At 33.4% G+C, this 54,841-nt stretch overlaps 4 protein-coding genes across 18 annotated transcripts; 1 reads left to right on the top strand and 3 right to left on the bottom strand.

Annotated features, from left to right (window-relative positions):
• Positions 1-13,237: 13,237 nt before the first annotated feature.
• On the bottom strand, positions 13,238-18,154 carry LOC105134678 (uncharacterized protein At5g41620-like). The gene is made up of 3 exons (XM_011039181.1): positions 17,217-18,154; positions 15,644-15,769; positions 13,238-14,898 (listed from the first exon to the last, which is right to left on the bottom strand). Exons 1-3 carry the CDS (start codon positions 17,613-17,615, stop codon positions 13,408-13,410), a joined length of 2,016 nt encoding a protein of 671 aa, XP_011037483.1. The 5' UTR covers positions 17,616-18,154; the 3' UTR covers positions 13,238-13,407.
• Positions 18,155-21,261: 3,107 nt separating this feature from the next.
• On the bottom strand, positions 21,262-27,268 carry PIPK10 (phosphatidylinositol phosphate kinase 10). The gene is made up of 9 exons (XM_011039168.1): positions 27,163-27,268; positions 26,511-26,678; positions 26,079-26,244; positions 25,735-25,845; positions 24,745-24,932; positions 24,368-24,459; positions 23,259-23,490; positions 22,278-22,586; positions 21,262-21,526 (listed from the first exon to the last, which is right to left on the bottom strand). The coding sequence occupies exons 2-8, from the start codon at positions 26,657-26,659 to the stop codon at positions 22,298-22,300; spliced, it is 1,227 nt and encodes a 408-aa protein (XP_011037470.1). The 5' UTR covers positions 26,660-26,678; positions 27,163-27,268; the 3' UTR covers positions 21,262-21,526; positions 22,278-22,297.
• A 2,805-nt stretch (positions 27,269-30,073) lies between these two features.
• On the bottom strand, positions 30,074-33,119 carry LOC105134622 (F-box/kelch-repeat protein At3g61590-like). 9 transcript variants are annotated; one of them, XM_011039109.1, is made up of 4 exons: positions 32,639-33,119; positions 32,211-32,456; positions 31,798-31,874; positions 30,074-31,374 (listed from the first exon to the last, which is right to left on the bottom strand). In XM_011039109.1, the coding sequence occupies exons 3-4, from the start codon at positions 31,811-31,813 to the stop codon at positions 30,128-30,130; spliced, it is 1,263 nt and encodes a 420-aa protein (XP_011037411.1). In that variant the 5' UTR covers positions 31,814-31,874; positions 32,211-32,456; positions 32,639-33,119; the 3' UTR covers positions 30,074-30,127. The 9 variants fall into 9 exon arrangements, with proteins under 9 accessions (XP_011037411.1, XP_011037438.1, XP_011037414.1 ...); XM_011039136.1 differs by having other exon boundaries at positions 31,780-31,874; positions 32,639-33,118; XM_011039112.1 differs by having other exon boundaries at positions 31,798-32,459.
• Positions 33,120-44,526: 11,407 nt separating this feature from the next.
• COQ3 (coenzyme Q 3) lies at positions 44,527-52,632 on the top strand. 7 transcript variants are annotated; one of them, XR_844026.1, is made up of 12 exons: positions 44,527-44,826; positions 44,913-45,002; positions 45,096-45,174; positions 45,951-46,028; positions 47,194-47,242; positions 47,760-47,809; positions 49,146-49,295; positions 50,061-50,141; positions 50,235-50,392; positions 51,896-51,988; positions 52,156-52,208; positions 52,297-52,632. XR_844026.1 is itself a non-coding variant. In XM_011039067.1 (9 exons), exons 1-9 carry the CDS (start codon positions 44,600-44,602, stop codon positions 50,340-50,342), a joined length of 912 nt encoding a protein of 303 aa, XP_011037369.1. In that variant the 5' UTR covers positions 44,528-44,599; the 3' UTR covers positions 50,343-50,579. The 7 variants fall into 7 exon arrangements, 1 of the variants encoding a protein (XP_011037369.1); XR_844027.1 differs by lacking the exon at positions 51,896-51,988 and having other exon boundaries at positions 52,438-52,632; XR_844022.1 differs by having other exon boundaries at positions 52,156-52,632.
• The last annotated feature ends 2,209 nt before the right edge of the window (positions 52,633-54,841 follow it).

Raw genomic sequence — 54,841 nt, 5'->3', positions numbered from 1 at the left:
AACTACATAGTCTTCGGGGATCACATATTAAGGTTTGAAAACTAGGAGGTTGTTAATTATTAGAAGGCGGGAGTGAAATCTGGGTGAATTTATAGAAGCAAAAATATTAATGGAAATATAGGTTGTTATTTTTTCATTTCAGTGAAGATAAATATTTAGGTGTTTACATCTGCCATTGATTTATAAACTACAATTGCCACGTCAGTTAAACAATTAGTACAATTTTTTGTTGAGGACAATGTTAGGATTTTTTCTTCTTATTTTAAGAGATATTTTTAGACTAGTTTAATATAACATATAAGGTATTATTTTTTTTTTAAAAAAAAACATAGACTATACGAGTTCAAAAATTCATATAAAAAAATTACTTGTTATAATATAACTTGAGTTTTAAATCCTGATAATTAATTAAGCAAGGAATATAACTTCGCATCATTAACGATGAATTAATATATCTTGATATGTTAACTTAAAAGTCTATAATTAAAAAGTAAAAAGTAAGATAATAACCTAATATATTTAAAATGAATAAAATGACAAACCTAAATATTATGGACCTAATTTATTTCTAAGTCCAACACCTTTATATTTAGTTGTGTGTCGAACCCAATTACATGTGAATCTAATAAAAAAAATCACACAAAATATTATTAGAATTCAGCTATATACTAGATCCAAATGCATATGAGTTTGCCTAAATGTTAAGCCAATTTCATTGAGTTTAACTATATATTGGGTTTAAGTACATATAGATTTAACAAAATGTTACACCTATGTGTATTAGACCCATCACCCTTAAACTTGGAATCATTTCAAACTAAATACTAGACACAATATTCTTGAGTTTAGCAATGTGTAAGATTTAAATACATGTAGATTTGACAAGATATCAAATCTACATGTACTAGATTCATCACCCTTGGATTTGGAATCATTCAAAATTAAATACATATAGAGTTAATAAATTTGTTAGGCCCTTTGTTGGATCACGTGAAATTAAATACATATAGAGTTAATAAATTTCTTAGGCCCTTTGTTGGATCACGTAGATTTATTTGTTTATTTTCATGTTTTTTACTATAAAATATTAAAAATAAAAAATGTTCATCTCCCTATATCTCTGGGTGCATGGAAGTCTCTAAAAAACCTACAATATTTTTATAAATATAAATTTTGTATAAGAGATATTTATCCCTTATTAATATTGTGTAAGAAATATTTGTTGATATTTATCTCTTATTAATATTGTGTAAGAAATATTTGTCCTTTATTAATTCTATCATGAAAAAAATGTTGTTTTAACCCTTTCTTTCTAGTAACAAAACAAAGTTTAGAGACTATGTTTTTATATCTGATGAACTATTTAGTAAAGGATTTATGCCCTTTTTATTTATTTTTTATCTATATTTTTAATTTACAGAGCATTTATTATACATAACTAAGAATAAACACTCTTATTCATAAAAATTTAAAACTTATTTTCTCATTTACTATAATTTTTTATTAAAAATTATTGACTATATTATAAGAGTTTCTCTAAATCCCATAAAAAAATTATTTTGTAGGTATTGAATTTTCTATCATCAATAATCAACTTTTTAAACTCTAAAAAATAAAATATTAACATGAACTCATAATTATTTTATGCCTAAACACTTAAAAAAACTCTCATTAATTTCTGATGAGTATATTGATTTTTATAACATCAGCTAATTAACTCCTCATCTTTCAAAAGTGTTGTAATCATCGAAGCCTTTTCCATTCAAGTAAAAGAGGTAAGGGTCCCAAGATATTGGAAGCAGGTTCCTTTTAAACGAGGTGCATGATCACATCATCAAAGCTTAAAGTGGGGGAATCACCTTAACAAGGCATAATAACCTTAGTTAAGATAATAATTTGACAGAAGTTAGAACTCGGCACGATATATATACTCGACTGCAATGGGAATCGAGTAACTCTTAATTTGAATCTTATACCAGTAGTAACACTGAAATAACTACCTGAGAAATTAGCACCTGGTAGGTAGATTATCTTCCCTAATAGAGGAGCATTGCCATTGAGAAATAGAAGTTTTAAATTTCATCTTCTGTGTAAAAAGTTCCATTTTTACGTATGGTATATATCCTGCATGGGTTCTACAAGTCAGAGTGGTTAAGAAACATATATCCCCGACGAACAACTCTGAGTTTAGAAAGGCAAGCGGTTTAGGAGCCTCCTTGGCCCCATCATGGTTATTTTGCATTGCATTGCCATGCTATGACAGCATTACTATGTAATGCTGTGGTGTGAAATTGTGTGTATTAAACAATATGGGAATAATTAAGCTGTTGTGTTGTGCTGGGACTGGAATCTTCTAATTGTTCGATAGTCTATTGTAATGGTGATTGAATTAAAACTACTCTTAAGGATGGAATTTAAACTTAATATTTTTTTAAAAAATTAACTTATTTGAAAATATATTTTTTTCACTGATAAAATGAATTTCTTAAAATAATATAACTAAAAAAGAAAATAAAATAAATGAGAATTAAAATATTATATATATTTTTTAAACATCCAGAATATTTTTGTTGTTAGAGATCTTCAAGGTCATTTTTGTCTTTTAAATGAAATAAATAGATTTATACTTTCAAAAAACATCACTCCTCGTGTTTTTTAAAGTAGAAGCTGGTATTTTTTTTAAAGTGAAATCATTTTCTACTTCTAAAAGTTAATCAATGAATTATTAATTTTTTTATTAAACACTTATTTAGTGATTCTAGTTGCTTTGCTCCAAAGCGAAGCATATAAAATTTTTAAGAATAATAAAATAAGGGGCAAACAGGTTAATTATATATAGGTGGGTGAAATTACAACCTTTTTAATTTATGTTCCTTACATATATTGATCTACCAGTTTTAGCCACCAACAAGACCTATGCCAGAAGGCACTAATTAATTAAGCAGTAACCAAAATTAATTTATTGAGAATAAAAAAAGGGACGGCCCCGACGGAGGAATAGTTACAATGTTCCCCGACGGAGGAATCGTTACAATGTTCTGGCGCAAGTAGAATTACTAATGAAGCTGATAAAACTTCGAAGAGGATATATATTCCATTATTCTTCCCTTGGCTAGCAGCGATGGCAGCCTCTCCGCTGGTTGCCTTGCGAGGCGCAATCAACCTGCGGATTCTTTAACATGGACACAACTTCTAAACTCCAATCAACCGCCGATCGATCCTTCACGTGCGTGGAGGCCCCAGGCTGTGACCATTGGTCGACCTATATCATGAAAACTGATGAAGTTAAAACATATAATGATAACTGATAAGAGGAATAGTTTTGAGGTTGAGAGAAGGCATCGCATATTCTTTTGCATGGTTTCCAGCTTTGTTCGTTGTGTGAAAAATGAACAAAAACACTTACCTTTTCTTTTCAAGAAGGGAAATTAAACAGTACTGACTGACAGCAATAAAATGAAAAGAAAGAAAGAAGGCAAGAAAGGGTGAAAGACCATCGAGCTCCCTTCACTCCAATACAAAAAGGGTCAGGGTAACCACGTCTCCTAGGTCATGCAGACCCTTAGCCTGCGTAACTTTGCCTGCACCGTTGCTAATTCTGCGCACCCAAGGGTATTCATGAACTAGCAGCCATGGTCTACCATCGAACTCCTTTCAGGCATGGAGTGGGGAGAGCTCCATTGGGCCTCACCAATATCCTAACCAATTTGCTACGTGATAATGCTTGACAATAAATACAAGTACAGCTATGTTGATGTAATAAAGCATAGTCTAGTATATTTCATATATATATATATATATATATGAAGTAATAAAATATCTATGGAATCATGCATGTTCTAGCACTTTTTCTTGGTGATGGTCATGTTTTGTACTTTGAGTCGGGGGGAGAGAAAGAGAGAGAAGGGGAGCAACAAAAGCAACATTGACTATTTAGCGAGTGAAAACCACATTGATGGAAGGAGAAGTCGATGCTTAAGATTAGTGAACAAGAGGGATCCTTTTATAGGGCAAAAACAGGGTCTCAAGATTTAATCTGAGCCGTTGTCGTTAAGAATCTGATAATGGGGTTTCTTTGCCTAATTTAATTTGAATGACTGCAAATCTGATTGGTATTTTTCTCATTGCGTAACATTAGTGTGTAATTATTGGCTGGACTAATATGTGAATTGTGAATAATACGCATTAATATTTAAGTTGGTTCTTGATCATGGAGCATGACCGTGAAGATCGAGGGTCCTACCTAGTCTTTGAGAGTATAAAACTAATTAAGTGGAACTGTTGTCGCTTAATCATTCCCTGCTTTTACCAGAAAATTGAAAAGATCGGTGTCCCACAACTGGGATGCGCATACTAAAATATGGATTGCAAACATCACCGTGGACCAAGGTTAATTAAGGGCATGTTTGGATGCTTCCTTCGTTCAAGAGGTGCCTTTGTGACTTTTCATTTCTCTCCATCAATGGAGATTTTTAACTCATAATTAATTTTGCTATAGTATCTTGATTCCTGCTAGAAAATCATTTCAATAACATAGTTTAAGATGCCCAGAGTGGGGTAATTCGACAGCTTAATTTTATCAAGATTCTGATTGTTTGATGAAGCGATTTTTGTTTGTTCTAATTGATCCCTAATAATGATTTAGAGGATGTATGAACCATCCGAGTAAACCATCCCAGTAAAGATTTGGATTTTTTTTTAGTAATTTATATATATATTAAAGCATTAAACATCTTAAAATATAAAAATAAATATATTTATTCATGAAATTTAAGTCTGTTTTAAGTCATATATTATATTTTTTATAAAATTACTAAATTTATCACTATAAAGTTTTTAAATTCTTCTAGTTGAGATTGTTTTTGTACATAATTAGGTTTTTACCATTAATTTGATATTTCTTGAACTAAGAAGAAAGAAGAAGAGAATTGCTTACTCAAATAACTTAATTAATCATAATCCATAAACTACATAACTTTTTTTACTTAAAATTTTTAGGTTTTAGAACATCATCACATATCAAAACATCAAATCTCTCCCACAATTTCTTTGAGGTTGATATTTATAAAAGAAAGAGGATGGCACTTGATTTCTAGGATAATATTACGAAGCCATTCATTCATGATTAGAAGGTTGAATTTTAACCAGAAAAAAAAAAACTAATTTTCTCTAGATTAAAGTGCTTAAACTTATTAACGAATGCTAAAAAAAATTCAGTATTTCTTTAGCATACTATACCCCAAGTCAGCTAGATCAATCTTTCTAGCATATCCTAGAAATAAAATATAAATATTGCTCCGCTACAATACCCCTGTCCATAATTATTTGGTCCAGGTCTCCAACTAGGGAAAAGTCATTGTTAATACATTTAATATGTACCTTGGAATGATGACAAATCAGGAAAAATAATATGGATTAATACATATTAATGAGTTTTTTAAATTGATTTAATTACAAATAAAGCTTATTCGATTCAAGTATCTCATTACAAGAAGTTAAATGGTATTGGAAAAACACTATAATTTTATACTCATTTTTATTTTATATTGAAATAATGTAATGATAATTTTGCCTCTTGGTCCAAAAAACTTAATGCCAGTTATCAAAGATATTAAAGTATTTTCACAAGGTATGTTAGTTATTATCTTTTTAATTACATATTAAAATGATAAAAATATCTTTAGAAATAAAAAAAATTAAAACTAACATCAAAGTGTAGCTTTTTAGTTATTATAACATGAACCAAGAAAAAATTTAATATTTGATTAAATATAAAAAATAACAAATAATTGAAAAGCACAATAAAAAAATACTTTAAAAGAAAAAAATAATTTAATATTTGGTTAAATTAAAAAAAAGACACATATGGAAGGTGCATGTGTATTTCAAATAGCATGTGTTATGTCTCCTAGCATCCAAATATATCATTTTCTCGTGTTATTGAAATTATCATTATGTCTTTTTTATAAAACAATGCATGTTGATATTAATGATTTAGTTTGTCATCAATAGATTTTTTTGTTCTCTCCTTATCTTCGTCCAAAGACCTATTTTTTAGATATCATTTTTTATTGTATTTCATTTTTTTGAGACCTATTTTTTAGATATCATTTTTTATTATATTTCATTTTTTTTATATTCAATGAACTCTACATTAAGATACATCATTTGGTTCCCTTTTAAAAATATTTATTTACTTAAATTTGTCTTAATCACTTTTATTTTTATATTTTATCTATTTGCTATTTTTTATCTAATTAAAATAAAATAGTTTATTTAATTTTTTTTATTTTTGTAAATATATTTGCATTACCTAAATGTAAACAAAATTAGTCAAGCGAGCACAAAGACTGGTTAAGAATCCAACACTTCACTCGAATCTAATTCTTCAAATTGAATAAATCTTTTCTTCACTGCGTGGACCACCCCTAGGTTCAACTCGTACCATGATTAACATCACCCGGTAAGAAAAGGAAAGGTGTTAACCATGGTACGAATATACTAGTTATTATACTTTTGCTTTTCTATAATGGTCCACTGCAAGCCTCAACATGAAGTCTTGAGCATCTTCTAATTATTTTATTTAGCAATTCCTCTCTTGCATTCTCATAAAATGGTCATAATGCTCGAGATTGAAGGTGAAGCTTCCATTATAATCAGCAATAACTAGTTTACATGTTAGTGTTACGTTTCCACTAAATAATAATAATAACAAAATGTTTAGGTGATATAAAAATACTTATATTATTATTAAACTTAGCTTTGAGATAAATTTTAAAAATTTATAACTTTATTTTTTATCTAGATTGAGTTTTTTTAGTACCAAAATAATTCATATAACGAGTAAAAAGCATAATTTAATTTAAAAAATAAATTTTTTTAATATTAAAAGAAAAACATATCTTTTTTTGGATTCAAAGAAACTTCATTCTCTGGAAAGCACACTTTGTGGGTTCAGGTAAGTGAGTAAAACCCCGGCTGTCCCAAACTTTTATAAAAACACACATCTTGACTCGAACTCGAGACTTGTTGTGCAAATCTCAAACTCTTTGTCATCACGCTACACCCTTTAAGGATAAAGAGAAAAACATACTGTATCAACTAAGATTATGAACTCTATTTAATTTAAGAACTTTATTTTTTAAAAAATTATTTTTTATTTAATTATACGATAACACAGATAAATACATGCAAAATTGAACATAAATCAAATATTAAGATATTTATTTGATATTGCGATAATCTCGTAAAAAAAATAATGAAAAATTCAAAATAAAAAAATATTAAATAAGAAAAATGAAGAAAAAACGATAAAAATAAAAAAAATAAAAAAATATAAAGAAATAAAAAAAATATCTCCTTTCATGTTTATATATAATCAATCATCAGACTGGTTTGTTATTGTGTTTTAAAATTGTTTTGGAAAAAAATTAATTTTATTTATTTGAAAATAATATTTCTTTTAATATTTTAAGATCACTGTTAACTGAGGTATTACACGAAGCAGATTAGCACTAGCCATTACATAAACAAAAACTTTGTTAGCTCATATGTAGATTGTGACCCATTGTAGGCGCTCGGCAAATTAATTTTTTAGTCTGTTCCATGTCAGAACTCTTAAAAGGGGAAATTATTAATCAAATAAGTCGAGAAATCTCAATCATGTACTTCCTCTACACCCCTCTCGTTTTCATAACGTCAGGGCGTGAGTCCCCGATCTTCACCCCTACTTTCTATCGATAATGATGCACACAGCAACCTAATTTATCATTTAATATATTATCTCATCGTCGATTATATCTCAAACTTTTTTATCTTATCAATTTTATTCCAGACATATGAGACTCGAGACAATCTCGTCTACAACTCTATTGTTAAAAGATCCAATCCAATTTACATTTAAATGCTTTCAAATAAGGTACAAAACAAGCTCCAATTTGCCAAAAAGGCAACTTTAGTACGAAAAATCATAGCAGATTTATCTCGAATCTTCCTTTATATAAACTAATATTCGAGAGGAATTTATTATGATTCAATGCAAAAGTTTTTGTTCGGTATAAATTGGAGCTTTTTTGACGTACTAGATGAAAGCACCTAATAATAAACACAAGCAATTATGTACAGATTCGATTTAAATCTCTTAAATACCGCTCATCTTTCTCGAAACCCAAGCCACTTCTGCGTCCACGGCCTCCGATGGCCTTGCGGTGGATACTTTCGTTCACCTACATTTATCTTCATTTGGATCTAAGTATTTGTCAAGTCTTTAGAACTCTTGCGGTGGTTTGGAGGTTTTTTCCTTTATTTAATGAAAGCTAGCAAGTTGTTAAAAAAAATTCAATTCTAACCAAAAAGAAAAAGGAACTTTGTATATGAAATATATAGAGCCCAGTCATGGTGATGCTATGAAAAAAACAGGTGGTCAGAAATGACCCATTTCCCACCAGAGGCAAATAAGTAAGGATTTGAGTGTCTAAAGGCAGAGAAAGATGCTTGTATTTGCTATCCTTGAGACACCACTATATTCTAGATGGCTTGTGCATCGGTAGTGAAAATGGAATCTATTAGGGCATCTCCATGGAGATGCTAAATTGAAAGTAAAAAATAAAAAAGTTGGCTTTGAATACTTTATAAAATACTATTTCCCTAAAAAAATATTATTTTTATTTATCTTTTAAAAATATCAAAACCTTATAAAATACTATTTATTATAATTGTTTTGTTTTCTTTGAGCTTTTTTAAATTCATGTTTTTTTCTGTTTGATTCGAGTTTTTTAATTATTTTTTAATTATTTTTTTATTTAATATTTAATTAATTGAAAATTATTTTATTTATTTTTAAACTTGTCAAATTAATTGAATTATATTAAATTATTAAAATAATTATATATCAAATCTATTAAAAAATAATTAACTTGGCTTTTTAGCATATTGAAAAGTAGCATTTATTAAAAAAATAATCATATTCACACCATTTAAAAAATTATATTACAACTTTTCTAAATAGTATTTTTTCATAGATAGATGCTTTTAAGGCATGGATCTGGTTGGATTGTTGGATGACATGAATGATTTTGTATGGCTAATTTATATGTTTGTTTTGATGAGAGTTTATTTAGAAGTGTGGTTGTGGTTGCTTTTCAAATAGTTTTTTATGTTAAAATATATATTAATAATTTTTTTATTTTTAAAAAATTATTTTTGATATCAGCACGTTAAAATGATTTTAAAACACTAAAAATATATTAATTTAAAGTTAATAAAAAAATAAAAAATTTTAAATTTTTTAAAATATAAAATAAACAGGCAAAGGAAACACATTTTTTTAATAAATAATAATAAGACAATAGAATTACTATATAAAATTTAATGCACCATGTCTGACAAAAACATATTGCGTGTATTAGGCTGTACTTGTTCGGTCTTTAAATCCTTTTTAAATTATCATTGTAAATTAATTTGCTTTATATATAATAATATCAGCGGTCACTTACGATGAAGATCACCTGATAACTGTGGCGTGTATTAGAGGATCAGTGCTAGGCGTCAGACGACCCATTCATTCGAAGGGGGATTTGAGTATAGAACAGAGGCATTCTGAGCCGACTACTATGACTACATGCGCATCTAGTGCAGTGGCTTGGAAGCAAGCTACCTTGACCATCTTCCGAAGTTCTAAAAAATATACTGATCAAACGCTTTAGGGGCGGACTGCTCTACATTCAGCCACGCCATAGTGACCCCCGAAGCGATCTTTTTCTAGTTTCGGGACGAAATCCAGCAGACGACATGCATCGACTTTACTTTTTTTTCTAATTAATATATATATTTATATCAGTTTATATATATTATGATTAATTTTATAAATTTTAAAATTAACAATAATGTAAGTCTTTGATCATCATCATATAAATAATCAAAAATTTAAACCTAAAACCAAAAAAACATAAATTTTTTAATCTCAAGTTTTTATTATTTGCGCATGATTATCGATTTTACTCTTAAAAAGACGAGACAAGGACACCGACTCTACGAATTCCATCGAGTGAAGCAAATATTGGATGGACCGTTTCTGCCCAAAGAAAAAGCAACGGAGTCGCAGATGAAAACATGTCTTTCGATTGCTGGGACCAAAGAGAAGGGTTTAGTTCCTTTGATCTCGTGTTAGAGTTATATGATTGCTAATATGGTAAGAGATTTATATAATAATTAATTATAAAATTTATAAAATTAGTTAAAATATACATAAATTAATTTAGATATTCATATTAATAAAAAAACATATCTTTTAATTTTTTAAATTATATTATTTTTTGCATTATAATATTTTATTAATTTTTCAGCATGCTAAAGTAAAAAGGAAATACTCAGAAATCTTCGGCAAAAATCAGGCAAGATTTTATTGGTTATCAAATGTGGGTGATGAAAGCCGTGATTGAGATTATAATAGTAGTTATCTATTAAAATATATTTTATTTGAAAATATATTAAAGCAATATTTTTTTAATATATGAATAAAAATAATATAAATGTTTTTAAAATAATTTTAAATAAAAACAAAATCTTAAATTCTTACCGTTGAGCACAAAACTGGGAAAGCTGGAGATGACAGTAGAAGTCTTGTAGTTTGTCTTAAATGTGAAACCTCCGAGTTTCCATGAAAATAAAGGGCCCGTGTCGGAGTGCTCTTGTTGTGGTCCCAATTAGTTAGCCTCCTCCCCCAGGACAGATCCGTTGTGTTGTTTTGGCTTATTATCTATCATTATCTGTTTAATTTTACATTTTAAAAGTATTTTTTTAAAAAAATTAAATTATATTTATTTTTTTCTTTACTTGAAATTAATATTATTTTACTAATTACCCATACTAAGATTACAAACCTTGGTTTTAAAGATCCCGAGAGTTTGATTCAATTTTTTTTTGTCAATTGTTCCTTTTCTTCTTTCAACCTTGGTATATAAAGGAAATAGCATGGATAATCGCCTGTAAACCATCCACCTTCTCCATCGCTCCTCACTTCGAAGTTGTATAATTCAAAGTGATCGATTTGTTTGAATTTACTTTTTATAAAATTATTTTAATTTTATAATTATATTATAAATTTAATAGATTAATTTATGTTAATTAAAGTTGTTTTTATATTTTTTTAATTGATTTTTTTTTAAATTTTATCACTTAATATTGAATTTATTATAAATTAAATTTAATAATTTATTATGATTTATTTTCTACAAGATTAATTCAGCCTTATTATTCAAATCATAAGTTTGTAGGTTAACTTAAGTTTATTCGGGTTTTTTTTTTATATTTTTCTTAATTATTTTTTTTATTTTAATATTTAACATTAGATTACTTGAGAATTAATATTAATAATTTATTTCAATTTATTTTTTGTAGTGTTATCATTGTCTTTTATACTTGAGAATTAATATTAATAATTTATTTTTTGTAGTGTTATTATTGTTTTATGAGCATGGTTGTGGATTTGATAGATTAAATATTAGTCAATGCAATATGTTGTTGTTTTAATATATTTTTTTAAGAAAATATCTTTTTAAAATTCTATTTTTTTCAAACAATATTTTAACTAATTATTATAGACATATCAATTAAACCGATCATACCAAATCAATCCCTACATATTTTAATTTTTTTATTAAAAAAAATATTAGCATCTCCCAAATATTTTTTCTTTACATTCAAAACATTTTGATTTGATCCGGAACTAACTGGTGACGATTATCTAATATTTACTGTACCATACAAGACTAATTACAGTCTCTTTAATTTTCCTTGTTCATACAAAATCAATAAAAACATGCCTTTTATTCTCGGAGAAACTCGAAAATTACTCGATACCAGTACCAGTGTGGAAATCAGTAAGAAATCCAAATCCAGTGGTAGCTACCTTCATCATTGATTCTAAATCCACCAATCGTATAATATGGATTGTGGAACCAGACATCGAAGTAGATAGATACAGCTAAATAGTACAATCATCATACCCAGGAAAAAAAAAATCGACGGGCAAGATTTAATGGCTTGTTCATATGAGGAGGATTTTTCAGAATTTTCTGACTGGGTGGCCTCATCTGAAGATAAATAACAAATCTGTAAATAAGTCAGGCTGAAGCGTGATGTTGTAAGAACAAAATTACAGTCCCAGCGACTCTTAAGTCGGTTGCGAATTTGGAGAAAGGAAAGACGATGGACTTCGATGTGGAGGATTTTCATAATGAGAAGAGTTGCCTTGCCTTGTCTGTTTGGTGGACTTTCAGGCGATGTGATTGGTCAAGCGCATGCCTTGTTGCCATATATTTCATGGGAACTGCATTGATAACTGGTTGCGTATGAGTCATTACTGCCATATATTTCATGGGAATTCCCCGTGGTTGGGATTTTGAGCCTTTTTGTTTGGTTTTCGTATAAGCTTTAGTTGAATGGTAAGTTGTAAAAAAAAGGTTAAGTCCATTAATGGAAGGATGGAGAATTCTGTAGTATTTTTCACATGGATGTTTGTTATGTTCTTGTGAAGCACTAATATAGATCTAAGATGGTGTATGAAGGCTAGCTGTTTTTTTTTTTTAATATAGATCTAAGATGGTGTATGAAGGCTCGCTGTTTTTTCACTAGATAAATCGGGGTATGAAGTTCGAAAATAACTGTGTAGTTTAATTGACGCATCAATGAAAAATCCATCATTCATACGCCATTGTCACCTTTATTCGAACCTCAACGTGTTTAGGAACAGTTTTCATATCCATCATGATGCTAAAATAGCAAAAGCCAACAGCAAACATTTGGCCAGGCTACCGATTATGAGGCCACGAAAAACTATTTTAATTCCAATAGAAACAAGGCAACTGGGTTTTTAAAGTTAAAATGAACAGCTGTTGGTGCAGGTATCGATGCCCAGATTCAGCTCAATATGTTAGGCATCAGGTAATGGATTTACCAACCATGTAGAATCAATATTTAAAAAGACGCTTCAGATTTCAATAAAGAACAAACGTTCTTTGTGCCTGTCTGTGAGTCCACGAACATGCGCTTGGGTGCATGTGTTCGCTCGAGTCCGAACCCCTACTTCGGATCAAATGCTGCAAATGCTCGTGACTTCTACTTCGAAAGTAAATTTGGCCACCATTTATCAGCTTGAGGGACACCTTTCGGGTTTAGGTGGGGATGAATTCACTCATTGGTGTTATCACCAGAGACACAGATACAATGCCCATCTACAAATATAATGCCAAAATTTACAAGTGAAAAAGAAATTTAATTGACCGACCTTTTATTCTGAAAGCTGTTGAACAAAATATGCGACATGGAAGATTCTAAATTTTATAAGGAGTTTCTTATAGAGAAGGTTCTAACTTGAGGCATAGCAACGGTCCGCCCCCCTCCATCAACTTAAAAGACAGCTTTAGAAGCCCTTATGCGAGATTTCTGGCCCTCCAATCTTGCTTCAAGCAGCTTTGCCTTCAGTGTATTTTCCTTCAAGTCCCTTGTTAGTTTTGAGGAACATTCAGACTTATCAAATTCTGGGGATGTTAACTTCGACATCCATTGTCGCACTGGACTAGCATGACCACCAAATACAGGTTGAGCACAAGCATCTTCCTTGAAATCACTGACAGGATGAATTTTATCACCCTCGGATGACAAGGAGTGATTTCTTGTTAGGGTATCAAGCACATAATTTGAATTCATTCCATGGATCACCTGTTTAGTTTTCCTTTTACGTTGACCATCTTGTTTGGCTTCATAGATATTGGATAGACCTTGGCTCTCTCCACTTAATTCACTCTGCCCTCTATCTGAAAATTGTGTTTTGTTTCCAGCCATGTAGTCTTCAAACTGCACCTGGAAATGGGCTGGGTTATGAAACTTAGTATTTTCCCTTGATCCAACCATTCTCTTCGTAGAATTTGATTTCACTGTTTTTTCAAGATGAATTTCTGAAGCATTATCTGCTTGTTGTTTAGAGTTGCCTACAGTTTGTCTTTTACTTGAACTGTTTAGCTCGAAACAATGTGAATCACTGTCAGTAGAATCTTCATCAGCTGCATCTTGAGGAGCACTTGCAGCCTCATTCAACGGATAGGATTCCCGTCTAGAGCAGTTTTTTATCCCCTCCTTTTCAAGGTTTCCATCCTTCTTCAATTCAATGGAGAGTCTAGCTTGGAGAAAGGTTTCAATATCGGGACCTAATTTGTCAACTGTATTCTTTTCAAGAGGATCGTTTTCAGCTTCTGCTAGTTCCATTTGCATCCGCTCATCAAGCCATGCTTCTGAAATATGGAGAACCAACCGGTCAGGTTTTTCCCTATCTACACTATCCATGTCAGATTTGTGCCTAAGGGACCGCACCTCTTGCTCATAATCTCTTATTCCCTGGGCAAACTCATCACACAAATTTTCCAACAAAAAACAGGCTTTCCTTTCTCTCTCGAGCTCTTTTAAAGCATTAGAGAAAGAGTATTTTACCTCAGAAAGCTCTCGGGCCAGCTTCCGGTGGAGGCTCTCTGAGTGCTTCCTTAACTTCCTCTCATCTTTCAGCTCTTCTTGCACTGACTGAACAGCAGATTTGATTCGATCTTGCTCCTTGTTTTTCCTGATAACTTTATCTTCTGCAAGTTGCTTCATTAAGTGGTCCATTTCTTGTCTATTTGCTTGCTTCTCTTTCAGCAACTCCTTTATTTGTGACTGAGAATGACCCAGTTCCATCTTTAAAGCTCTTAACAACGACATATTGGATGCTTGTTGTTCTTCAAGACTCCAGATCCGATTGAGTACCTTGAGCAACTCTGTTGATGTCTTAAGACTATAACTTGACTCTCTAATCCTGTCCCTAAAATCTGAAGAACTAGTAGGGGTAACTGCAGGTTTATAAAGTGCCACCTGTGGAAAAGAGCCACTTCAAAATTTGTTGCATAAATACAAACAGGGGAAAACAAAAAGGAGAAATAATTCAGGGAATCTAATGATAATGAAAGAAATAGTGACACTAAGCAATGGAACTTCTCATGGAGTTCAACTTAGAAACATAAACAGTGTCCTTCTCGGAAGCATGCTAGATTAAATGAGAACCATTAACAAGATAAAATGCCTGGTTCATCAATTTCCATTTCAGTATGACTACTATGATTTTGGGTCCTTGAATTTCTTCTGTTCATGAAAAGCAACAACAAAAACAGCACGTCAGTAGTCTCAAGTTTTATTTGAACATGACTGGTAATCAGATCCTTTTTATTGTACAGATAACTTTTCTCAGGAAAATTTCAAATTACAGGAATTACATAGTTGGATATGTTTTAAGTTTTAGTTAATAATGTGAGTTTTATGTAGCAATAGCATAGCTGTCTAACTGATGATTGCAAAGAGAGGATCAGTATAGGCATTCAAGTTGATTCCGTCAGTCTATAATATCTAACAGACAAGATAATTTCCTAATGAAGATTCCCACGGTTACTCCATGGTTCCTACATAGAGGGAAACCATGTCCTAGAAGTCACTTTTGAACTTCCGTGGATTGCTGAATTTACAAAAACTCAAGGGATACTTAATTCCAGCTTCTTTTTAATTTCTTATGCGCACAAAATCAATAGAAAAACTGCAGAGGGAAGGGAGGAGAACACATATATACCTCCATTGGGCCATCACAACTTGCAGGTGATAGAGGCCGTAGAGCATTACCATTTCTTCCATCTCGTCGATGGTGTTGTATCAATGACTTGGTAACATGTTTCCTCAAGGGACTAGCACTTGCTGGCTGGAAATATAAGCACCATGATTAGCTAATTTGTGAAAATTATAATACTCAAAGCTAATTTATCATTAAGTAAGGATCCATTGACAAAGTATGCTATAATACTCAAAGCTAATTTATCATTAAGGATCCATTGACAAAGTATGTGGAAGCCTTGTTTCCCGAAAGACAAAATGAAACCCCCCTCAATAATGACTGCAATTCCTATGTTAAACAGGAACTCCAATGCATTCTTGCTCATCCAGTGCATGAGGGAATTTCATCTCCAAGGAACCAAACTAAGAACATCAATGGCAAAGACATGTGTTCTACCAAAACATGAAAAAAACATCATTTATCACCTCAAAACATTTGATATATTACCAGAAGAAAGGTAGACACTTCATTTCTAGCCATGTAACAAAGAATCAGATTTGTACTTTTTGACGCCCTTATATTAAGACTATCACAGCAAGTAGCAAGCAATTTTACACTCAATGAAGATCCAAATCCGGTACTAGACAACAGCCAATCGCATAACCAAAGGAAAAAAATAAAATAAAATATGATATGATATAATAAAAATAAAAAGAGATCCACCAAGGCATCAACAAGCAGAAGCCTGATAAAATTGTCAGGAGAAGGCCCCGGTTAAATTAGGTGGCGGCATGTCTTATTGCAATTGTATTACCTAGAAGTAAAAGGCTGAAACTATGGAAGCCACTAACACATACAGAAACTCAATTTGGAGTCCAGAAGATGAATTTAGGAAAATGAAGTCACAAGACCCCAAAGAAGAAGCTTTTCAACCCCATCATAAACTACCAAATTCGAGTGTGAATACAACGAATTTGTCTATGGGCCATCAGCAAAAGAGTAGAAATCGTAAGATAAATCAATTTTAATATGTCTTTAGAAGAGGCAATCTGCGAGTAACAAAGCCAAAGGCAACAAGAAAATAGGAAAGGAAAAAAAAAAAAAACAGCCAAGCATCAGACTCGAATAATGCTATTTTCAGCATTAATTGACAGTTCCGGTTCCTCAACTAAAATGCCAGTAATATGCTACTAAAAGATGAAGAAAAAAGACCAACCAGAGCACAGGACAGACAAGCATGCAAGCAAAAACCCCCCCTACCAACTAACAAGTAGAGGCCTACAAAAATCAATCGAAGTTCGTAATGACAAAAAGAAAAACAACTAGATAAACCAGCCAATCACAAATCAAAATAAAATAAAAAACACAATTTCATTCATCTTTATAAAAAAATAAAAAAAAAAAAAACAACTAGATAAACCAGCCAATCACAAATCAAAATAATAATAAAAAAAAAACACAATTTCTTTCGAACTCAGTCATAAACCCCATCAAAATTTTTTTAAAGAAAAACGTTTCGAACTCAGTCATAAACCCCATCAAAAAATTTTTAAAGAAAAACGAAAAAAAAAAAAATGCTTGGAGATAGTCAAACCTGATCAGGGGGGCTATTAGGACGATCAACTAAATGAGTACGTGGCTCAAAGGCCTTCTTATCTTGGTGGTGGTGGCTAGGGTGAGCTCTTCTATGACCGAGATTCTTGTTCATTTGAGACACTGAAAGGTGAACTTGGGGTTGAATCTCCCAAAAATTGGCACAGAGCTTTCTAGCAGAGACAGTAGTGGTAGTAGTATTAAGGAATTCTTGAATGGGGTTGCCGTTGTTGTTGTCATTTGGAGAAGGAGAGAACTCAAGTCTCCAAGTGGGTGATGGGGTAGATGGGCCTCCTCTTTTCCCTACCTGCAGTACCATCCCTCCTTTCAACTTTTGTTTACTCTTCAATATCTCTACTTTCTTTCCTTCTCTCTCCACACCTTTTTCTTTTCTTTCCATTTCTCCCTTCAAGTTCCTAACTCTGGGTTCCTCTCTGTTTCACTCATCTAGCTTGGTCGGCAATTTCAGTCTGGGTGAAGTCTGGTCCTTGTGTTTGTGTGTTTCTATTACTGTGACTTGTGGCTACTAGCCAGAGCTTTTGCCTCTCCTTACTATGTTTCAAGTTCTGTGTCCAGTGTCTGACTGAAAGGTTTAACTTTACATGGGACCTTCTGCCTTTTCCGCTGTTTCAAGTTTGTTGTCCTTTGCCCCTAAACTCTAGCCACCTAAGCTCTCAGGCTGAGTTGGATTCCAACTCTTTCATTATAGAAATATGCAAGATCCAAATGGCATGCAATAGAATGAGATGCAAAAAAATAAAAACATTTGCAATTGCTTATCTGGTAATCTTTCCTAAGCTAAGGCATGAATTGCCTTATCTGTAGACAGCTATTTCGAAATGATTCGGAAGAATGAATAGTCCTGTGCCTCAATTCCGCATTGTACACAATTTATATGCTACCGATGCACATACTTTTAATTATGAAGGTGCCTCTAAGTCAAAAAAAAGGCAGCAGCATTTGTGTACAATCTGACCAACAAAGTAAAACTTCTCATGTTACATCACTGTTTATACAATCCAAATTGTCAAACCATTTGGAAACATTTCTCGCTTCTTGTTAACATTTTTGCTGGGTCCTCCATAGAATCCTAAAACCATAGGATGTGACTTTTTGATTTTGAATGTTGAGTCAATGTTTAATAATTAGTTTTTAATTACGTTTTCAAAATCATTCAAAAAAAATAATTTTGATTAATGTATAAATTTGTTAGTTTGAAGACAGTGGTTACCATTGTATTAATAAAAATATATTAGAGGATATTAATTCTACATCTATTTGCTTCCAGTCAACATTTCCTCGTCATTTTTTTATAGATTTGTTCTCCATGTTATAGACATGGCAGATCGATGTCATATGCTCGGCCAACTGGTTAAAAATTGCAGATGCTCTATGACCATGATTGATGGACACTGCTTTGTTTTCTCGAACTCCTTTGAGTCAATAAATTTAACGATTCTTTTTTAAATCAACGCAGTAAATTAAGAATTTTTTTAATAAAATAACACTATTTGAAAAGATTAGCTTCATTAAAGCACATGGAATTTACTAAATGTGGAAAAAATAAGTGCAAAGGAACTGAATCTTCTTCCATCTTATATACCAGATAAAAAAAAATAAAGAAAGCCCCGTCTTAGCGCCAATCATACTCTCTCGCTATTCTTTTCAAGACTTTCATAAATACAGTCGACCAACTTCGAGCCCTTAGAGCTAAGCAAAAGCTATATTGTCTTCCAAGTGAGATCTTCCTTGATGAGGATCTTACTTGATCACAGGTTGCAGAGCTTAAACGCTTCAGAGAGCTGGTTGCGGCAGCGTGTCTTTTAGTCTATTGAAAATTAACTTAGTCGTTCTCTTAAAATTTTCATGCAGATTGCCTAGTTTGCCCAAATTTAACTCATATGACATCTATGTGTCTCTTCTTGAAGAACTATCGAAATCTAACCTCATTTGTGATGCAATGACTGAAACATAGGAATAAAATCGCTGGGGGTGATGATGCCTAAATCCTTCTCTTGGAGCAGTAAGCTAGAACTTTTAACCATGCGGTTCATGGAATAGTGTGACACGCTTGACCACCTATGATGCCGAGCCTTGTTAGGATCCTAGGACGAGGGAGATCAACCTGGTTGGCTGCTTTTTAGTGCATCGGCATGTTACCCGTATAGACCGATGTAGGGCTGAGCCACAGGCCCGCAGGTGAAGAAATATCTGTCCGACAAAAAACCTGTCAGAGACCAAACCAGCTTGTGGTCCATAGCCCTCTCGTGCTGGCGTTACAAAGCTTTTGTTCGGTTGTTTATTTTAAGGATGTACTTTGCTTAATTATGCCGTTGAGTTGCCAAATTTTCAGATTTCAAGGGACAGTTGACAGTCAAATCTGAGATTCATGACATGCAGATTTTTATGTTTATTATAAAAATTAGAGAAGAGGAATTCACAGATTTCTAAACAACAGAGTGATTGTCATACAAATCTGATGATAGGAAATCGTGCCCTCCGTTTCGCCCAATCAACGGTGGAAATCATTATTGCTAGCACAATTTAAATTTGTGTTTTCTTACATGGAAAACTAAGAGTTTTTCTTTTTGTTCAAAAAGTATTTTATTTTTTAAAAATTAATTTTTTTATAATTTTAAATTGTTTGAATGTGCTGATATTAAAAATAAATTTTAAAAAATAAAAAAAATATTATTTTAATATATTTTTTAAAAAAAATATTTGGAATATAAAAGTAACATGATTATCATGTTTATATATGGATAAGCATTGGGTTATTCATACCCCCACGAGCAAGACTTGGAATTGGCTGGTAAAATCACATTTTCTACTATAGCCCAAGAAAAAGAAAACTCAATGTACAGTGATCCACAATGATCGTTTTATACAAGTTATTAGAGGGTAAGACTTGAATAAAAAGGCGTTTCATATTTTAAGCTAAGTTTTGGATTTAATATTTTATTATAGTAGGCTAGTGAATGACTATATTTTTTTAAAATGATAATTATTTCTGAATTGATCTGAGGTTAGTATGCATGGCATATCGCTCGAGGGAAACAACCGACTAGCCCGACTTGAAGGAACAGAAAGAGCCTGGATAAAGAAAATCTTATATATTTGACAAACAGTTAGGCTTTAATCATCTGCCCTACTAGTTTTTCTCTCTCAAATTAAGATTGGTCCGTGCTAGGCTTTAATCATAGATAATAAGTTATAATTCTATAGATATCTACCCAGCCCGACTTAATAAATAAATAATTTTTGAACTTGATAGATAATAAATAAGATATTTATATTATCAAACTTAACTTAAAATCTCTCTTGACTTAACTTGATATATAAATTTATATTATATAAATATATTTATAGAACATTTATATTCTTTAATATAACATTATATATATACACACACACACATATTAATTTACATTGTATTAATTAATAGATATATAATAGTAGGTAATAAATATTGATTAGATAATAATTTATAAATATTTAAATTTATTAATCAATAAACATGATATAGAAATAAAGAAATCCGACCGCAGGGAACGTTGTCATCCCGGGCCTCTGTATTTTTGCTGTCTATCCTTCCTGTCTTTCAGTGTCCCTGGCCCGGATCTGGCCTAGGCTTAATGTGCCCTTTAATTTCGGTCCCATCAGGGCAGTTGTGATTTGTTAGTTCTGATATTTTTTCTGTTTCCTTTAGAACTTTTTGGGTGCCGTGGAGGCTTACGAATTTATGGGTCTTAAAACTCGAACTACGATGCCATTGACTGTTTAATAGAGTAGGAGTGACTCTCCTCCCTTTTGCAATCAAAGCCATCTCCAACAGGAAAGCTATATGGAGAGGAAAAAACAACTAAAATGACTCAATATTTATTGGAGAAAATTATATGAAAAAATTTAACTATTTTTTATCTTTAAACTTCTCTTTTTCTTTCATCGTTTTATATAAAATACAAGATAATTTGATAAAATAGGTTTTTTCATTGGAGTACCACTTGAAAAAAAGAAAAAGCTAAATGACACTATTCAAACTGCTGTAATAATCATTTGACTCTTTTAAATGGTTTTTGCCATCATAGATAATCTGAACACTGTTTTAAATAAGAAAAAAAAGGAAATAAATCAATAATCATCCAGATATTGCTAATTGACAGAGCCATATTGCTTGGTAATGAGATCAGCTGTCCCTGTGTTTCCAAGTCATCATTTTGCATATCCCACTTCCATAATGAATAATAATTTGTCTATTATATGTCTATGCAAATGGTCAAAAACTTGCACGGCACAGAACTGTCCATAGCCCTGTCAAAAAGAGTGAAAAAATTAATAATTTCATGTCATAACTAGGAGAGGGAAATCATAAAAAGAAGAAGAAAAAGAAGCAGCAGCAGCAGCAAGGAGAGGCAAATATATTGTAAGTCTTGATTTCTATGGATCGCAATTTTTTACATTGTGGTGCATGATAGGAGTCGTCCTTGATCAAGCCTGTCCTGAGAGAAATGCAATGTGAATACAACAACTAAATAAAACAGTATTGGAATCTGGGTACTTAGGATTAAAATTTGAAAAATCCAAGCATGCATTGCTAAAAAAAAAGGAAGGAAAGAATGAGAATGTAAGCAAAAACCCTTCTCAAATTTGGTTGGTTGAGCTTGAGGCTGACTGGATTTGGATGACTGTTCGTCACCCAGGGCTGCTTTCTTTACCTTCTCATTCAATCACATGCAAGGGCAGAATGTCGAAAATTCGTGCGTTGCTAGGTGTTAACTTTCGTGTAATGAGATAAAATGCAAGAGAGCACTGCATAAGGATGTCTAATTCGGACATTTTGGTTGGAAGTTCGGTAAGTTCTTGACTTTGCTAGAATGCACTACATCTATATGCCCACGGAATCTCCAAGGAGTATGAAGAACACTGATAATAAGATATAAATCATCCTATAGACAGCACTTTGATAGTTATTCCACAAGCATGGATGTCGTACATGCCAAAGGTTGAGAATGTCCTCATGTAATAATTCATGTGGAGAGACGGTAAAATAAACAGAACTTACCAGTTGCAAGTCCACAAATATCAGGAGTCCACATGAAAAATGAGGCTCATAAAATCTTGGAAGCGAGAAGCATATGCCTTGGGATTCACTGTAACAATTGACTTGGAGTCGTACTTGATTGACTTGTAAGCATGTTCAAGGCGCTTAGCCAGATTGTAATTCTGAAATATATCAACAATTGAGAAATATAACACAACGTCGGCGCACTCCAATCCTCCAGCGCTTCGAGTGGATGGCACATGCCCTGCTTTAATCAGTTTTGATCGGATAGTACGTGCTGGCATTCCCACACCTAATCTAAATTTAGAACTGCAATGGAACCATGGCAGAAATTATTTCATCAATGAAGATACTATTTTATCCCTGATTATCAAGTTCATCTCCAGTAGACAAGTGGGGGGAAACAAAGAGAGGGCAAAACCACCCCTGGTTTCCTTCGGATAAATTATATGACATGAGGAAAGTGGGCTTTTTCATGGACAGGCTAGTGAACTTTCCATTCTACCTGCCCTACTCCATTTTAGTTTTTAAGCAGTGGATAGTCTTAGAATAAAGTGAAATCATAATGGCACACACATATATATATAAAGTATTACAATGAAGAAGAGTGTGTGTGTGTGGAGTTTTTGTTTGTTGTTTCCAGAAATCTCAATCGCTCAGATTCGAAGCAATTTACTGTCAAGTGTGTCCAAAAGAAACAGTTCAAATTCAGGTTTTGAGATGAAGAAAAATCTTGAATATGATCCCTGAGCTCAACTTTCATTATTTCAGTTATGCTCTTTGCCAGTTTAAATTTTGATCTTCTTCTTGGCAAGGATGTGATCCATGGTAAATTCAAGCTCATGTTCATCTAAATGGAACCACTCCCAATGAACCCAAACAATAGAAGAGACTTGCTAATGGTCAACTAAAGTAATGTGAGATAGCCTATCATTCATTCTGAGAACTGCGTAATTTTGTTGGGTGGAAGACGTTATTTACCTATCAGGCTCTTTGCTAATGTCAGAATAAATTGACTGTGTTCCCTCAACTTCTTCTGAAGAGCAACTTGAGATTCTCTCGCTATCAAAACTTCTGCTATCAACTGAATTTACAGGTGAAGAGTCGCCATAGCCAGCATTCTGCACATTGGAATTTCTGCTATCATTCGAATTCATAGGAGAGTGGCAGGAGGGTGTAACTTCGCTATAGGAACTTCTGCTATCAACCGAATCTGTAATATGGTCGCAATTGAATGCAGTGTGAAAGTGAAATCATTTTATTCTTCATTTTATTTCTAAACTCTAGGTACAAACATTTGAGGAAGGGAAACATACTCAGAAGTAAACATGTAAAATATTTTACCCCTGAAATATTTGGCTTGAAAAATATTTTCTAACGGTGATGGTGAAAGTTTTGGTGACATGCAGGTGATGGTAGAGAAGGTGGTGGTTAAAAAAGAGGTGATGGTCATGGTGATGATGGTGGAGGAGATGGTGATGGTGGCAATGGCACTAATAGTGAGGTTATCATGGTGGTGGTTGAAATAGTTAAAAGATATTGTTAGTGGATTATTATTTATAGAATATTTTACAAAACTTCATGGATTGAAAATATTTTAAGTTTGAAGATTGAGTATAAAATATTTTATATTAATCAGAAAACAAATACTAAAAAATATTTTTTAAAAACAAAAACAAGAAAATTTAGAAAATATTTTATAGTGAGATATTTTACGTGAAATATACCCACACTAGACTAAGTAATAACTTAAAATGAAACACCTTTTAGCATGGATTAAGGCTTGTTTAAAATGAATTGATCATCATTTCTCTATATTCTGAGAAATTATAAAGAGAGTATCAATTGAAATGCAAATTCTGCAAAGTGCACATTAGTATGAACCAAGAGTGCAAGAACTGAGATGCACATTCTACAAACTACACAGATATTTCTTTGTCAAATTCAGGGTGTGAAAGTGAATAACATCACAGACCACTGCTTCAGTCGAGTTTCATTAGATGGTCAATTTGTTTCTTTTTTCAATAAATTTCTTATTCTCTTCTTTATCAAGTACCAAAGCAATGTGGGAGATTAGGAGGGGAAATCACCTTTATCTTGAGGTGGCAAAGCTATACCAATCAAAAGACTGTAATCCATTATTCCCTGAGCTTCCAAAAACTCACAATCATGCTTGATTTGCCTGTAAAAGTAAAGGGATTAACACTTAAATTCATAGATAACAAAAGGGTAAACAATCAATGCCTAAAGGCTTGAAGGTTACGACAAATTCCCAAGGTTTTTTACATTTTTTAATTGCATTTAGTAAGTTTCCAGGTGGAACAACAATTAGCTGTGTCCGTAAAATTGATCTCCACAATCTGAAAGTCCAATTCCAGATCTAGTTCACCTCGCTTTGTTCTCTCTTCAAATATTTGTTTGTATTTCAAACTAACGTGTCTAGAAAGAACTAGAGTAATTGACATACCCTAAGAGTTTTTCTTGGATCAATGGATCTAGGGAAAAACGAAAACCGAAGTCCATATCCTTTAATATGATGTTCTCTTTGCCTCTTGGTTTGTTTATTTTTCGTCCTTTCCACGAGCCTTTCAGATCAAAAACCCTGAATATGTTAGCATCTGATGGAATCACTCTGGAATAGACAGAAAAGTAAACCTGCTCACAAAAAGCCATGATTAGTGCAATGTAGCAACTCAAAAATGTTAGTTCCAAAACAGAAGGGAAGATCTGTGGGAAATTTTTTTTTCAGGTTTTGGCTCATTCCACTAACTTTGTTTCTTCACCAAGGCAATAATCATGTGTAATAAAAGTGCAACCTATAGTGCCCATCATAACTTCAAGTGAAATCGGACGTCTTAGGCCACCTAGCAATAGCATTGTTTTCGCTTTAAGTAAAATCAATGGACAAGAAACTGCAAATGAAAACATAAGAAATTGTTTTGCAAACAGTGACATGTTTTGTGATTGTTACTGGAGAAAGGATTTTTTGTTTAGTCATGGCATGCCACACATAAAGAAAGAAAGAGAGCACATTTTCTAAATCCGCGGACATGAAAGCTGTGTTTTGCGTCTGTGGAGGAAACAACAAAATGAAATGCGATAGAAGAGTATATACATCACGCACGCAAATTAGAGGATGGTGCATGACCAATCAGACAATGCATGGACCATCCATTTTCTAACTGGATTTGTTGGATTTTTTACCAGGTTGAAGGGTGACAGGTTATTTTTTGCTTCAATGTTTTATGAGGTTTAACTAGCTTCTCAACCGAATATAGATTGAATTCAATTGATTTCCGGCCAGAATGACCAGGTTAAGAGTAGTCTAACAGCTATGATTTCAATATCTTTGAGTTGATGTTGTTTGTTCAGCTGTTTATATACCTCTTGTGTAACAAAACGCTGTGTAATATGCAAGTGATACTGTTTGATGTAAGAGAGTTGAAATGTTCTGTACCTTAGGACCACCAATTGGCTTCATATAGTGGATTCCATACAAGATGCTTAACAGTGAATCGCGGTTCATTTCAAGATGGAAACAATAGCTTGGAAGCACACGCAGCATTACCTACAAATACAAGTGTGGTGAACTATATGCTTCCGGTAAAATGGAAAAACAAAAAACTGAAGCCAGTGAATATTCAGCACCATAATCAACTTGATAACACAAATTTAAAAGCCATAACTTAATCTTCTGAAGCAAAAGATGAATTGGCCAAAAAGAAACAAGTTTCTGCCCTGCTAATAATATTTCATTTGTTACTACACTAGCAGGACAACTCTGAGGATTAATCTCTTTACCTTCTTTTCAGATTTTGGCACGATTCCTATAACAAGGCGGTCATCAGTGCTGACAGGGATCACACGAGTATCCTTTCCTGCTGACAATATCTCCCTTAGGGTCAAATCTGAACGTATCGACATCATGTAATCACAGCGATCAATATTTCTGAGCTCTTGTATGCGTCTGTGACAAATACAATAACAGTAGTGTCAGCTCTAGACCCGGAAAGCTATAATAAGTGTCTACATGCAGTTAGAGAGACCAGCAATTGAGTATGTGAGACAGTTGTAGGCCTAGATTGTTTGCATCGTATCAAAGGAGAACTGTGTTTCTTCACTAATAAATAGCTGAATTTAAGCATGGAGAAATATAAAAGAATGTATAAAAACAGACAGACAAGACAACGAATGAAAAGAAAAATCCGTAAAAGAAAAGGGACAAAAAATAACCTGAAAACATCGGGACAGTAATCCTTGCATTTATAATCACTATACACGCGATCATCAACGCGTCCGGAATCCTGTTTACAATATCGTATCGTGTTCCTTTGAGCATCCCTGAATGCCAGAGAAGGAAGGTCTTTGAAATGCATCGCCATTTGCTGCCCTTCAAAATGCCTGTTCCGTCAATCAGAATGAAATGATCCGTTTCGCTTATTGGAAAGGTGTCACAGGTCACAGCAAAAGTCCAGTGAATAGGAATGTCGGAGTTAGTCAACGTTCTTTATACTAGAATCAATCAGGACAACAGCACGACAAATTCTGTATTTACCATTTTTTACGACGATTCCCAATTTTCTGCAATAACTTAGATACACTACCGAATTACACAAGACAAGGGGAAAAACAAATCAAGATTCTGATTAAAAAAATGGGAATTCCATAAACTAGATTGAATATCAATACCAAAAGGTCAATCTTGAATTATGATCATAATGAACCCACCAGAATTGCAAAACCCTAAAATGAATTCACTGGATTTGTCTCGCCCAAATCAAAAAAAAAAAAAAAGCAAAAACCTATCGACAAAAGAATCACCAGAAAGAGAAAAATACAAATTAAAAATCTATCAGAATTAAGAAAATAAATTTGCAGAGATTACCTTTAAATATATATTGCTTTTGTTTCTGAATCTCATTTCCATATCCCTTTATATGCCCTTTTCATATGACCAGCTTACTTGACTTGTGGCCGTTTTGCCACTTCCGAAATCTTCGCTTTTTTATTTAAAAATATTGGTTTTGAGGTCCTTAATAATAAGACTCTAAAAACTCATCCTCTTTTGACGCCAGATTCTATTTTAACAAGATTTCAGCAATTCCTTTCTGTTACAAGTTACATTTGACCATGGGCGCGAACACAATCGTGCAGTCTGTTTTAACTTTTAAATGTTTGCCTGCCCTGCTAAATTTAACAAAATCAGATAGCTGAATCATGATAAGATGAGATAAATCCTACTCTTAAGATGGCTGGCTCTTATGGTTGTAAGTTGTAAATTTCCAAAGTTCTTGCAGCGAACTGCCTCGGACTATTTCCTGTCTTTGCCGGTGACAGAAGGTTAAGCAGTTATTTTATCATATGATTTTGTCGAATCATATGGATGGCGGTGTTAGTTGGGGCTGGGAAAATTAGCTCTAGCAAGTCCAAATCGTCCGATATTGTCAAATAATTTGAAATGCTGTGCCCTCTTTTTTTTCTAATGTCATTGTGGGAACCATGAAATCCACTCCTGTGGTTATTGAAGAAAACAAATAAATTGAGCTTATCAACAACAGTTTGGTATTTGGAACTGTATCGTGCTTTGCTGGATATTTGAACTGATCGTTACACGAGTGTTATTAATTAACTCAAATATTATAGGTTGGATCAATCTAAGTGCTCTCAAAACGTGAGACTCGGTTTGATTCTACCGGAGCTGACATCATATTTCCTTCGCATTATCTAGAATTAGTTGCAAATCCCAGTAAACATGTTAAGTGATTAATGTCTTCGATAAGAAAAATACAGTCTATCATGTAATGCGACTAAAATGTTGATACCAGTCAAACCATTGAATCTGATTTTACTTTAAAAAATTATAACCATTGAATCTGATTTTACTTTAAAAAAAAAAATTTTATTTTTTGATTGAGATTTAATAGTTGATTAACATTGGTAGTTATTTTATGGATCTCGGCATTCTGCGTTCTAAATTCACCCTCGAGTAATGTACCAAGGATTGTCAATCTTTAACCTCTAATGCCTCGTGAATGCAGCATATGCACAGTGCAGCAGCCGCCGCCTTGAAAGTGATTTGTTTGTCTCTCAGAGAGATTCAACAAAAACTGAAGCCATAGAGAAAAACATGTTGGCTTTGCTTGGCTGTTGCCAGTATATTATTATATGCTGATACGGGTCACTTTGCTTAGGCTGATTCAGCAAAGACTTCGTCGCGTAACCCGGGTACACGACTAGTTCAATGCTACAAGTCGAATTCACTAGTGTTCCACATTCTATGAAAAGAGGGCAGAGGGCATAACGTGCTCCAAAGACATCGAACAGGCAAAAAGCATCAACAGTTAGTGTTGCTGGAATAAAGAGGCAAGCTAACGTTAATTACACGGTGATCTTCAAACATTGCTCTCTCCTCTTTGTTGAACATGGTGACAGCATGCACAAACTTCGGAAACTTGGTAAACTTCATGCTGGCAAGCTATATATACTAGCTCGACAAGCGTGGTCCTAAAACAAAACCCAAGTTGCATTTTTCAACTCCTGCCATTTGCAGGAGAAATTGGTATAATCAACATCGAATTGTTGGGGGAAAAGAGAGCAACCATGAAGTCACTAGCATGGCAACCCATTATTTACATGTATGAAGCTAAAAGCGACCAATCCAGGTAGATGGATATGCATTCGATGCATAAACCGTGAAGAACCATCAGAGGACATTCTGTGATAAGGCCAGTGCCTGGACGAATCCATGGTTAATCATTGAAGTGTTTATACAAAATGTATTTGTAATTGCAGAGAATAATCCCATTTTCATGAATTAGCAGAATTAGTTTGCAGGTACACTTTGGGTGTGTTGGTTTTTAAAAAGTAATTTTTAAAAATTTATTTTTTAAATTTTATTGTATTTATTTATTATTAAAAAAAATTGATCACCAAAATACATTTTTGAATAAAAAAAATTATCTTTATCTTCATGAATATATTTCCTTTTTATTTTAAATAGAAAATACTTTATAAAAATTAAAAATATTAGATTATATTAAATTTGATATGAAATATTTAATTATTATATATATTTTATTTTAAATATTTATTTTTTTAATTTCAACTTCTTAAATTTAATTTTTATATTAACTTTCATTTTATATATTTTCTTTTTATTTTAAAATACTTTATAAAAATTAAAAATATTAAATTATATTAAATTTGATATGAAACATTTAATTTTTATATATATTTTATTTTAAATATTTATTTTTTTAATTTTAACTTTCAAATTTTAATTTTTATATTAATTTCCATTTTTTTTATAATTATTTTTATTTTTATATTAATTTCTATTTTTATTTTTATAATTATTTTTATTTTTATATTTATTGTTTTTAAATTCTAATTTTTTATTTATCCAACTTAATTTTTTTTAATTATTACTTATTTTATTTAAAATCATTTATATAATTATTTTTTCTTCAATTTTATTTTCATTAAACTTTTAATTTATAAAATTTATTTTTTAAAAAAATAAAATATTAATAAATAATTTTTTAGCTCAATTTTTATAATATAATTAAACACTTGTAAAATTTAAATTTTATTGCACTATTAAATATCAAAAAATGATTTATTTTTTTAGAATTCACTTAAAAAACTACTTTTCCACATATAAGCAGAGCTCATTACACTAATAATCATCCCAAGTCTTAAAATTCAGTTAAAAAAATAACTGTCGAGCTTTATGTAAATTTTTCTGAAAATTTCATAATGATTGAAAAGGAAGGCATAACAAACAAGAAGATAAATGGGGGGATATCAGACAAATTTTTCAACACCGCCACCTTAAATTCAATAACAAATTACGGTGCCACATCAAGCCTAGGTTCAAAGCAAAACCCAGTAAAAAGTTGAAGTGGGAACCTCTTTGACACTGGGCATTTCTGTGACCACTTCCATTGTTTCTGGTTAATGTCAAAAACAAGAAGCGCTGGAGCCCCGTAGCTTTGGATGTATATTTGATTATTTGTACCGCTGCTAGCAAAAACTTCATCAAACTCCCCAAATCCTTGGAAGAACTTGTGAGGCATACGGGCAATCTCTTGCCAGTCCTTGCCATCCAGAACCCAGATGCCAATCCCCTTTATTATGTCAGGCCGGTCTAGTTTACCAATTCCCCCCACCATTACAAGCTTCTCATTCAAATTCATCAGACGGCCACAAGTAAGAGGACAAGGTACTTTTATGAAACTTCTTATCAACAAGCCATGGGAAGATCTGTTGGATAGATTGTACCTGATTAGACCATGACGGGTTTCTGTGGCACCACCTCCTGCAGAATAAATCAAAAGGTATAAAACCCCACCACAGATCACACTCTCATCGCCACCTCTCCATCCAGTCATAACCTCTGTGCAAGAAGTTACCCACATCCTCGTTTCAGAATCATAAATATGGATAGAGAGATCAGATTGGAAAAAATTTCCAGGGCCTAACTTAGACTTTACAATTGATATAGTATAACCATGTGATATCCGGTTCACAGAAATTGCAAGTGCACTGTAATCATAAACTTTTAAGCCTGGGGGCTCCTGAAGCTTCCTGCAGCGTTTGGTGATCGGGTTGCAGACATACAACTCGCTTCTGCTGTCGTTATCCATGAAGGAAACCAAGCCGCATGATGAAGCAATGAACCAGTTGGACTTTTGGATGTAGGGAAGATCAATGCCAAACCATTTTCGAAGGATAGGATCAAAAGCATAGCCAACTGGTTCGTCAGAGCTTGTAAACATAAAATACCATGGTTTTTGTGGCAGGACATGTGAGAAGTTCCATAAAAACCTCCTTGAACTAACAATCTCATGCCATCTTTTACACACACAGCCAGCTCTGAAGATGCTAGCAACGGGAAGACAAGCTAGGATTCGTTCTAGCAGATCATCGGGCAAGATTAAATCAACTGAAATGGCATTAACTTTATTTCCTTCTTCGCTATGTTCAGAAAATGAATCGAACTCACCAATGTCCCTCGTCGGGTTCTCAAAACAATTATTTACCCAAGATGTTTCACCCTCCATGACGTAAAAAAAAGGGGCCTTGGGAACAAGATCTGGCGCAAGAAAGACAGCGCAGATCTAAAATAAGAAGGCCCAGATAATTTTGCAATGAAGATTTATGGCAATAAAAATAAACCCCTTGCTGTCAAATATACGAGTTAATATCGCTACTAAAACCAACACATAAGATAAAAATTAAAACTTAAAAAAATTGAAAGACGTGAAAATCAATCTGAAATTTATGAACCATGAACGATGCTAGAATTTACATGGAAAACAAACAAAAGAATAAGTATTGCATTGCAGAACAAATCTAATAGTATCTAAAACTAACACAATGTCCAGATTCAGAGATACAAAACCCCAATGCGTTTTCTCCAATTGTGGGAATAATAGTTCCAAAACTTGGGAAAAAATTATCAATGAACAGATATCAAAATATAATTTAACTGACTTACAGGCAAACAAGAATCAAACTTCAAGCTCAGTCATGCCACATCCAGATGCAAAACTGTGAAAAGCCACCACCCTATAGTGATGGTCTCAAGGGCACCTGCAAAGCAAGAACTATTTTATAGGTCCAGGATCATATTCTGTCATCCTTCCCACATATTTTGGATTATATATAAATTCGTCTTTAAAATGTCCGACTCGTAGTAAAAGTAAAAAACTCACTTTAAAAATGCAAGAATCCCAGCATAACCTACACATCAAACATGACTAAAAAACTAAAACTTTGTTGAACAAGAAACACGTTAACATGGAAGAAACAGTTTTTAACATGATCAGTATGGTTACTCGGCTTGAAGACAACCAAGCAACCACATATATATTACTTACTAATTTAAAAAAAAAACAATGAAATTAAAGGGGCTGACGGACAGGTTACCGAATCAAATGCAGAGCAAGATTTTAAGCCTCTGGATGTAAAATGATATCTGTGAAGTATGGATGGATGCATCCCGCATTAATCGCTAGATTGTTGCTTCGAAAAGACAACGGCGCTTAAAGAGAACATGTAAAAGGAACAATTTTGAAAACAGGAAATCTTCAGGGAATGAATCTGTTGATCACCAACTTGTGTTTCCTTCCACACTAAAGAACAGCCTTTTATGGTTATCAAACCGTTGCAAAACTGCTTTATAGAGAGCGCCAATAAAAATAAGAATAATTTTAGTTTAAGATCAAGCCATGCTTATCTATCAATTAAAATATCAAAACCCCACTTCCAAGCAAAAATTAAGACACATAAACAGATCACTATAAACCCATTTAAAAAATCTCAAGAAGAGACCAGAAAGCAATGAAGTCCCTTACCTTTTTAAGGCCACCAACACTCTCAACTCGGTCTTGCCAGATTTAACCAGAAAAAAATGGCATAAAATGAAAACTAAAATTTAAAGGGCAAAAAAAAAATAGGAACTCCTTATCTGAAGGGGCAATAAAAGAGCGTATCAAAAGCAGATGAGAAGAGAAAGCTGAAATGAGAGTAGATGAAGGTCTTTTCAAGTAATGGTAGAGGAACAATGAAATGGGTCACTTCAGATTTGGCAGGTGACTCATGCCCAAGAAACCCATTTGAGAGAGGAAAAAAGAGAGTTTTTTTTTCTATATGGTTTATGTTTTCTTTTCTTTTTTCGATGTGTGTGTGTGTGTGTGTGTGTGTGTGGGAGAGAGAGAGAGAGAACGACAGGCAGAGAATGAAGTGAGAAGCTGGTTTTTCTATACAGGGCTAAAAAGTAGGTGGTGAGTGTTGTTTCTTAGAGTGGGGAGGGGGCGGTGTGCGATAGAGGTGATATTCAAGCGAACGATCGATTTATAAGGGGAAGAGGAGAGAACATTTGGATTTTGATTAGCGATCAAAAAGAAAATAATGATGCTTTCTTACTCATCAACCCTCGTATTTTCTTTTTCTTTTTCTTTTCCTTTAATTCCTTTTCTTTTTGTACAGCCATTCATTTTAAAACTTTTGCTCGACTCCTTACTTAGTAACTCTATTCTTTTTTTTAATTTTTTAATCAAAATATTTGTTGGGCATAAATTATGTAGTGGCCGGTGATGCCAGCTTTTTTTGCGGTTATCCTGCGTGGCTGTCATTGATCTGCATGCATCGATGAAATTTATTAACTAGAAATGTGCGTGTAATTCCATTTTTTTTAATTACAGGGAAAAGATCTAAAGTCGAAATCTTTTTTTTTTAAATATTATTGCTAGTTCTAGATGCAGGGAAAAGATCTAAAGTCGAAATCTTTTTTAAAAAAAAAATATTATTGCTAGTTCTAGATGATCGTTAACGAGTGTAATCTCATTTGGTCGTTGGTGGAGGTGCGTTGGCAAGATTTAATAACGCGCATGGATTTTATATATATAGTTTTATCTAATCATGGGTGGATGGATACTTGTAAGATTCATCGAATACTAACAGTCTCGTCTGTCTGTACTTGGATACGTGGTAATAAATTAATGGACACGTAAATTATGTGTAGTTTGATCTGGCCATGGGTGAATGTGCGCTGACAAATTAAGCTCGCCGATTATTACAGTGTGGTTGCCTTAGCTTAGGATAAAGGCTGTCTTTCCTCCTTGATATCCATCTCGAGGACAAGGGAAATTCGACTTTAGGTTTTGACACAGCTTTGGCATTGTGACGAGAAATGTCCTGGTTCTTCCCCTCTCAGAACACACATAAAATGAGCTTAAAAACTTCTGAATTGATTCGAATAATTCCTTTCTTCGAACTGCAACTCTGTTCCTCGACCTCTCTCTGTGCACTTTGTTTTCTACTTCTAGAGTTTTAGCATATACTTTGCCGGGATGCCATGGTTGCTTGCCTTCGGGTAAATTCCATTTCTCATCAGTGACACTTCCTTTACCAAAATACTATGGATAAAAAACTGTTTGTTTTTATATTTTAAAATCACAGCGATCATTTTAAAGTTAGGTCGCATTATGTTCGATCAAATCCTGGTCAGGAGTATCTAATGTTGTTAGTAAGATACTGTTTGTTTTTATATTTTAAAATCACAGTAATGACCCAATAGAAACATGAAAAAAATAACTTGTCAACCCCGGGATTTGAACCTAGACTCAGGTCGCATTATGTTCGATCAAATCCTGGTCAGGAGTATCTAATGTTGTTAGTAAGATTCTTTGACATGCTTAATCAAGGTAGTGAACTGTTAAGATCGCCTGACCAAGTTTTGAATTTAATTGGCTGTGAAACCAACATGTTGAGTCGCACAGTGATAATTTATGGGGGCACCAGCATCTCATGCACGAGAGTGCCCATCCAGCAAAGGTTACCTGACTTGATGATGTAACAAGATTATTTTATAAGATAGTGCATTCCAATGGGGGCAGCGCTGGTTGTGTAAGCATTGCAAATTTCGCCTTTTCTTCTCTTTCATATTTTCCGAGCAATCTTTTTTTATTCCTTTTCCCTGTCAAGGTGTGGCCATGAGAAGACTCCGAGAGATAAAACAAAGTGAGGGAATAGAACATGTCCAATAAGGACATTCGCTTCCGTGACTACTTTCTAGAAGTCCAAGCAGAACAATTAACGTTGCCAACTTAAATAAATACTAATACTATATTGTTCTTAATTAAACACTAAACGACGGGGCTAAATCAGCCGCACCTACGAAGTGTGTTTTATTGTTATTATTTTTAATTAATCCTTCGAAACTCAATCCTTATTTTTTTTAGTTTTCTTAATTTTTTTAATATTATTATTTTTAAAATTATTCTTTGTATTTTATTTTTTATTTTGATTTCATATTTTTTTTCAACTTAATATCAACTTTTAATATTAAATTCATTAAAAGTAAACTAGATGGTTGATTTAATAGATTAACTTAGATTAATTATATTTTTTTTAATTGAACTTTGTAATATTTTTAATTTGATTTGTATAAATTATCTTAATCTCGTAATAAAAATATTTTTAAAAATTTAAAAATTGCGTATTAAAATATTTAAAAATAAATTAATTTAATATTTTTTTGAATAAAAAATACTTTAAGAAGGTAAGTTAAAAAGGAAGAACACTGCCTAAATTTTGTTGAGTAAAACGCACCGAATGTTTTAAAAAGTCGTGGAAGGACATGATTGTGGTGGAAACACAACATTGAAAAGGATGTTTATCTCCCTACTCACCCGAGTGGGATTTAATGGTCCATGCTGTGAGTGGCTTTATCCAGGACATTTTACTAGGCTAGAGCTTCTTTTTTTTCTTTTTCTTTTTCTTTTTTTTCTTTTCTGGGTCTGTGGCTGCCTTCGATGCCGCCCCTTGATTGTGGTTGTAATGCAGTATTTGAACCTGGATTGCTAAAAAATAGACCCCCAGCCTCCATATATATTAACCTACCGACACTCAACCTTTAAAATCTTTTTAATTTCTTTACCGATTTTCTCTATCCAAGCCCATCCCCCGAGTTTCCATGCCACAAGATCAAATCACCAAACATTGATAAGTTCTTGAAGTTCTGGGACTGATTTGGAGGCTTCCATTTGAATTTATTTTTTGTCCCGACAATCTTGTGGAGTCACGGATTTCAGCTATCTATCGAATGATGGATACCGCAAACCAGGCATGTGCATTTCGCATGCATGGCTAGATCCCTCCACTGCATCTAAAAAAAAACACTAACCTAAAAAGAAAAGGATTAAAAAAAGCAAAGGTCTTTGAATTAAAGCACAGTGCCAGTGATTTTTTAAAGAAGTGTCAGGCGATAGTTAAACTTGAATATCCTCCGAAAAAAAACAAACTCGATTACTGTAGAGTTAATAAGAGGACTCTGGCTGGCAGGGTTTGATCGGTACTTGAGTCTGAGATTTCAAGAGCGTGTAGAGTGTTTTGTTTGATTTTTAAAATGTTTTTATTTAAAAATAAAACACAAAATACCTCAAACCAGACAAGGAAGAGGTGAAATGAAAGGTATGAAATGCAGGCCGACCGTAATCAGAAAAAAGAGACAAGACGTGGTTGAGTATCTAAAAAAGAACAGTCACCATAACTCATTGGCTAAGTGGTCACAATGAGTGGGATTTGTATTTTTGTGGAGACATGTCAACCTAAGTTACCCTGGAGTGCTCGTAGCAGTCTTGTGCACAATCGTGGACCGCTCGGACTGGTGGAAATAGGTCCGCGATTGTATTCCCATTAATCACAGGACTGCTACTGAGAAATGTGGAAAAATGTGCTGCTGCTGGGGGGCTGCGATTTCCATCAATTGTATGCAGGCCAAGCGATCGGTGGTGATATTTTGTAGAGTCTGTCAATCAAATCATCGGATATTTCCTAGATTAGTTTGCAAGCGAGATAACTATGAATTTTATTAGAATCTGCTGATACCTTCATTCAATGCATGTAGACATCTTAGTAAAATATTATAAATGAGATATTTAAAAAATATTTTTTTATTATTTGTTTATGCTTGCCTAGCGAGTAGAGCCTTGAGAAATCTTTATATAATTGGTAAATATATATTATATATTATTGAATGAAAATTTTAAACCTTTACTGAAATTGCCAATATATTCTCACCGGCTATAATTCAACAATAACTTGCACACTATAGCTTTGTAAAATATCAAAACGACATCATCCATGATATACCATGTCAATGGTTAAGGCGGGAAACACAACACATGTTTTCAATCCGGATATCATAATTGTAGCATGTTCTAGAAGAAAATACTTTTTAAATCCAGTGAAACATTGCTCATTTTTGAAACTCACTTACTTCGTGGCCATTTTTATTGTAATACACGTGTCCATGTCGTCGTTCAAAGAACACATCTCACGAGTTTTTATTGAGTATTTACCAGAGCACCTGCTTATGTTGCTATTAATAGATAAACAACTTAATTGATAAAAAATAAAGTTGAGAGGCATAATTGTGAAAGTTAAAAGTGTCCGGGCACCTGATATATCCAAATCCTATCGGCAGCCTTTCCCGATTCTCATCTGGATCCTAATCTAATTTTTATCAATTGCGTCCCCGTTGTTTCATGAATCTTCTACCGAGTCTTTCCATCTAACATCAAAGTAGATTTTTGAACATTCATCTTTAAAAAACACATCTTACTGTTGCGAGATAGGCAATTCAATTAAAAAAAAACATTAACAAGAATTGGATGGAGGGACCTAGTTAATAACTTTATATTATAATAGGGATCTTATCAATAAAAATAATAGGCTGGGGGTTTGATTGAAAATTGATTATAGGATGGGGACTGGTATGAGGTTTCTTTATCACGGCGTCAAGCCCCGCATCAGTTTGTAGTTTATAGCAACCAGTCAGCATGACCGGAGGCTTATTCTATTTTCACAGCAAAAAAAAAAGAAAAAAAGGAGAGATTCATTATAGAAATAATTAGCTATTTGATCTGTGATTCATCCCAAATAGAATAATTTTTTTCAACTAAAAGAAATTATATAGGCATTGTGGCGGGTCAAATCATACAAGAGATTGAACATGTAGACGTAGTTAATATTTTTTTTAACATTTTTTAATATCAAACTCGAAAAACAATTCTCACATGCAATAAAATAAAACAAATATAAAAATAATTTTTTAAAATATAAAAAAATTTAATTTTTATAAGCTTATTAAAAATTGTTCGTGATCAGAAAATAATGTTATAAAAATAATTTTTTAAAATATAAAAAAGTTTAATTTTTATGAGCTTATTAAACATTGTTCGTGATCAGGAAATAATGCTGCATAAGTTGAATCTTAACTAGTTATATTTTAAATTTATTTTTTAAAAAATATTAATTTGAGTCTTCGTGAATTTTAAAATCACTATTTTTTAAAAATTATTAATTTGAGTCTCGTGAAATCGTGAAATTTTAAAATCGTTAAAAAATTTATATAATTATTAATTTTAAAATATATAAAATTAATTAAAATATACATAAATTAACCCAAACATTCATATTAATAAAAAATAAATAACCCTGCTATACAAGAATGCACGCACCCAAAACCTCATCCAATCTTCACTTTCACCTAAAACCTCCCCCGTATAATTTATTACTCGCAGGCATTCATTGTATATCTCCGGTCAACCATTGATCATTACGATATCAATTAACTAAAACCTTCCCCGTATAATTTATTACTCGTCGGCATTCATTATATATCTCCGATCACCTATTAATCACCACGGTATCAGTTAATTAACCAGATCGACGGTTTTTCTCCCTCGAGCTTCAAAATTTAAATGCAACGAGAAGAGGAATCCATTTAATGTGATCTTGAAGCAGATGGCTTTAAATCCATATAGGCAGCTTGTTGAAATCATGTATAACTGAAGCCAAGTGGCAAGACACGAGACCTGCTGGAATCAATGATTTTCAAATTTTGATTTTTGATCCTTTTTTTCCTCGAAAAATTCAGCGTTTGTGTTTATCAGTGATTTTGATCTTGAACTTTCCGCAGAAGTTTTTTTTGCGCATGGAATGTCATTCCGTGTGCTGTATCAAGCTTGTCTCTCTTTTCATATTCATGGAATAATTTATATTTAGCCAATATATAAATAAATATTTATTCATACTCCTTCAAGAGATCAATTTCTTCTTTCTACAGAGTAAATTTAATCTGTACCTTTGATATTATCTGTTCTTGTTGTAATTTGGTAAATCTTTTTATTGGCATATTTTTACATTTCTTGATAATTGCAGAGTAGATGCATTTTTTTACTTTACAAATAGAGGGAATCCCATATATACGTCGCCTTAAATTAGCTTCAATCAATCAATAACTATTTTATCACTGAACTAACTAATCATCAGTATTAATCAATAAATAATAATAAAACACGTACCATTCCAAGTGTGTTATGTGGTTAGGATTCGTGAATATCTTATATGTCAATATATTAAAATATTTCCAATAATAATTTGTCATTTATTAAGAAATCAACACATAGAGTAGGTCCCTCTTGTCACCCACACATAAGAAAATATAAAATAAAATACTGATACCAAGCTGAAAAAATAGAAATCAGTGCTAGGCTAGACCCCATAGTTGTAGAAGTCAAAACAGTGGATGAAAAGATTGCATCTAAGAACTTTAGATCCTAGTTTCTTAACGTAAATTTATTGTAATTTAATTTTACTTTAACCAATTGAAATCTCGCTTCAATTTAAGATGCTTATTGATGTTTTCGGGTAATATATTAAAATAAAAAAAAATAAAATCAAGAAAACTATCCCTTAAACCAGATCAATACACTCACCAAGTTCCTTCACGTTATTTAAAAATTTACGATGGCGTAGGAATTGAATTACGTGCTGTTTTGAACCCTTGTCACTTTTCAATTATTAGCAGAATCATTTTGGATCCCTTAGATAGGATATGTTTGGTAGGGGGGGAAGAAATAATTTTTGGGTTCTGTATCGTCCTCTCACTCTCTCTCTAACTTAATATTATTTTATTTTATTTTCGTCTACTTTCGTTTTGGACCATAAATATAGATTATTTTTTATTATATTTAATTTAGATTTTTTCAATAAAAAATAGAGCAAAACAATTACAAGGTGCCAGAGAGAAAAGTCATAGCTGTCTTACCTTATAAACATTTTTTTTACTAAGCAATATTGTTCATCAAGCAACTCTTATCACAGTAAAAAAAAAAACATGTTCTAATTCTCTTTTCACCGTCTCAATAAAAAGCTAAGCTAAAAACCATTTTTTTTACATTTTCATATCTAATAAAAGATATAAATTTAAATTTATTATATATCTAATATAATTTTTTTAGTTAACAATATAACTTTCTTATGATGATTTTTAACTTAAATGAAATAAAATTAATAATTAGATTATTATTAATATAAAATATTAAGACAATTATCGTAAATTATAGTTATGATTTTTCACGAAAATAGTTACAATATTGATGCACTTTTTACTTTTTTAGGGAAAAAAAATCGTGTTTTTAACCAGTGAATATGTTTTCCAACTAATTTTTCATTAAGAAACTGCAAAAGAAAAGAAAACAAAGAGTTTTGAAGACGTGATAACACTCCAAAATACAGGCGTAGAGGGCTGCAAAGTTCGGAGACAAAGCCAGAGCAGAGAGGTCACAAAAGAGACAGGGAGCGGCAGAGCCGTTGCGTCAGGCATCATATCTACCCATCCTATGAAAATGAAATCTACCTCCTACTTCCTAGTTCCTACCGCTGTAAAATCTTTCTTTGCTCAACACCGATTTACCATTACCTCCAAAAATTTACTTTTCCATGTTATCTCTGGCTGGGCAACAGCTAACCCTATATGCACCGGCAGGCTTTGGTAGGTGTATTAAATAGTAATAATAAATATTTATTTATTTATTTATTCATCAAATCAATCACGTCATTCACTGTGTTATCCACCTGCTACTTGGGCTACAGCTAACCCTATATGCAAACAGCATGCTGCATTCTCTGCTCCCTCATTACATCTGATTTTGCTCTGCTTTGTCAACTGTGCAGTTTCCTTCCTCCTCTTTTTTTCCCCCGTAATGGCCCACGTGTTTTTTTGGTTTAATAACTCTTTTACCGAAACCAGCCAAAAACCAAGTTAGGAAAGGAAGCGGGGTGAGGTGAACTCCACAATGTCGAGTTGAAATAATAATAATAATAATAATAATAAAGTAGCTAATTTGCAGTATTGAAAATTCAATTAAAAAAATGCATTTTCCAAAAAACTTGTCAGCCCAACCCAAGTTGGTAACGGGCTATCATGCTAAAAAAACTTGTCAGCCCAACCCAAGTTGGTGGGCATTGGCTATCATGCTGTGGTTTTGTCATTTATTAGAGGTGGGCATTGGCATTAAGAGATATTGGCCCATGCCATGGAACTCTGTCTTCCTCCTCGGTCCTCTTCTTTTCAACTGGCATGCTCTAAGGATGATATTTCTCTTCACGAGGAACTAAGGTACAGAATTAGCACCTTAAATATACATTAGCATAAGGTAAGTTCGATCAATTTTATTTAAATATAAAAAACATTTTTGACCTTCATAATAAGTAGCTCGAAGATTACGGAGCAGCGGACGCACGTGGCGATTCTTTTAATTTTCAAAAATGTTATGCTATCCCTAGAGCCTAAAATTATTACAAAAAAAATCACTTTGAAGTGACAAATTATTATCCATCAAGTTTTTGAAAAATTGAATATAAAGGTAGTTAAGTGATTATACTACATACTTATTGATGAATGATAATTCATGTTATGCCACCATTCTATTTGAGAAAGCCTTCTGAACTATTGGTTAGGAGAGTTTTCACTTATATATCTCAAGTAATTCTCTAGGTATTTGTTAACAGTTGTGGTCTGCCTATCTGTTTATAGATGCATGTAGAATATTCTAAAATGGATCCACTCCATGATAAACAAATAAATTCTTTCATAATTGACCCAGAAATGTTATGCCCTGCCATTAAGTATGTTTGTAGGCATCCTATATAACTTTTATATATTACAGAACCTTTTCCTGCGAAATGAACGGCTAGTATATATCTGATCAAGAAAGTAATAAAAGGGTCCAAGTAACCGTGGATGTTACTGTTAGTAAAAATCGGACACCCATGTTAATCTAAAAAAAAAGAAAAAGAAAGTAATAAAAGGGTCCAAGTAACCATGGATGTTACTGTTAGTAAAAACGAAAGAGAATATACGTGTGTCACTAAGTAAAAGATACAAAATATGTGTGATGATATCATTAATAGATATCTATATGGACTCCCATGCATTTTTACGACCGTTTTGATGATGTAACTTTTTTATGCTTCTAAATCCCAGAGACAACCTTGCTTATTTTGTTTGTGCTAAATCTCTCTCGACTCTACTTCTTCTGACAATCATATATGACTAGAATTGGGCATGGGTAATTTTTCACCTGAAATGGAACTGAAGAGTCGCCTTCTGTTGGGTATGCGACCAAAGTCCCACATTGGTTAGAAATGGGGAGGATCAAGGGTATATAAGGATGGACAAATATCTCCATTGGTATGAGGCCTTTTGGGTATAACCCAAGAGCAAATCCATGAGGGCTTAGGCCTAAAGTGGACAATATCATACCAATGTGGAGATAAGTGGTGTCCGTAATCCTTACAAGTCCTTACAATATCATATCAGTGGGAAGTTTAATGTTTGAATAATAATAATAATAATAATAATAAAGTAGCTAATTTGCAGTATTGAAAATTCAATTAAAAAAATGCATTTTCCAAAAAACTTGTCAGCCCAACCCAAGTTGGTGGGCATTGGCTATCATGCTGTGGTTTTGTCATTTATTAGAGGTGGGCATTGGCATTAAGAGATATTGGCCCATGCCATGGAACTCTGTCTTCCTCCTCGGTCCTCTTCTTTTCAACTGGCATGCTCTAAGGATGATATTTCTCTTCACGAGGAACTAAGGTACAGAATTAGCACCTTAAATATACATTAGCATAAGGTAAGTTCGATCAATTTTATTTAAATATAAAAAACATTTTTGACCTTCATAATAAGTAGCTCGAAGATTACGGAGCAGCGGACGCACGTGGCGATTCTTTTAATTTTCAAAAATGTTATGCTATCCCTAGAGCCTAAAATTATTACAAAAAAAATCACTTTGAAGTGACAAATTATTATCCATCAAGTTTTTGAAAAATTGAATATAAAGGTAGTTAAGTGATTATACTACATACTTATTGATGAATGATAATTCATGTTATGCCACCATTCTATTTGAGAAAGCCTTCTGAACTATTGGTTAGGAGAGTTTTCACTTATATATCTCAAGTAATTCTCTAGGTATTTGTTAACAGTTGTGGTCTGCCTATCTGTTTATAGATGCATGTAGAATATTCTAAAATGGATCCACTCCATGATAAACAAATAAATTCTTTCATAATTGACCCAGAAATGTTATGCCCTGCCATTAAGTATGTTTGTAGGCATCCTATATAACTTTTATATATTACAGAAACTTTTCCTGCGAAATGAACGGCTAGTATATATCTGATCAAGAAAGTAATAAAAGGGTCCAAGTAACCGTGGATGTTACTGTTAGTAAAAATGAAAGAGAATATACGTGTGTCACTAAGTAAAAGATACAAAATATGTGTGATGATATCATTAATAGATATCTATACGGACTCCCATGCATTTTTGCGACCGTTTTGATGATGTAACTTTTTTATGCTTCTAAATCCCAGAGACAACCTTGCTTATTTTGTTTGTGCTAAATCTCTCTCGACTCTACTTCTACTGACAATCATATATGACTACAATTGGGCATGGGTAATTTTTCACCTGAAATGGAACCGAAGAGTCGCCTTCTTCCCTCTGAACGTCAGGATCCAGCTCCTTCGCCTTCACTCCTTCATCATTTTTCTGGCTATGGGTGTGTGTGACTTGGGCACCCACAGCAATGTTTGTTAATTTCTAGAGACGACCTTGTCATAACCAAAACCTGGCTGGTCCATCGAATAATGTGGACGAGGAACAAATTGTACAGGGACAGCTTCATGATATGGAGGGTATATATACCCAGAGAGCACTGATATTGAGGTGGTGGAAAATGAGAACAAGGAGGCGTAGGACTACAGTAACCAGTGAAGTTACCATGGCCGCAACAGGCATGGCATGGGATCGAGTACCCAGAGTCGTTCACGTGAGCCCAAAATCCATAGAAAGCAGCAGATTTGGATGGATCAACGTGCATACGAGGTGGAATAGCTAGCCCCAGAGGTTGGAAGATGATGCTACATGGAGGGCACATGGTCTCCATTCATGGCGTGTAAGTCCATGTATATCTATGCACAGACATCATTTCCGATAAAGCTTATTCATACCAAGAAGCTTGGTAGATCTTTACCTACCGGGCTGAAATTCCTGACTCAGACTACTAGTAGTCGATGTGTGATGCCACTGAAAAGGAAAAACATTATAGTCAAGCTGACGGTGAACTCTCTGGAATTTTATTGCCACGTATGACCATTTCTTATCGTCCACGTTTCGTGATTTCAAGTTCGATAGTCTAGAATTCTGGGTGGGCCCTTACTTAGTTTATAAGATTTTGAGTAGGCCCATCTAATAAGATCCTATCCTTTGTTTTATTGGACACAATAGCCTAAAAGTTCCCAGCCCATTGGACTTGGATTCAGTTAACAACAGGTACTGTGCAAGTACAACTTCGAAATTTTTACTGACATGTCGTTTTCCTCTTCTTCCCCTACAAACAAAACAGTAACACACCTTCCCCTACTAAGTCATTCTTCAATTATAAAACACCATGGCTTTGAAGCTGCTAAGCAAACTCCGAAATCAGAATCTTCAAATCACTCGAAACCGAAACCACCACCGGCTCCTCGATGCCGCCAGATTCTTCTCTGAAAAGCCAGTTTCGAATCTTTGGACACCAGATGATAGCAAATTTATTATTAAGAGCAAACAGCAAACCACCACATCATCTTTGAAACAGCACGAGCTTGCTAAATTCGCAGCCATTTCTGATACCTGGTTAGCCACAGCTTCTTTTAAAGCTTTCCGTGATTCGATCAATATCAAGATGTTGAGTTCATCTTGTTCTATAATTTATTGAGCAGGTGGGATTCAGAAGGTCCATTTAAACCATTGCATAACATGAACCCTACAAGACTCGCTTTTATTCGCTCCACACTTTGTAGACATTTCAGGTAGATTTACTGCAACTGAGTGAATTATTATTATTTCTTGGATTTTTTTAACCTGTTTTGTTTCTTAATTTTTTGTTTGTTTACTTGCTTCAGTAAGGATCCGAACTGCGCTAGGCCTTTTGAAGGACTTAAAATTGTTGATGTTGGTTGTGGTGGTGGAATTCTTTCGGAGGTAAAGTTATTTTTCTAGAGTATTTCTTAGTGTTCTTGCTAAATTTGTACAGTTCCGACCAGTGGAGGTAAAGTTATTTTTCTAGAGTATTTCGTAGTGTTCTTGCTAAATTTGTACTAGCCAGTTCCGACCAGGTGCTTTCACAAAATGTGAAGCTTCATTTAAGCGATAAAATTTAAAGCTTCATTTATCAGGGTTCTTTCAAATTCAAGTCTAGGATTTAAGCGATAAAATTTGAAGCAAAATTTTGAAAATTTCAAGGCTAGGCGATAGAACTCAAGTGTCTGTCTGTTGTTATCAAGGACGACTGAGTTTTCTGTTGCAACTGAAGCGATAGAATAAAATGTCTTAACAGAAGAAGAATTTTATGGCTTCAACCTTATTCATATAAATCTGTTGCAACTAATGCTAGATATGCTAAGTTTTGATTAATTGAGAAATGAAAAGATTTAGAGGGAATAATGCTATATGTTAGTTTTTGTTTCTCATGCTCCGTAGCTTAGTAAAGAATCCTGAAAAAAAAAAAAAGAGTTGCAAATGCCTGTAAAATATTTCAAGTTCTTATGAACACATCAAATCATTCAATATTTTACTTAGGATTACACACTCACACTAGAACAGAACTGCTGTGGTATTATTGTGATTTCCAATGACTGAATTCGGTACAGTCATCAGTGTGTATACTATGTTTTCTGTTTTTATGCTGGGAAATGATTATATTTATTATTTCCAATCAAAAGCCGTGATAATACTCACCCTTTCCTTTTCTTCTTCAGCCTTTAGCTAGGATGGGAGCAACTGTAACAGGAGTTGATGCGGTGGAGAAAAATATCAATGTTGCACGCCTTCATGCTGTATGATTATTTTATATTTTGAATCACTGAGATCATATTTTATTTAAGATGATTTTCTGGATTATTTATTTTTTGTTGTGGTGATTGCTGCTAACATAGGAAGGTCTTGGCTAATTGGTGTGGAAATAAGGGGCATGGAGCTTAATAGTTACTGGTTCAAAAACGTTCTGTTTTCATTTTTTTTTTTGTAAGGGGCATGGAGCTTAATAGTTACTGGTTGAAAAACGTTCTGTTTTCATTTTATTTTTTTTGTGAAGAAGGTAAATGTCAAAGCTGACAAAAAGACACTATTGCATGCAAGGTGCAATTGCCGAACCCACTCCAGCTGTATGAATTTTATAGGATATTATTAGTATTTGTATGTTTGAGAATATAAACATGTGTCATGTTGTAATATATAAGAAAATATGTTGAAGTGGGGTGTGCTTCTGCCACCTGGCCCTGTAATCAGTGCTAACTCTCTCTCCACCCCTGAAATTGACTTAAACCTATACCTTCTGGGAGGGGGATGGGAGACTGGTGAGGGGTTTGAGTATTTTGGGGCAGAACTGTCAGCCCCAATGCTAGCATATCTAATGCATGCCATATTTAGATAGTATTGGAGTGGCTAACATCGAATTATAAGTTAATTGGTTTTCATAATCATGAGTCTTTTTCTTTCTGATATTTGATAAATCAGTACTCAACTACATTTTTACGTACATTACACCACCTTGATACCCAGCTAAATACCTGAAATGCCAAAATTCAATATCCTCAAGGCTGTTCTAAATCAGGTGGAGCACATATTGCATAATAATATTTATTGTTGAAGAGGGTATTAACTCCAGTTAAACACTTCTTGGTGGCAGATCCTGTTAGCAAATCCTACGAAGTTCAAAACTTTGTTAAGTTTGTGTCATCTCTCACCATGTGAGATGCATCCAGAGTTACCAACGAGCAATGTCCTAAGAAATGGAGTCTGAGGTTTTCTTGTCATATAAAAAGAAATGATAATAACAAAAAAAAAAAAAAAAACCAACCCAAAAAGATCACGGCTTTATTAGTTATGTGGTGTTCAACACCCCCCCCCATCTTAAAATCCACCCAAAGTGTTTAAATAGTGATTTATTTATTCTTTTAGTTTAGATTTCAAAACTAATATTTGCTTTATCTATCCTCACAGGATTTGGATCCAGAGACTTCAACCATTGAATACAGTTGCACAACAGCTGGTATGCTGAATTGCTTTTTCAAATTGATGATGGTGATTTTTTTTTTTTTTTCTGAATGGGAGTTGATGGTACATATGTGAGAATATATTCAATATTCTAGCACTGTTCTTTTGCTCCTCATAATGCTGTTTGGTGGAGAAAAACTAAATGGATCGCACTAATTAGTCCAGATACATTTCATAGACAGCATGGTTTTCTTGGAAAATCTCTAGTAGTCATCTCAGATACAAAGATTTCACATGTATTTTGCATTTAATGTTTATGATTGATTGAAAATACAAGTTCACGTTTGAAATTATTGATCAAACATTCCCAAAGTATTAGAATAAAGGTAATAGTCTGTGAAATTTCTCATCTTTTGTTTCCCATTTCTAATGCTGCTCCATCTGTAATCTTTAGAGTAATTTTTTATGAGTAAATTTTCCTTTCTACAGTATTATCATTAAATTTTTTAGAAACAGGAGTCAATTCATCAACAGAGAAGGAAGCTTATATATACATACAATTTCATGTACAGAAAAACTAGTCGAGGAGCAGAGGAAGTTTGATGCTGTGATTGCACTGGAGGTGCTCTCTCTCTCTCTCTCTCTCTCTCTCACACACACACACACACACACACGCACACACAGAGAACACTCAGCATGCCATGTACATGGATCCCATCTGGTAGTTCCTTGTGTAGGTTTGCAATCTCCCTATATTTTTTTTTTTAAATCTCTAATTTCTATCCAAATAATCAGGCTTTCTGATTTTCACTGCAGGCAATAGAAGCTGACTCTTTATTGCAATCATACATTTTGTTATCCCTGTTTTTCTTTCTCCTGTCCTATATGCCCAAGTATTGATTCTGAATCTGGGGGTGGAAAATGCAGAATTTTGGTGAAATCTAGAGTTGATTATTAACTGTGGCATTATTGTGAAAAATAATGGTAGGTTGGATGGAATACTACTGTCCATTCCATAATCTGGTTCAAGAAGATTATTCTCTCAGATAGCTAAGATCCCAAAGAATATTCTGCATCTAGCATAGATGTTTGCAGTTGCCTATTTTAAAAATTCTATCTATACAAATCTAGTTTGCTTAGCTGCGTGCTCAAGGATTCTCTCTTTCTGACCTTTTCAGTTTAGTTATTACCTCAGTCTGTAATTTTACTACCCTGCATGTTTCCAGACTTGCAGCCATAAGGGCAGATTACTAAATTCACTATATATTAACCATGTAGAGAACTGTCTCTTAACTTAGAACTACTTCCTGAATGCCAAATGCTTCATCATGAAGCAAGCTATCTTGCAGAGGTGGCAGGTATCATAGAGAGGTTATATTCTGCTTCAATGAAAAAGGAGAGGTTGAGTTGCTTGTGCAGCACAAGACACTCTGGATAAATTGGTTGAAGGAAATGATGCTATTATCATAGATTGGGATAAAACAACTACAGTTCAGTAGAATTATTGTCTGCAAGGAAGTAGAGAGTGTATAACATGCTCTCCTTTCTTGCAAGCAAAAGTAAAGAGTTAACAATGACAACAGTACGATAGTGTATCACAGCTTTTGAATCATAACCATACATTAGAATCCAATTGCTGACGTGTAGAAGAAACATATTTAGCCATGGCATAAATAACATGCCCGTTTTATTAATCTATGCTGCATGAACATGTGGAATATCATATACCACTCATATAGGCATGGATCATTTTGCTGCAAATTCAATCTTGAAATGACTTAAGAATCCTCCTGCAATTTTAGTGCATATGAATGGATTTTGATAATGTGATGAAAACCTTCCCAAGGGATACTATATGACAAAACTCAGATATTAATGTCAGACAATTTCATCATACTCTTCTAATCATTTCAGCATTGGCAGCCAATTTGTTTGTAAGATAATTTTTTTATCTGAAGGTAATTGAGCATGTGGCAGCTCCTGCTGAATTCTGCAAGTCGCTGGCAGCACTGGCTTATCCTGGTGGAGCCACTGTAATATCAACAATTAATCGTTCTATGAGAGCGTATGCGACTGCCATTGTTGCAGCAGAGTACCTTCTCAATTGGGTATGGTTCTTGCTCATTCTGGTATCTTTGTGCATGTTGTTGATTTCCATGTGGAGATCTTTGCTTGCTTGCAAATCATTTACTTTATTTGTTGTACCTGGTCATGCTTCAGAATGTATTATATTTTTAACTTGCATCTGTTAAATATGTCAATACTCGTGTATTTTCACCTACTTTTTGCTTGGGAATTCATCTCTAAAATGACAGGCACATAGCAGTATGTAAATTTTCAACATTCCTGGCTCTCAGTATAGTGGAGACCACTATTTTCAATGTGTTTCAAACTTTTTCATGCTTCACATCAGCTTGTCATAAATTTTCTCCAACATAAGTTGCAGTTATAGTTTTAGGTTGTGGACATTCCAACTTTACTATTTTGTTTTAGTTAACATGACCATGATCCATCCTTTACGTGGTATTGAAGTGTTGTGGGGTTTAAATGTTCACAACAGTCGAATCATGCCATAAAAATTTGTTTCGGAATAAGAGGTGTGATATAAACAGATGAGAAACCTAATCTAAAATCCCACAGTTTTCACTGGTAATGGAACTGTTCTAGCATTTTATGACTTATTTTTCCTATAGCAAAGGACTTTGTGTCTAGGAATATCCAGTGCATGCAACTTCTTATCGCTGTAGTTGGTGGTGGAGGTGGTGTGAAGGTTTTAGTCTTCCCAAAATTTCTGGAAGTAATTTGTCGATGTATTATAGTTTGATTCTATCCTTCTGTTTGCTTTGTGTTGTTACTGAACCAATGCTGCACAGCTTCCTAAAGGCACGCATCAGTGGTCAAGCTTTCTTACTCCTGAAGAACTGGTGCTTATCCTACAGCGTGCTTCTATCAATGTAAGATGGATGCTTTCCCTTCTGACATTTTGACATGTCTACTAGTGTTACTTCTTAGCAAAAACTTATTGCTTTGGGTTTGGTGCTTGCCAGGTTAAAGAAATGGCTGGATTCGCTTACAGCCCCTTGACTGGGCGATGGTCTCTATCTGATGATATTTCTGTGAACTTCATAGCCTATGGTACCAAAGATGGTCAATGATGAGAACTGCATACAAAGACAGGCATGCTGATTAAAAGTTTTGCTCTTAGGTATTTTATTTACTCATTCGTTGCTTCTGTCTAGTCGCAAATAATTTTCATCTTGCTCTCTTCGTTACTAGTACTGAATGTGAGCATAAAAAAACAAAATGCTTTGGAAACTGTCCTCAAACCCAAAATTTTAAGCCACAACAAGGAGCTCTAGCCTCGAGCTTTATGACTTGCTCCAAGACATCAATCAGCACTTACGACCTGGTTAAGTAGACAACAATGAAGTAGCTTTTAAGTCCTTTTTACCGGACCACTTTTGGTCCATGGGTTATCTAGAGGAGCAGGACCTAGATAGAAAAATTTAAGTGAATAGACGATAATGAAATGGGAATCACTAGGTCACTGAGAGAAATGGAAAAGGAGGTCTTACATTTTGCAGAGAGAATACTTAGGCAATACCCTCTCAAGGTTTCACAATTGTCAGTGTTGCTATACCTAAAGCAACCTTGTCATCTTAAGGTGAGTAAAATTTACTTTCTGGTCCTCAAAAAATGATCCTGGCCCAAATATACGAAGCATATAGCTGAATAACATATATTTTGTTCTAAGTAGCCTCAAACAATTTGTATTTTGGAGCTACCCTTCAGTTCGCCGTATGTTTCTTATTCCTCAAACTCATTGGCACACCTAAACTCAAGGATTGGGAAATCAATTTAGCTGGTCACCGTGATCAAGTTGCCAAAAATTCTCCAAGGAGTAAAAAATTGCCAAAATCAAGCCGTTAAAATCGTGCCTTCTATTGGAGGTCGTTTCATTATCGGCTGATGATGCTAGGAGTGTTGCAGACTATGGGACAACCTCCTAGGAGGAGGACAGTGGAATTCGCGACCGCAAGGTGGAACTACCTATGCTGCACTTGCTAGAAGATTGTCCGAGCGAAGCCGAGGCGGCAAATAAGTTAACAGCTTCACCACGATGGCCGTTCCCCGATCACTGGCTCAATGGCTTACTTTCAACAGGGCTATTTGACCATGTTTGGATTCAATGGCTTGCCACTGGTTTGAGCCATGGAATATTAGGCTTGCCACCAAGGTTCTGTCTCTATTGGAAGTGGCTGGAAACCACTTCCTCACCGCAGCCTATAATGTGCAAGGTTGACTGAGACAGGCACCGGAATTCCCCATCCCTTCGGGTGCAAATTTTTTGAGATGGTTCGGAATCAACATCAAACATTAGTTTTCTTTGATATAATAAAGAACAGTAAAAACTTTTCGTGAATGTTGCCCAGCCTTTTTCATGGAAAATTATGTAACAGCTTGCAAGGTTGGGTAACTTTCGAACTACAAGTGGTTCCCGCATTAAAGCCAGTCATGTCAATCCGCTCCATATTAACTATCAGATTTTTTTCCTATTAAGTGATCACGGCCAACTTTTAATTGTTTTGAGAATTCGTAGTTCTCATCAAATGTTTCGTGCCTGGATTAAAAAAAAAAAAAACAAAGGGAAGACGACTTTGTTTAAAATGGTTACGGTTAATTTAACCATTATTCTTTCTTCACCCTGACCACGGTCGCGTGATAAGAGTGTGTGAACAGGGCCTCAGCCAAACCAAGAGTCAACATGGGTGAAATAAATTACAACCAAACATATTCAAAGGTATGGCATCCAACACGCGTGATTCCGTCGAGGGCTGCTTTCACACAGGCATCATTGGTTCACAGCCTAGGCATACCCTCTTGTTCTTTTCTCTTGGGTTACAACAATGGTCACTAAACTCTAATCACGGACCGAAGCCCTCTCACCTTTTGGGCTGCTTGCTTCAGTTGTCAAATCACATGCTGGAGACATAGCGGCCTATTGAGCACAAGACGAGAAGGTAACTTTCCTTTAACTTTCGGCAATGACCAAACACCTCAAATCAATTTAGCTGGTCACCGTGATCAAGTTGCCAAAAATTCTCCAAGGAGTAAAAAATTGCCAAAATCAAGCCGTTAAAATCGTGCCTTCTATTGGAGGTCGTTTCATTATCGGCTGATGATGCTAGGAGTGTTGCAGACTATGGGACAACCTCCTAGGAGGAGGACAGTGGAATTCGCGACCGCAAGGTGGAACTACCTATGCTGCACTTGCTAGAAGATTGTCCGAGCGAAGCCGAGGCGGCAAATAAGTTAACAGCTTCACCACGATGGCCGTTCCCCGATCACTGGCTCAATGGCTTACTTTCAACAGGGCTATTTGACCATGTTTGGATTCAATTTTATATGCGAGTATATTCAAGCAATCCTCACAATTTTTAGAAATCTTGGAACCTATGGACACCATCTATTACTGCTGCTGGTAAGTTTTTAGTTGGGCTGCCAGCTTCCCATGCGGCTGCTGGCAGTGTTTACGTGCCAACAAATCCGCTCATATTACAAGTGCTACCTTTTGCGAAGGCTGCTTCAACATATGGGTGTCATGCTTCGAGACAAGTACAACGATGATCACTGATTCACTACAAAAATGCTTGGATAATGCAAGCCTTTTGTTTTTACCAAAAAAACTTAGATTATTGATTTAAATGTGTTTAATAAGCTTGATTAATTTAAATACCAAATGTTTCGTGCCTGGATTAAAAAAAAAAAAAACAAAGGGAAGACGACTTTGTTTAAAATGGTTACGGTTAATTTAACCATTATTCTTTCTTCACCCTGACCACGGTCGCGTGATAAGAGTGTGTGAACAGGGCCTCAGCCAAACCAAGAGTCAACATGGGTGAAATAAATTACAACCAAGCATATTCATGGGTATGACATCCAACACGCGTAATTCTGTCCAGTCCTGCTTTCACACACAGGCATCATTGGTTCACAGCCAAGACATACCCTCGTGTTCTTTATAAATAAAAATTGATAATGTAAAAAAAATTATGAATAGTAAATTAAATAAAATTATGAAACCTAATTATCAAATAACCTAATATTAAAGAGTAAAATTAATAAATAAATAAAGCAATAAAAAAATCTGAGTCAATATAGGTTAATTCGCTAACCTTGTGATCCTAAACACATGATTGAGATAACTTTATAGAAAGGAAAGCAAACTAAAAAAGCATGAAAATTAATTTTTAATAAATTAAATATTAAAGTAAGAAATTTAAAAAAATTAATTTTAAAAAAAATCTAAAAGGTATCAAAATCAACTCATGTTAACTTTTAAAATTTGTGACCTTGGTCATAAGTTTGAAATTAACCCCTTGGAAGGAAAACTTATAAAAATAACACAATAAAATTTTAAATCAATAAAATATTGAAGGATAAAATTAAAAAAATATATAATAAAAAATAATCTAAAACAAAAGACATAGCAATAAAAGTAAAAAGGATTAAATTTGATATAAAAATAATTTGAAATCAAATATTAAGGAATAAAATTAAAACAAAATTGAATTAGAAAAAAATAAACAAACAATAATAAAAAAAAATAAGGAATCAAATTTGATATAAAATTTAAATAAAACTAAATAATGATGGACAAAATTGAAGAAAAAATAAATAAATAAAATAAGAAAACAAAATAAATAAAAAATAATAATGATAAGATTAAATAAAAAAGAAATAAAATGACATGTTTATATGTCCATTAAAGCTTAATTACTACTATATTATGTACATACATAAATTATGATGAAATGTTTTTATTATTATCCTAAAAAATGGTGTTTAGATATAAAATAATATTGCATGTGTTATCTTTTTATTGATGCGTGTATAGCATATACTATCAAATTTATTTAAAAATAATATTTAGATTTGTTGAAAAATCAAATCGTTATTTATTAGCCTTTTAACAAATTTTGCATATAAAAGATTAAAAAATAAAAACACCAAATTGCTCGTAATCTACCTTTTAAAAACTTTCGTGTCGGCTTAGTTATCCATTCACACTGAATTCCAATTATTCATAAAGAATGCGGCGTTACACTTTCAAAGTTTCAAAGCTTCGGTATTTGTTGGAGCCCATGCTGCTTAGAACAGAAAGAGTAGTACATCTTAAGTGGGAGTTGATCGGACCACCTTGGAAGATGAGTTGAGAAATTGGTGTGAAAACTACGAGTGGATTTCTTGCTCGTGAGCTCCTTTTCCACAAATGTGCTGACTTTTTTTAAAAAAAATTATTGGGAATATTCGGATTAGTTTATATAATTAATTTTATAAATTTTAAAATTAATAATTATATAAATTTTTAATAATTATCATATAAACAATTAAAAACTCGAATTTAAACCACAGATATATTACCTTGCAAGCATGGATCATGCTAAGAAATCATTCTTACAGGTTTTCGATTACTATAGGAGCTTCCCCTTCTTTCACTTGTTCTCTCCAATATTTTCCAATTTCAGTGTGAAATTGGAATTTGGAATTAATTACTTAATGCTCTTTAGTGCTTGACCTTCATCCACCTTACATGGGATAAGTCATCCACCATCCCTCAAGCTCAAGCTCCCTGTGGATTTTTTTTTTTCCC

The sequence above is a fragment of the Populus euphratica genome, unplaced genomic scaffold (assembly GCF_000495115.2).
Source record: "Populus euphratica unplaced genomic scaffold, PopEup_1.0 scaffold2.1, whole genome shotgun sequence".
Taxonomy (NCBI): Eukaryota; Viridiplantae; Streptophyta; class Magnoliopsida; order Malpighiales; family Salicaceae; genus Populus; species Populus euphratica.
This window is presented reverse-complemented; position numbering and strand designations above follow the sequence as displayed.

Coding starts and splice junctions, on each gene's coding strand:
- LOC105134678 (XM_011039181.1), bottom strand. CDS start 17,615: ATGGAAAGAAAAGAAAAAGGTGTGGAGAGAGAAGGAAAGAAAGTAGAG. Junction 15,770..17,216: donor CTAATAGCCCCCCTGATCAG/GTTTGACTATCT, acceptor TTATATTTCCAG/CCAGCAAGTGCTAGTCCCTT. Junction 14,899..15,643: donor GTTGTGATGGCCCAATGGAG/GTATATATGTGT, acceptor TCTTTTCCACAG/GTGGCACTTTATAAACCTGC.
- COQ3 (XM_011039067.1), top strand. CDS start 44,600: ATGGCTTTGAAGCTGCTAAGCAAACTCCGAAATCAGAATCTTCAAATC. Junction 45,003..45,095: donor ACACTTTGTAGACATTTCAG/GTAGATTTACTG, acceptor TACTTGCTTCAG/TAAGGATCCGAACTGCGCTA. Junction 50,142..50,234: donor TACAGCGTGCTTCTATCAAT/GTAAGATGGATG, acceptor GGTGCTTGCCAG/GTTAAAGAAATGGCTGGATT.
- PIPK10 (XM_011039168.1), bottom strand. CDS start 26,659: ATGGCGATGCATTTCAAAGACCTTCCTTCTCTGGCATTCAGGGATGCT. Junction 25,846..26,078: donor TGCCAAAATCTGAAAAGAAG/GTAAAGAGATTA, acceptor TTGTATTTGTAG/GTAATGCTGCGTGTGCTTCC. Junction 24,460..24,744: donor ATCCAAGAAAAACTCTTAGG/GTATGTCAATTA, acceptor TTACTTTTACAG/GCAAATCAAGCATGATTGTG.